The 72,089-nt window shown below is 39.9% G+C and overlaps 3 protein-coding genes across 3 annotated transcripts in view; all 3 read right to left on the reverse strand.

Moving 5' to 3' along the window:
• Positions 1–16,571: 16,571 nt before the first annotated feature.
• LOC105018717 (trace amine-associated receptor 6-like) lies at positions 16,572–17,426 on the reverse strand. The gene has a single exon (XM_034288881.1). The coding sequence runs from the start codon at positions 17,424–17,426 to the stop codon at positions 16,572–16,574; it is 855 nt and encodes a 284-aa protein (XP_034144772.1).
• A 5,561-nt stretch (positions 17,427–22,987) lies between these two features.
• On the reverse strand, positions 22,988–42,968 carry LOC117593491 (trace amine-associated receptor 8a-like). The gene is made up of 2 exons (XM_034288882.1): positions 42,283–42,968; positions 22,988–23,381 (listed from the first exon to the last, which is right to left on the reverse strand). The coding sequence occupies exons 1-2, from the start codon at positions 42,966–42,968 to the stop codon at positions 22,988–22,990; spliced, it is 1,080 nt and encodes a 359-aa protein (XP_034144773.1).
• Positions 42,969–65,472: 22,504 nt separating this feature from the next.
• The window catches only part of LOC105018714 (trace amine-associated receptor 13c-like), an 11,222-nt gene continuing 4,605 nt past the window's right edge, over positions 65,473–72,089 (reverse strand). The window contains exons 3-4 of the mRNA XM_034288883.1: positions 65,719–65,795; positions 65,473–65,620 (exon numbers count right to left, since the gene is read on the reverse strand). Of these exons, the coding sequence (XP_034144774.1) occupies positions 65,473–65,620; positions 65,719–65,795 (225 nt within the window). The remainder of the gene's footprint in view (positions 65,621–65,718; positions 65,796–72,089) is intronic.

Below are 72,089 nucleotides of genomic sequence, written 5' to 3' on the forward strand. Positions count from 1 at the left end.
ATCTGGTGACTGTGGGGGCCATTTCAGTACAGTGAACTCATTGTCATGTTCAAGAAACCAATTTGAAATGATTCGAGCTTTGTGACATGGTGCATTATCCTGCTGGAAGTAACCATCAGAGGATGGGTACATGGTGGTCATAAAGGGATGGACATGGTCAGAAACAATGCTCAGGTAGGCCGTGGCATTTAAAAGATGCCCAATTGGCACTAAGGGGCCTAAAGTGTGCCAAGAAAACATCCCCCACACCATTACACCACCACCACCACCAGCCTGCACAGTGGTAACAAGGCATGATGGATCCATGTTCTCATTCTGTTTACGCCAAATTCTGACTCTACCATCTGAATGTCTCAACAGATAATGAGACTCATCAGACCAGGCAACATTCTTCCAGTCTTCAACTGTCCAATTTTGGTGAGCTCGTGCAAATTGTAGCCTCTTTTTCCTATTTGTAGTGGAGATGAGTGGTACCCGGTGGGGTCTTCTGCTGTCGTAGCCCATCCGCCTCAAGGTTGTGCGTGTTGTGGCTTCACAAATGCTTTGCTGCATACCTCGGTTGTAACAAGTGGTTATTTCAGTCAAAGTTGCTCTTCTATCAGCTTGAATCAGTCGGCCCATTCTACTCTGACCTCTAGCATCAACAAGGCATTTTCACCCACAGGACTGCCGCATACTGGATGTTTTCCCTTTTCACACCCTGTGTAAACCCAATAAATGGTTGTGCGTGAAAATCCCAGTAACTGAGCAGATTGTGAAATACTCAGACTGGCCCATCTGGCACCAACAACCATGCCATGCTCAAAATTGCTTGAATCACATTTCTTTCCCATTCTGACATTCAGTTTGGAGTTCAGGAGGTTGTCTTGACCAGGACCACACCCATAAATGCATTGAAGCAACTGCCATGTGATTGGTTGATTAGATAATTGCATTAATGAGAAATTGAACAGGTGTTCCTAATAATCCTTTAGGTGAGTGTATGTCACAAATGGGATAGATGTGGCAGTACTTAATGTACCACCTGCAAGAATTCAGGGCCTCATTGACAACTATTACAAAAGACTGCACGCGGTCATTGATGCTAAAGGGGGCAATACACTGTATGAAGGATTAAAGGAATGCAGATTTTGAACAGGGGTCAATTCATTTTTTTCTTTGTTGCTATGTTTTGTTTTTTGATTGTGCCATTCTGTAATGACCTACAGTTGAATGTGAATCCCATAAGAAATAAAAGACTTGTTTTGCCTGCTAACTGTTTTCTTTACAAATGGTACATACATTACCAAATCTCCAAGGGTAGCAAAATCTAAAGCACAACTGTGTACATGTGTAGCGCCTAAAACTTTTTAGATTAGATTAAACTTTTTTAATTTAACAGAACAAGTACAGTACAACAAAATGCAGTTAACATCAAACTAGAAGAGCAAATACAAGGGAGCAGGATATTTGCAAGTATTACATTTAGTGTATGTTACAAGTGGAATTTATAGATCCGCAATGAAGGCAAATACAGTGCAAATGGCAATTCTAAATTAGCAATGAAGACAAACAGGGGAGGCCAGAACATTTACAAATATAAAGATAACTCACCGTATCAACTTAGTCACTTACCGCCTTATGTTACCCTGCCAGTATCGTATTTTGTCATCATTCCATTCTCACTTCTCAAGCCAGTCCAGTACTGCCCTCTCCATCCTCCGGTCACAAAGCAGAACGTTCCCACTCCGTTTGAACTGGCATACACATTTGGGCACTCCTGGACTCCCAACGGCAGGGTTGTAGCATGCAGTCCATTGTGGTTTGGGAAAGGTATGGACCAGAGGAACGGTCCTGGGTCCCTGCTCGGGACATTCTTGACCCCTCTCTCATCCAGGGCTTCCACTGTGACCGTACTGACCGCACTGGTTTTTGCCACCAAGTAGTAAGTCATGTTTTGCAGAGGGGTCAAATACTTATTTCACTCATTGAAATGCAAATACATTTATAATATTTGACATGCATTTTTCTGGATTTTTTTGCTGTTATTCAGTCTCTCACTGTTCAAATAAACCTACCATTAAAATTATAGACTGATCATTTATTTGTCAGTGAGCAAAATGAACAAAATCAGCAGGGGATCAAATAATTGTTCCTTTACTTGAAGTGCGCTGAGACTGACTCCCAACTCCCAGACCACCTGACTGATCCCGGTTGAAAAATCTTGTTTATATTTGACAAACTTAATGTACCCAACACATCACTACAAATACAAATATAGGCCTTTTGTCGTTGTCTGATAAAATGTGTGCATTCACAAAAAAGTTAAAGAGATGCGCTGTGCAAGCATAAGTGGCAATGTTGTAATGTTTCTCAAGCTGGAAGAATATGTGTGGGACAATGAACTGGATCTCTGGAGCTTTTATGAATATATTATCATTTTGATTTTATATTTTGATAACTCTTTTTACTTCCTTTACATAAAAAAACAAAAAAAAACATGTTTTATGTTTTTTCATATTTTTATGTATTGTTATTGTGTGTAATTGTATTAGAAAGGTGGTATACAAATGAAGTTGATAATTTTTCTTATAAGTATATTGAAATACCATCAATGGGTTCAATGTAGGATACACATGTTATTGAAAGACTGTGTAGATGTCTGAGGACAATTAGGTTGGCTAAATGATGTTCTCTGGAACGGTTACTCTGTATTCAACAAAAACACCTTGAAAACTAATAAAGACCTACCCCTCTGAATTTCTGGTTTTATAATTTTATTCACAGATGACAATTGGAAAATCTACAACAATATGTAGGAATTAATATATTATTTCCATATGAGTTCATGGAACCACTTATTTATAGAGTATTTTTATATCTAATTGATTGTAAATTAAAACACTGAATGTAGTCTCACCTGGACACATGCGCAGAGACATGAGTGTTGTAATCCATAGTTTAATCGGATAAACAAAAACAACCACCACCACTACAACAACCACCACCTAATTTCATTAAGAACCACATAATGTGTTGATTTGAGAATTTAGTTGTCTTTTATATTGGTACTGCTGGAATTTCTAACAATATCATATTAACAATTTTGTAAGAACTTACAACAAAAACTTAGTATAAAATATATGCAATTTTGCATAATTTTCCATCTTGACCACAATCCACTTAAACTATTCACCATTCAGTTATACCTAGATGTTTGCTAATGATCATAGAGTTGCACACTACATTCTTAACGATACTTAAAAGGCAGTGTTCCACAATTAGGCCACTAGAGGGGGATGTTAAACAGCATGAAATGATTTATCCAGACATTCATCCAATACACTTTTAAAGTACATATTATTTTACTATAGCCCTAATTTAGAAAAGGCAAGCTGAAGTGACTACAATAATATGTTATAAACCAGTGAATGGCTTCTCATGCCTTACTCAAGTCATTCCAATCCTACCCAGACATCATTCTGTTTCAACAGCACATCTGTCTATCTAGGACAAAAGAAAACTGAGATATGTAATGTCAGAGTATTGTAACATGAAATATGCTATTAAAAAAACAATAGAGTTTAGCAGATTTAGGATGGGAAAAATATTGTAACTATAAACACCTAAACTTCAGAGTAAAAATATGTTTAACTGTCACCTTAAACCATGGATAAAAGAAAGCATAAATTATTGGATTAATAAAGGAATTGACAAGTGGCAGAAAGCTGCAGATAGACGATGCTAAATCATAACTTGTAAAAATACAAAATAAAAAAACTAATGGATTCCAAAAAAGTAGATAGTTGAAAACCACAATACCAAGAGTTTTTGCAGCTTTTCTCTCAGACTTACTTGCCTGTACAGTTTTAACACCAGAAACACTGGCAGCCCATTTAGAACTGATCTGTCTGGCCTGTGATCTGGCCACAACAAATATCTTGAAATAAAGTATTATAATAATAGAACATGGGACAAAAAGTGATATAACCAGATCAATAGCATTAACCACATAATGTCCTTCAATTAAATAACATTCTTTAAAACACTTACTGGGAACCTTTACATTTACATAGATTTTTGTCAAAAAAGCATCATATGAGATACAACAACACCAGCCAATGAAAATAGAACAAAATGTTCTTCTTGTTGTTATTTTCACCTGGTACATTAATGGATCACACACAGCAACATAACGGTCAACAGACATCAAGAGTAAATTGCAAAGAGATGAACTTTCACATAAAAAAGTGGTGTATATTAGCAGTGCACAGTAATATCCCTCAAGAACCCAGCATGGTTCCATTACTGCTACAGTCATTGCTGGTATCACAAAAAGTCCCACCAGCAGATCTGACACAGCCAGAGAGAGGATGAGCAGGTTGGTTGGTGTGTGGAGCAGCTTGAAGAGAGAAATGGAGATGATCACTAGTAGGTTCAAAAATACTGTACCCACTGAAATCAATGAGAAGAAAATGTACAGCGATATATAAACAGATGGCAAAAGTGAATCCTTTCTGCAAGAAGAGTTTCCATCTTGAAAACAGTACTGATTATCTTCATGTTCCTCCATTTGTAATAAAGGGTAAAATGCTGAGGTCCTCCTGCTTGGTCCTGTGTGTGACCCTGTCAGGTCAACCTTCTGACAAACTCTGAGCTCTGCTTCTTTTTATCTCTTAGAGAATTACAGTGCCTCCTCTTCTCCTAGTCTCACATCGTGTGCACACGTGCATGAACACACACACACACACACAAACTCACACACACACACACACACACACACACACACACACACACACACACACACACACACACACACACACACACACACACAAGAGATGATGTAATGTATGATAGAATTGTATTGGTTTTGAGTGACAGGACATGAATAAGGACACTTTCTGCACATTAAATCAATTTGAATAATAGCATATGTATTAACCTTCAAATTATAACATTTTAGCTGAATTATCCAATATATTTCAAGCTGAGGGAGACTTTTATCTCAGTTACGTACTACGCTGTATACAGTAATAATGCAACATTGGTTGAATCTGGCCCTTAGTATTTCAGCACACTCTTTCCTGTTTGCCATTAATTCTCCAGTGCCTTCCAGTAACATTGGCACCCGTGGTAAAAAATAATCAATGAAAGTGAGAGCGCTGAAACAGTATTGAGCCAGATTCAGCCAATGTTGCACAGTAATGAAATACATTATTAGTATGTACCTCAGTTAATAGTCTCTCTCAACTTGAAACATATTTCATAATTCACCCTAAATTGAAAATCAAAGGTTCTTTTGAAATGTTACTATTTATTTTGAGTTAAGGTGCAAAAAGTAAAATAGTGGATTATATTCAACTTCCAGCTGTCACCTTTCCTACTGCACACACTGGACAGCTCACATGCAGTCAAAAGAACTGAAGAAAACATTTCCTTCATTTCCATCAGCAACGCTAAACGACTGGTAAGTTGAGCTTTCAAAGCCAATCCAATCCTATCATACATTGCATCATGTTTTCACATACTATTTGTTTATCTTAGTTTGATGAGTGCTTTGTTTGTGTGTGTGTGTGTGTGTGTGTGTGTGTGTGTGTGTGTAGTGTTTACATTGGTTACATACCTCCTAGGGAGGGAAACCATGTATGATGTGCTAAGGGATGACAGACAGCACAAGTACGGAGTTAAACCAAGGTTTATTTTCGAAAACACACGATAAAATGGGAAAATGGGCTGAGAGGGAACAAAGCTAAGAAAATATTAATGAAAATCCTTTCTAACTGGTATATCGTACTACCTACCTACATGGTAAATGAAATCTGGCAACCTGGGTGGCGATATGATCATTGAATTCTGGCAACCCTGCAAGTGATTTGGTCAATGAAATCTGCTAACCCTTGTGGCGATATGGTCAATGAAATCTGGCAACCCTGGTGCCATTATGGTCAATGATATCGGTCAAAGATACGGCGAAAAAAAAAAAAACTTGAGGCTCCACTGATCTCAAAGTAACTGTCGGTGTATAATATTAGTCCCTTTCCAAACAGTATAGTGTTGCTCATTATCTGTACCACAGTACTATGTCCAATCCCCTCAGCCCTGTCATACTCATATTTTATATACATTTAATGTCCAAAAATTTCTTGAGCATGACATCGACTGACAGGTTTTGATGAGGAGAGTACTCACTATAGAATTTGTAAAGGACTTGTCGAAAAGTGGCCATATTTTAAAAAGTGGATTGTAAATTATTTGCCTTCTCTATTCTCAACTCATTGTCCTTAAAATGTTAGCAACTGCTTAGCATTTGAAAGTGGTTTTTGGACATTGTACGGGAGAAATTTGAGGGCCAGAAATGTATTGTTACTCTAATAATCTGACAACTTAGGTTTTTTTCAGCATCCCCAGGACAATCTGTATGCCCAGAAAAAACTCCATCTCATGTCAATCTGGGGGCTTCCTCTCTCTCAGGCAGGCATGTGGAGTGAGTTCTCCCAGAGCATGAATTGCCTCCACATACTTGTTTCAGTAACCATGATATTGATTATTGTATGGGTCGCGGCTACTACACACTCACTGCAACCCTGGCCTGGGTTTGGTGTTTGGAAAGACCCGCCTTCTACCCGACTCACTCCTCCCACATGTCACGTCCCACCACTCCCTCTGGATGTCCTTCACTCTCGTGCCGCCAATCGTTCCTCCTTCTCTGTCTGCCTCCATGTCAGACTCTTCTTCATTCTACATTTTCAACACTTTTTTTTCATTAAATCCATTAAACTCCTCCCCACTGTCGCTGTCCCAGTAAAAAAATCTTAGCTATTCACAATTTTTCTCTTCTGGATATGTTCTAGTAATTTAAGCTGCTGACTAGTAGAAGGATATTAGATTAGATTAGATTTGATTCAAGTTTATTGTCAATGAACATGTACAAGTAGAGTACAACAAAATCCAGTTAGCATCTAACCAGAAGTGCAAATAGAAGATTGCAGAAAATGTGAAAATAATGAAGAAGAATGTATGTCACAAATGGAATGTATAGATGTGCAACAAAGACAAATGCAAGTACAAATGGCAGTACTAAATGTGCATCATCTTCATCTGCTTATCCGGTATTGGGTGGCAGGGACAGCAGCTCCAGCAGTGCAATGGAGGCAAATTGAAGGTGCAAGGTAGCATGTGCAACTGAAATGCAGGGATAGCCGCAATGAGGTTCCTGAGGTAGACATGTACATGTAACAACTGAAAGCATCCTTATCATACTTTGCAAAGAAGAGTCCAGTAGTACAAAGGGAGCAGTGCAGCAAGGTCTCTGAGAGGCAGTAAGGGCAAACAGTTTGTGGCATGGATGTGAAGTGTCTCTGATATGCAGACAACGCTTGCGCTGGAGGTCAAAGATGGCTGGGAGCTGTTTGCAGGGGTTTCCGGTCAACCACGGAGCATCAGTCAAACCACAATGTGGTGCAGTTAGTCAGAATGCTCACTATTGTGCAGAGGTAAAAGTTTACAACGATTTTGGGAGACAGTCGGGCTTCAGCCTCCTCAAAAAGTACAGGCGCTGCTGTCATTTCTGACCAGGTTTGAGGTGTTGTGGATCCAGGAGATGTCCTCGGTGATGTGGATCCAGGAGATGTCCTCGGTGATGTGGATCCAGGAGATGTCCTCGGTGATGTGGACATCCAGGAATTTGAAGCTGGACACACACTTGACATTCATTAAAGCTTAGATTGTTATATTGTTCATAATGCACTGTAATACCCTAGTCCAGTTTACTCAGTGGTGCAGCTGTAGATGCTTTTGAGGATCTGAGGCCCAATATCAAATCTTTTCAGAGTGTGTGTTTGTGTGTGTGTTTGTGTGTGTGTACCATGTCAGTTAGTCCGTGATGTGAACACCAAGGAACTTAAAACCCTACCAGCTCCAATTCAGCCCTTTCAATTTGAATGGGGGCGTTCTTGGCCTTCTTTCTCCTGTAATCCACAATCAACTCCTTTGTCTTGCTGAAGTTAAGGGAGAGACCTGACACCACTCAGGTAGGTCCCTGACATTGGACCTATCAGGAGTTTCCTCATTTTCTGTAATCCTGCCTACCACCACCCTGCCATCAGCAAACCCTGTTTTACATTTAGCAAACACTCTAATCCAAACCAGAGATATTTCAGTTACTGGCCACACTCATTTAAATGTGTCGTTTTACATTTACGTCTTGAACAAGATTTGTAAAACACTGTTTTTTATGGGACTTACCCAATGGTTTACTATGGAAGTAGATGATATTAAATGTTAACATTAGGCAATTATGACAAAAATATTAATGTACACTCACCTAAAGGATTATTAGGAACACTTGTTCAATTTCTCATTAATGCAATTATCTAATCAACCAATCACATGGCAGTTGCGTCAATGCATTTAGGGGTGTGGTCCTGGTCAAGACAATCTCCTGAACTCCAAACTGAATGTCAGAATGAAAAGAAAAGGTGATTTAAGCAATTTTGAGTGTGGCATGGTTGTTGGTGCCAGACGGTCCGGTCTGAGTATTTCACAATCTGCTCAGTTACTGGGATTTTCACGCACAACCATTTATTGGGTTTACAAAGAATGGTGTGAAAAGGGAAAAACATCCAGTATGCGGCAGTCCTGTGGGTGAAAATGCTTTGTTGATGCTAGAGGTCAGAGGAGAATGGGCCGACTGATTCAAGCTGATAGAAGAGCAACTGACCGAAATAAGTTTTAGTTTAAGGAAAAAGTGCAAATTGTTGTCAGGGCCAGAATTTGTTAGGCATTGCTTGTTAGGTTTAGGTTAAGGCATTAGGAATAGGTTAAGTTTAAATATTAAGGTTAGGATAATATTAGGGTTACATTTAGGTTGATGTTGAGATTAGGGTTAAGGTAAGGATTAGTATTAAGATTAATTCATTTAGGATTTTTTAAGGGCAGGCAACTTAACTGACCACATTTAGACAGCTCAGTAAACGTGTGTGGGTGTGTACATACAGTTCTACAAAACAGACTGTCAAAGGGGAGTGGCTATTAGCCAATCAAGGTAAAAAGAGTGGTACAGTTCAGTGTGTATGTGTTTGTGTGTGTGTGTGTGTGTGTCCAATGACACTCTACGCAGGGGAGAGGGTGTCAGTCATTCAGGGATAAAAAGAGAGGCAGGACCCAGAGTTTGTCAGAAGGCTGACCTGACAGGGTCACACACAGGACCAAGCAGGAGGAGGACCTCAGCATTTTACCCTTTATTACTAATGGAGGAACATGAAGATGCTCAATACTGTTTTCAAGATGGAAACTCTTCTTGCAAAAAGGCTTCAACATCTATTTATGTAACCCTGTACATCTTCTTCTCTGTGATTTCAATCCTTACAGTATTTTTGAATCTACTGGTGATCATCACCATCTCTCACTTGAAGCAGCTCCACACTCCAACCAACCTGCTCATCCTCTCTCTGGCTGTGTCAGATCTCCTGGTGGGACTCATTGTGATACCAGCAATGACTGTAGCAGTAATAGAACCGTGCTGGAATTTTGGTGACTATTTCTGTGTGTTTTTTCTCTACACCAGTTATTTATGTATTTCCTCATCACTCGGCAATTTGATCTTGATTTCCATTGACCGCTATGTTGCTGTGTGTGATCCATTAATGTACCACTCAAAAATAACAATTACAATAATTCAAAGCTGTATATTAATGACCTGGTGTTGTTGTATCATATATGATGCAGTTCTTCTATACTATGTAAGTGTACAGGTACCCAGCAGGTGTTTAAAAGAATGTTATTTAGTCAAAGGAGATTTCCTGCTCAATATCATTGATATAGTTCTTACAATGATTGTCCCGTGCTCTATTATAGTAACAATTTATATGAAAATATTTGTGGTGGCCAGATCACAGGCCAGACAGGTATTTTCAATAAAGGCTGCCACTAAGCCTGGTGTTAAAGCTATACAGGCAAACAAGTCTGAAAGAAAAGCAACAAAAACTGTTGGTACTGTTGTTTTTAACTATCTATTTTTTTGGATTCCATTTTTTTTCCTAAAATATTTGTATTTTGCAAGGGCTGATTTTTCATCTGCTTTCTTTGGATTTCTACCACTTGTCAATTCATTCATTAATCCAATAATTTATGCTTACTTTTATCCATGGTTCAGTCTGACAGCTAAACATCTATTAACCCCTGTTGTGGAAATTTCTTATACAATGTATTCTGATTGTATAAAGGACTGAGTCCCACTGTTAAGATAGGTACAGGAATGTGTGGGACCTGGTATTTGCATAGGGGGCATCTATTGCCTGTCCAGATGGAGATCAATGGGTTTTAGGACAGGATAGGAGAAGATACAACAGGGGGCAGTAAGGTCAGTTGGCCCCTTTGGGTAAACACTACAGTAAACATTAGGGCAGGAAGGATAAGTTGGGGGAAGATAGCATTTGATAGAACAAAGGGAAGGTGTTTGATTGACATGAAACAGATGGCAGCATCTTACCACACCCCTTTTTCCTATGTGATATATACGGTTGAATGAGCTATATTAGTTAGAGGCTCCTCAGACGATTATGTTTGCGTAAGCGGTTGACGCGTCTCTCATAATAGTCTCTGTGCATAATAATTAATAAAACGGTTATGATGTACAAAGAGAACTTTGTTTCTGTGTCCCTTACTCCGAGTGTCGATACATGGAATTACCATCACACCCCCCACAGACTTGACCACAAGCCTAACTTGCAATAAAATTTACATTATGACTTAGTATGTGCCTTACACTTTTCTCCAAGTCATTACAATCCCGTGAAATGATTATGTACCAACCCCAGGAAACTGGGATCAGTGAGATGAGTGTATCGGTACATGAATGAAACAATTACCACAACAATACCGTACAACATACAGTGAATATAAAAAGTCTACACACTCCTGTTAAAATACCAGGTTGTTGTGATGTAAAAGACAAAGGTAAATCATGTCAGATTTATCTTCTTATATCCACTGTAATCCTATAAAACCCATGCTTGTCAAACAAAGGTAGTATAAACACCTTTACTTCAGAGTTAACTAAACAGTAAAACTACATGCTGTGCAATATAAGTATGGGTAATATTGTATGTGTTAATGTGTTAATATATAATTTCAAGAAGACATTTGTCAGTAATTTGTTTATCATAACTCACACATTTCTAAAATGCAGTTATGCTAGGAATGATCAAATGTATTGATAACAAGGTACTAATGAGTTATGAGACCATTATATTGATAAATGTTATTATAAAACTTTTTGTCAGTTCTTAATCTTAAGTGAGGACTATTCATATATTTTCAGATACTTTATATTTGTTTTGAGTGACCAGTAATTTCTCACTAATAAAATAACATACCTTGTTTGAAGTTCCAGCAGTATCTGAGTACCTCGTTGACCTCTCAAAATTAACACATTAATGGTAGACAGTGAATGAGATACTTGAGTCTCCACCCTAACAAAGGGAATCATTGACCAACATTTGGAAAGTCTGTAAGCCTGTACATTCTGGGAAATAGTGAAATGCATGGAATGTTGACCCTCCTCCTTACAGCTGCCTATGTTCCATAACAACAGCAATTTTGTGTTGCTATATTTAATGACCATGCAAAAGCACTTGACAGTAGACCATAGCATCCTTTTGGCCCGACTAAGAAGGGTTGGTGTCTCTGAGCTGGCAGTGGCATGGTTTGTGAATTACCTCACTCAAAGTGGTCAAATTTCAAGGGCGGAACATACGCTGTCTCCGCCACTGCCGGTCGCCAAGGGAGAACTGCAAGGATGCATTTTAGGCCCAACACTTTTCTATTCACATGAACAACACAGCCTACTGCAGTAGGCAGTAGGAAGCGCTCTCATCAATTTATTTGCAGAAGATATAGTTTTATATTCAGTCGGCCCCTCCCCTGTATTAAGAACTTTACAACAGTCTTTGCTTTGTATCCAGCAAGCTTTCTCTATATTACCCATGCTAGATTTTGGAGACATCATTTAAGTTGGCAGGTAAATGGGCTCTTGTGCGGTTAGATGTTCTCTAACATTCAGCCATCAGATTTGCCACCGTTGCTCTTTACGGGACACATCAGTGCAATCTCTACACCTCCATAAACTGGGATCCACTTGTTAATGCATATTGACAAAATTATGTTAGGCCCCGTCCTATTTGAGATATCTACTACATCCCTCCTCCACATACAGCACATGCTCTTCTGGTTGCATCCAGTTAAAAAAACCTTTATCAAACCCATCCATAGGTCACTCTTTTGGTTTCCCAGCTAAGGATGGGAATCAACTATGCAAAACAATAAAACACTCTCCTTTGGTCACCACTGCCACTTTTAAACACAACTAACTAATTTACAGACACCTGTAACTGCTTTACGTAGAGGCCAGGTTAAAAAGGAAAGCTTGCTCACTGACATTTTCATTAAACGTCTATAAGTGAAAGAGCAGGTTGTTTAACTGAGCAGGTAATACACACACAAGCAGTACATTTACAGTTGTCACTTAGGTCATTACAGAAAACTTCAGCTTTATACCTACATTGTACTGTACATGCAGGTTATTTGTGAGGATAACGGCAAAGAGTGTAGCATTTTCTGGGTGTTTGTTGTCATACCTTGTAGGATTAGTTATAATCTGATAGAGGTTTAGGGGTTGACACTGCTTTAAGACCTGGGCAGGAGGTTTAAACATGTGGCAGATTAGGTCACCTAAAAGCACACATTCGGATTTAATGTAAGGTGCCAGAACGAAATGTCCCTGTTGTGAACAATTAATGTCACGGGTGGTAACCCTAGAGTTCCCTTGGACGCACACAGGGAAATGCTACTGGTGGTGTGGCTCAGCATATTGCTTTTTTTGATAAATCAATATAATACCTCATTTGACTTAACTGGTTTGGCCACGAAAGTTTTTTATTTTTTATTTTTAACAACCTGCACTCCCAGCCCCGGTCCATGGCTCTACTGTGTTCTCTGAACTGGACCTGTGGCTGGACTATCCCCAGGTATCCTCTCTACCTGGCAGAAGGGACTTCAAAGCATTTCTGACCCACTGTGGTGTTTCATGTTTACAAGGGGATGCTGATTAGACTGAGTTGTTTTGAGACTGAGTTCGTTTTTATTTGCTTTAGCACCTCATTTTATCACCTATTACTCATGGTGCCACCACGAAATGGCGACACCCTGTCGGCTGACGCTCAGAGACATGTTACACGTGGAGCTCACATAAATGCTGCACAGCTAAGACCTTGACATAACTGTTTTTAAGCTTTTTTTTTCATTTGTCTTTATTTTTATTGATACTTTATTTCAACAAAGGACACAAATTGAGACCAATGTCTATTTAACAGCTGGGCCCAGCGTATAGGTTTAAATACAGTTTAGATTCACTGATTAAACATTAAAAAATAAAATACACTGCAAAAATGTTGCCAATGTAACAAAACAATTTAACTATATTTGAGGAGCTATTTGCAAGAAAACTTACACAATATCCAAGGCATATTTTCCAAATACATGCTGTATAATCTAGCTTGTTAAGAAAAATATATCACATTTTAGGGATGGTAGCGTTTTTAACCTGAAAATAAGATGAATATGCTTGATAAACCATGTGGTTTTTGCAGTGTATAGTGTATCAAGATAAAAATCAAGATACTCGCAGATAACATAAGAAAAGTACATTGCTTGAAACACTGATACTGGTGTTATCTCCTCAGTGGCCTCAGATTTGAGTGGATATTAGGAATGGCGAGGTCAGTACCGCACATGTTCTCGAAGCATACATATTAATGACAGAATTCAGGAATGGGGGCGTACGTCGCATGTCACTACTTCTACCGTAAGAAGCATCTCAAGGTCCAGACCTGAACCCAATAGAAAAACTTTGGAGGGAGCTGAAAGTCCGTATTGCCCTGCGACAGCCCTGAAACCTGAAGAATCTGGAGAAGGTCTGTATGGAGGAGTGGGCCAAAATCCCTGCTGCAGTGTGTGCAAACCTGGTCAAGAACTACAGGAAACGTATGTTCTCTGTAATTGAATCAAATACTTATGTCATGCAATAAAATGCAAATTATTCACTTAAAAATCATACAATGTGATTTTCTGGATTTTTGTTTTAGATTCCGTCATGCACAGTTGTAAGTGGGAAAACCTGCAAAATCGGCAGTGTATCAAATACTTGTTCTCCCCACTGTAAACTACAGTGGTGAGTTCTGTAGCTATCCCCCGTAATAAACCAAAGTGTGCATGATAAATAGCATCCAGTGGTATAAATTTGGAAGCCGTAGCATACAATCGTCTACACATTTTTCAATTTATTATTTTTTTCTATTTGTGTTGGACAAACATTATGTTTCTATAGAGGAAGCATTGCTTGATCTTTAGCCTTTTACAGAGTTCATCAACATGTTTTTTAAAAGACAGTTTATCATCCAGCCATATCCTTAAGTATTTATACACAGAGACTTGATTAATACGACAGACATCTAAGCACGTGAATGCAAGTGCATTTTCTACCAGTTTTTTGGACCCAATTAAAAACCATAACATGTGTTTTCTTTGCATTTAAATCCAGTTTTACGTTATAAACACAGATCCTTGTGGTATCTTAACCTCCTGAGGACACTATGTTTTAGGCTTCCTGCACCACGCACCTGTGCTGGTGCATGTAACATGCATTACTTATTTATCTTTGAATACCTGTCTGGTACTGACGAATGCAGTATACACTATGATGTACAGTATATAAATAAAACACTTTGACTACATATGTCATTAACAGTTGTGCCTTTATTTGTTGCCATGTTCAGGCATTGAAATGCACACACACTTAGTGCACACACACATACATATACTCACACTGTAAATTTGTTCATGTTCTGTTTTGATGAAAACATTGGTGACTTTATTGTGTTATGTAGTAAAATTCTAGAATTTTTGCTAAACAGGCATGTTAAGAGATGGGCTGATAATTATCCACTTCACTATCATCAACTCCTTATGGAGTAGTAAAGCAAAGGCTGTTGTTTTCCAAGCTGTAGGAGTCTTTCCCTTGACTTGTGTTCCATTGAAGTTGTGTGTCATATTTAAACAGTTAAAACATTAACCCTCCTGTTATCCTCAATTTTGCTAAAATGTTTTATCCTTGGGGTCAATTTGACCCCAGCAATTTAAACCTCTAGATTATGATTTAGTGAATTTCATGTGTCAGATACTTTATGTTTCTTTGTTGACTTCCTAAACAGACATTTACATAAAACCCCCATACATCCAGAATACCTTTTACCAGACTATGGGAAAATATATAATTCATGAAATAAAATCTCACTGATTGACCTACAATTGGAAATAAATATATTTTTGGTGTTTTAATGGCTTTATATTGATTATTAGTAGGTTACACAGCTTTGTTATTTATAACATTTGTCAAGAAGAACAATTTCTGTTTTAAAAAATGACAAGGGGCCAACAGGCAGTCATGGGTAGCTGTAAGTTTAGCTGTGGGTTGATGTGAGCTTGTCCAGGTTACCAACCCCTCCGTCTGTCTCGTTCTAGTCTCGTTGAATGTATGTGAACTTTCAATGTCCTCGCAATAATTATGTTTTTCCCTCCACATGTCGTGTCAACTATCAGAGGTTCTTGCATTACTAGAGGTTATGTAGGCTCAGGGCCCTAAAGCAGAGGGATGTTTTCTGAAGATTATAAAAATGCATGTTATAGTGATCTCAATATCATCCAAAACAACCAAATGTCCCAATTTCAGATCAACAATCTTATGATGCGATATCTCTGATGGGAGCAAGTAACTGAGAAATAATGTCAGAGTATTGTAACACTATGTAAGAACCCGTTACAACCAAAATTACACTAGGACAAGATTGTGTCAATTCTGTTGTGTTTAAGCTTTGTAATAAAACATGTGAACAAAAATGCCTTAACTTTAGAGTTAAGTCAAATATACTTTATCTGTCTGGTTGAATGATGGATAACTAAGAAAGCAAATACAATTTTGAGAAATAAATGTTTGAATAACAATCTTACTAACAGCATGCTTACCATATGTTTTCACATATTTTATACAATACAGATTGGAACAGGACAATTACTGTTAAATGTTTTAGTCAAATATTTGGGTTATCTTATGATTTACTAACTGGCATTTATTTAAAAAAATATATATACATAATTGCATGTACATAATGAACAACTAACCCTATAAAACAATAGCTGCTATGTCAATATTAACTAATGCATTATTTTTACATTCAGTATTATATATGTTGTAAAAGGTTTTGAATCATGCCATTCTCAAAATGTAATTCACTTTAAGAATACATACTTACATGGTATAATTTGATAACATGTAACCACCACAGACACCACACTTATACCAAAGTACATTCAATCCAGGCAAGTATAGTTGAATCTATAACACATGTACCTATGATGACGACAGATACTTTATATAAAGTGTGTTGTTACATCAAACTAGATACTAAAACAACACAGTGTAACATAACTATGTATGTAATACCAAACATGTCAATCAAAATGGTGTTACTATAAACAACTTACTTTAGACCTAAAATTCGTTTAGCTGTCACTTTGAACCATGGATAAAAGAAAGCATAAATTATTGGATTAATAAAGGAATTCACAAGTGGCAGACAGCTGATGATAATTGATGCTAAATTGGAACCTGACAACATAGAAAATAAAATAAATATCGGATTCCAAAAAAGAAGGTAGTTAAAAACAACAAAACCTAGAGTTTTTGCTGCTTTTTTCTCAGAATTATTCGCCTGTACACTTTGAACATAAGACACAGTGGCAGCCAACTTTGAAACATGTTGAATCTTTCTGGATTGTGATCTGGCCACCAGGAATATTTTCAAATAAAGTGTTATAATAATAGAACATGGCACAATCACTGAAATCAGAAAATCAAAGACACTAAACCAAAAAGCTCCTTCAATTGAATAACACTCTTCAAAACATCCACTAGGCACCTGTATTTTTACATATAGTTTTACATAAACAACATCATACATGATACAACAACACCAGGAAATGAATATACAAAAAATTGTTCTTCTTGTTGTTATTTTCAAGTTGTACATTAAGGGATCACACACAGCAACATAACGGTCAACAGATATCAAGATCAAATTACCAAGAGAGGAAGTTTCACTTAAAAATGTTATGTAGAGGAGCAATGCACAAAAATAATCCCCAAGAACCCAGCATGGTTCCATTATTGCTAAAGTATTTGCTGGTATAACAATGAGTCCCACCAGGAGATCTGACACAGCCAGAGAGAGGATGAGCAGGTTGGTTGGAGTGTGGAGCTGCTTGAAGTGAGAGATGGCGATGATCACCAGTAGATTCAAAAATACTGTAACAGCTGAAATCAATAAGAAGATCATATACAGTGATATATAAATAAATGTTGATATTGAATTATTCCTACAAGAAGAGTTTCTATCTTGAAAACAGTATTCAGCCTCTTCATGTTCCTCCATTTGTAATAAAGGGTAAAATGCTGGGGTCCTCCTCCTGCTTGGTCCTGTGTGTGACCTTCTCAGGTCAGCCTTCTGACAAAATCTGAGCTCGGCATCTCTTTTTATACCAGAATGACTACTGCAAATATGAGCTGCTTCTCTACACTGTTTTTTGTGCTTCTTCATCTCAGCAATTTGGTCTTTATTTCTATCGACCGTTATGTTGCTGTGTGTGATCCATTAGTATATAATCCAAAGTATTGCCCCCCCTTGTGGTTTCTGTTTTGTCTGTCCGACAATGTGTGTGTGTCTCTAACCTGTGTCCTGTTTCTCAAAAGACAGACATACTAAATCTTTCTCTCCCCGGCAACCGCTTGAACAGGGTTTCCTGTTCTCCTACTTGCACCTTCCGTTTTAGCTCATATTACAAACAATTAATATTTTGCTTCATTGCTTACAACATTTCACTAACTTATACAATCAATATATCTACAATATTCTGGGCAAGGGTTGGGGATTATTAAAGTGTTCGCCATCGCGCCCATTTAGCTGCTCTCCAAGCTTCAATTCGGTCAATTCACGGTCATTATATTCAGTCATTCATGGACCTGCTCGTATTCAGAGTCAGACATAATATTTGTATTTATGTATTTTCCCTTCTCTCTCAAGCAAATACAGTTTGACTGTCCGAGGTGAATATCAAAGACGAAATAGGTAACTTGTGTTCTAGCTAACGAATATTAACTTTAATTTACTGTCGTTCACTTACTCTTTCCAAATGAATGGGTGAATTTATACAATTGTGAACAAAACTGACCGTTAAACACAGGAATTACAAGTGTTTTTGTAATATGAATTAGAATTTCGAGGAATACAACATTTTCATGTTCTTTGAGGTAAACAACACCAATTGTCTTTGTTTGGCATGTTTTATAGTAGTTTTCCGCTTGCAATGCAGCTTTGGGTTAGGGGTACGTACGGTTTACATTAATTAATTTGTACGATGCTAATAACGCTAATTACTCAAACAGACAGAACTGAATAATGGAATGTTTTTTTAAATTACCTTATGTGCCTGAAGGACCTACTTGGGGTAAGGGGCTGTCACCAAAATATAATTTTTGGCATGAACTATCCCTTTAACTTCGAATTCTCTGGCATTGACCTTGCCAACTGATGGCTTCGATGAAGGAAAGTGTACTTATTATTATTGTTTTCCAAGACACCTTAAGAGGAATGCCCTTATTGTAAGTCGTTCTGGATAGTCGCTCTTCACCCGGCCCGGCCATTTTAGGGATGTCACGGCTGTGGTGGGAGAAGGACACAGGCGCAGACCCGAGATCACAAGGATAATCCATGTTTAATGAAACAAAAAAGGACTCCAACAAAACAAAAAGCAGCAACCAGTGACATGGGCTTAACTGAAAACAGGCAAACCAAAATGAACCACGTTGGCATGGCCAACACAAAGAACTTAAATAGGGTCCCCAATTGGAGGCAATGATCAACACCTGCCTCCAATTGGGGAGACCAAAGAGGATTAGAGGTGGCTAGATGCCACCTCCTGTCCTGTCCTGGCTATGCCCCGAGCCCAGCGCAGAGATGGCTAGGGGCAAAGCCAAGACATGACAGTACCCCCCCCCCCAAAAGTGCGGGCTCCCGACCGCAAGAACGGGACGACAGCATCCGGGCTGGCGGAGGCTCAGCCCCCGGAGCTGCCGGCAAAGGCCGGGGGAGGCGGAGGGCCAGGAGACGGGAGAGCCGGCGGCGGGTCAGCAGTCAGCAGAGGAGCAGGAGCCGGCGGAAGAGCCGATGGCGGGTCAGCAGCCGGCGGAGGAGCAGGAGCCGGCGGAGGAGCCGATGGCGGGTCAGTAGCCGGCGGAGGAGCAGGAGCCGGCGGAGGAGCAGGAGACGGGGGAGACGGCGGAGGGCCAGCAGCCGGCGGGGGAGCAGGAGACAGGGGAGACGGCGGAGGGCCAGCAGCCGGCGGGGGAGCAGGAGGAGCCGGTGGAGGGTCAGGAGCCAGTGGGAGAGCCGGCGGCAGGTCAGCTGCCAGCGGAGGAGCAGGAGCCGGCGGAGGGCCAGCAGCCGGCGGGGGAGCAGGAGCCGGGGGAGCCGGGGGAGCCGGTGGAGGGTCAGGAGCCAGTGGGAGAGCCGGCGGAGGAGAAGGAGCCGGGGGAGGAGGGGGAGCCTGGGGAGCCGGCGGAGGGTCAACAGCCGGCGGAGAAGCAGGAGACGGGGGAGCCGGCGGAGGAACAGGAGCCGGGGGAGCCAGCGGAGGAGCCGGGGGAGTCGGCGGAGGAGCAGGAGCCGGAGGAGAGCCAGCAGCCGGCGGAGGAGAAGGAGCCGGCGAAGGAGAAGGAGCCAGGGGAGCCGGCGGAGGATCAGGAGCCTGTGGGAGAGCCGTCGGAGGGTCAGGAGCCTGCGGGAGAGCCGGCGGAGGGTCAGGAGCCTGCGGGAGAGCCGGCAGAGGAGCATGAGGCGGCGGAGGGTCAGGAGCCGGCGGGAGAGCCGGAGGCGGGTCAGCTGCCGGCGGAGGAGCAGGAGCCGGAGGAGAGCCAGCAGCCGGCGGAGGAGAAGGAGCCGGCGAAGGAGAAGGAGCCAGGGGAGCCGGCGGAGGATCAGGAGCCTGTGGGAGAGCCGTCGGAGGGTCAGGAGCCTGCGGGAGAGCCGGCGGAGGGTCAGGAGCCTGCGGGAGAGCCGGCAGAGGAGCATGAGGCGGCGGAGGGTCAGGAGCCGGCGGGAGAGCCGGGGGCGGGTCAGCTGCCGGCGGAGGAGCAGGAGCCGGGGGAGCCAGCGGAGGGTCAGGAGCCAGTGGGAGAGCCGGCGGAGGAGCAGGAGCCTGCGGAGGAGCAGGAGACGGGGGAGCCGGCGGAGGGTCAGCAGCTGGCAGAGGAGCGGGAGCCGGGGGAGGAGCAGGAGCCGGGGGAGCCGGCGGAGGGTCAACAGCCGGCAGAGAAGCAGGAGATGCGGGAGCCGGCGGAGGAGCAGGAGACGGGGGAGCCGGCGGAGGAGCAGGAGACGGGGGAGACGGCGGAGGGCCAGCAGCCGGTGGGGGAGCAGGAGCCGGGGGAGCCAGTGGAGAGTCAGGAGCCAGCGGGAGAGCCGGCGGCGGGTCAGCTGCCGGCGGAGGAGCAGGAGCCGGCGGAGGAGCAGGAGCCGGGGGAGCCGGCGGAGGGCCAGCAGCCGGCGGGGGAGCAGGAGCCGGGGGAGCCGGCGGAGGGTCAGGAGCCAGTGGGAGAGCTGGCGGAGGAGCAGGAGCCTGCGGAGGAGCAGGAGACGGGGGAGCCGGCAGAGGGTCAGCAGCTGGCGGAGGAGCGGGAGCCGGGGGAGGAGCAGGAGCCGGGGGAGCCGGCGGAGGGTCAACAGCCGGCAGAGAAGCAGGAGACGTGGGAGCCGGCGGAGGAGCAGGAGACGGGGGAGCCGGCGGAGGAGTAGGAGACGGGGGAGCCGGCGGAGGAGCAGGAGCCGGGGGAGCCGGTGGCTCCAGGGCATGAGTGGGCGGCGAGGTACGAGGCGGCGGCTGCAGAGCAGGAGAGGGCGCCGCGGGACGAGGCAGCAGCTGCAGGGCAGGAGAGGGCGCCGCTGGACGAGGCGGCGGCTCCTGGGCAGGAGAGGGCGCCGCTGGACGAGGCGGCGGCTCCTGGGCAGGAGAGGGCGCTGGCAGCGCTGGCTGCGGCTCCCGGGCAGCGCGGGGCGCTGGCTGCGGCTCCCGGGTAGCGCGGGGCGCTGGCTGCGGCTCCCGGGTAGCGCGGGGCGCTGTGAACACCCGGCGCCTTGGGGCTCGTACCGGGCGTAAAGCCGACTGCGGAATAGCAGCTGGGGAAGCAGGGCGCTGCGGGGTAGGCCGAGGGGTAGGCCGCGGGGCGGTAGCAGGCTGCGGAGTAGGGAGTGGGGCACGCCGAATGGACAGGGGACCACTCGTTCCTTCCAACCCGTGGCAGGTAGGAGGGTCTGCTGCTTCCTCCTATGGCCTCCTCTCCTACGACCCGTCCTCTCCACCCTCTGCATCTCCTGTAGGAGCTCCTTGACTACATCCTCCTCCTGCCGGCTGAGGGTCTTCTACATCCTCCTCCTGCTGGCTGAGGGGCTTGACCTCTCCCCACTGGTCTACGCCCCATAGCACCCCCCCAAAAATGTCTTGGGGCGCTCCTCCAGGGGGTCTTCCTCCACTCTCCCATACACCACCTCCTCGTCGTCCAAGGAGAGGGAGTCAGACCCCCAATCGCCTCTCCAGGTATACTCCCCTCTCCATCAGGTGAATCGGAGGGGAGTAGCCGGAATAAGCGCAGAGACGCCGAGCTTCCTCCTCCGGCATCTCTGGCTTCTCCCACGGCGGGTCTTCCTTGTGCGTCTGCGGATTCCTTTTTGGTGGTTCATTCTGTCACGGCTGTGGTGGGAGAAGGACACAGGCGCAGACCCGAGATCACAAGGATAATCCATGTTTAATGAAACAAAAAAGGACTCCAACAAAACAAAAAGCAGCAACCAGTGACATGGGCTTAACACAAACTTAAATAGGGTCCCCAATTGGAGGCAATGATCAACACCTGCCTCCAATTGGGGAGACCAAAGATGATTAGAGGTGGCTAGATGCCACCTCCTGTTCTGTCCTGGCTATGCCCCGAGCCCAGCGCAGAGATGGCTAGGGGCACAGCCAGGACATGACAAGGGAGTTTTTTCAAGCCACTGAAATTCAACACTACTGTTGTTTGCTTGAGTTTTGTAAAAGCACATTGTGACAAATTTTGATGTAAAAAGGGCTTTATTAATACATTTGATCAATAAGAGGGTCTGCTAAATTACTGAAATGTAAAATGAAAATGTCTCATTTCATGCTTTTTCATGCCCTTTTTTATGTCACTTTAAACTAATTTCATGCCCATGTCCAACGGCAGATACTTTCACTCACATATTGTAAGCATTTGACAATGCAAATGTTTAATATTTGAAAATCCAAATGTAACTGTCAGATGGCTTACAAGACGGTCTACAGTCATTAAACGCAACACAAAGTGCTTCACAAAATAAGAACACAACAGAAATACAAATATTTAAAACACTGTTCACTGAGCAGCTCGCGTCTCTGCCCCGCGGATCTCAAAACAACATGCACCGATAATTAAAAGTAATGAATCTATACTGCTTACGGCAGTAGGCAAATTCACCAAAATCATGTCAACCAGTCCCAAAAGTTAGACTAACTTCAAGTAAGCACCGCCATCTGAACTGAAAGCTGGTATTGAAATAGTGTAGCAAGACTTTGGTTTCTAAGGGGGAATACCCTCTGTCCTCCCCACCACACCCACCCACACACACACACACCCACACCCACACTGAGGATCCAGGTGAGGAAAATCCACTCCTGGGGAGCCATTAGTGCATATGTCTTAGTTCCTTTCCTTTTTGCTCCAACTCTGTTTCAAGTTTTTCAGTTCAAAGGCATTTGTCCTTGTGTCTCCTCCTTAGAGTATTTGACTTGGTGATCATTTGAGCCATGAGTGTCCCTGCTTTGCTTTCAGCTTTCTCAGCATGGTCATCAGCATCCTTCTGAAGGACACTTCTGTCAACACAGACTTTTTCTTTATCAGTGCTTCCAGCTCGTCCTCTAGTGCTTTTCTTTTAAGTCCATGCATTGCAACCTCTCGCTCCCTCCATTTTAGAATGTAGCTGGTTTTGTCCTTTCCACAGGTGAAAGATTTGGCTATGTCCGCTTCCAAAGTCGCATTCGAGCCAAATGCCGCTCGCAAGTCGCTGGTCTTCCCCGCTGTCCCGGCTCTGCTGGGGGCAGTCACTGTAGTGGCTCCGCTGGGGCCTACGGCAGGAGTGGTGGTAGCAGTGGCAGCTGCAGGTGTGGTGGTGACAGCAGAAGTTGTGTTGCTGGTCACGGCAAAGAAAATCGAAAAAGTTAACTGCTGCCTGCCTTTAAGCGCCAACTTGTGACTCTAGGACTGCATGTGTGACTTCACCGCATTGACGCCAATTGTGCAAAGTTTTAAGTTTTTTTGCACCCGCTGCAAAATGCCTCTCCGTGTTTACCGTCGACGGGCTTTAACCAGGTTCTGAATAGTTCATCCTCCAACCACTTCTGCTGAAACTTGCATTTTCCATTTTTTCCATCATTTGATATTTCCTCTGTTCTTTTTCCACAGCGTACACTCACTCACACCATAGACAGTAGACTCACACTCACTCACACCATAGACAGTAGACTCACACTCACCGCACGTTGCATTACTAGCATCCGGTGTCACGACTTCGTGCACCAGCCGTAATAAACATCCAATTAAAAGGTTCCGCCTGTCAACCATTACGCTATACTTCCGATCAAAATTAGATTTAGAGGTTTATATAATCAAAATAAATCGTGGAAAACAATGTTTTTATTCCATAATTTTCCATAACATTTACAAAATTTTTAATGCCTTTGAACATCGAAGTTCATGATTTTTAATGCCAGTTCATGCCTGCCTTTTCACAATATCTATTTAATTACTTTTCATGCTTTTTAATGACCCGCGGAAACCCTGGTGTTTATCTGTGTGTGTTTGTGTGTGTCCAATGACACTCTAAACCGGGGAGAGGCTGTCAGTCATTCAGGGATAAAAAGAGAGGCAGGACCCAGAGTTTGTCAGAAGGCTGACCTGACAGGGTCACACACAGGACCAAGCAGGAGGAGGAACTCAGCATTTTACCCTTTATTACGAATGGAGGAACATGAAGATAATCAATACTGTTTTCAAGATGGAAACTCTTCTTGCAGAAAGGCTTCAATTTCAACACCTACGTATGTAACACTATATATTTTCTTCTCATTGATTTCTGCCGTTACCATATTTTTGAACCTAATGGTCATAGTCACCATCTCTCACTTCAAGCAGCTCCAAACTCCAACCAACCTGCTCATCCTCTCTCTGGCTGTGTCAGATCTCCTAGTGGGACTGATTGCCATACCAGCAATTACTGTGGCAGTAATGGAAATGTGCTGGGTTCTTCAGGGATATTTCTGTGCATTGCTTATCTACATTACATATTTATGTACTTCTTCATCTATCGGCAATTTAGTCTTGATATCTATTGATCGTTATGTTGCTGTGTGTGATCCATTAATGTACCACTCGAAAATAACAATAACAAGAATTCAATGTGGTATATCTTTTTCCTGGTGTTGTTGTATCATATTAGGCATTGTAAGTTTCTCTTTAAATGTGCACATGCATAGTAGGTGTTTTGAAGAATGCTATTTGGTTAAGGGAGAAATGGGGGTTAATATAATTGGTCTTGTCATTACAATGGGTATCCCATGTTCTATTATTATAACACTTTATTTTAAAATATTTATGGTGGCCAGATCACAGGCCAGACAGGTATTTTCTAAAGGGGCTGCTACTGTTTCTGGTGTTAAAACTGTGCAGGCAAATAAATCTGAGAGAAAAGCAGCAAAAACTCTTGCTATTGTGGTTTTCAACTATCTTGCTTGTTGGATTCCAATGTATCTTAGCAGATTCTTCTTTCGTTTTGCAAGTGGTAATTTATTTTCAGCTTTCATATGCTTTCTGCCACTTGTTAATTCCTTAACAAACCCAATCATTTATGCTTTCTTTTACCCATGGTTTAAAGTGACAGCTAAACATATTTTTACTCTGAAGTTATGGACTTTATAATACCTAGGTTTGTATTCCATACTCTGATAAACATGTTTGATATGTTGATGATTTAATTGTTTATGTCATGTCATGCTCTGATGTTACTTATCTCAGTTAAGTCTGTATTCATCATAGATATATGCTGATATATAATAATTAGGCCGGTTTGGATTGGTATTACAGGAACTGTCATCATTTTAATTTGTATATTCCAAAAACCAATGTCGTTCCATTTCATTAAATGATGAAAAATATTTAAGTACTGAAAATGTACATGTTCTTGATACGATGATCAATCATTCTCAATGTTGTTTAACGTTATAATATTGTGGTTAATGGGGCTTTTTAAAACTTTGCTTATAATTTGGAATCATTCCTCCAACATTTGTACTGTATTATGTCAATATGCTATAAAATTCCCATATTTCTAAATAACGATTTTTATGAATGAAATCATAATAGTTCAACTAAAGTCCTGATAAATAATTTAATAGTGATTATAATGGTAGTCCCTGATCTAAAGTGTGGATGATTCAAACTGTAGTGTCCTTGTTAGGACAAGAGTACTCTGACAAAGCCTTTAGGATTCACCTGAACTGGTCACTGAAGAAGGTTGCACAGGTTACGGTACCAGTGATTCTTAAACTTTTTTGGACCAGCGTCCCCATATCCATTATCCAGGCCCCATAATGCCCCCCCCCCCCCCATTTAATAAGATGTTGGCTAATTTCCCTGAATATTAATGATTATTATTGTTATTATTGTTATGAATATTATTATTGTTGTTACTTTTGTTATCATCAAACAATAAAACCATAAAAAAAACAAATCTTTAAATGACAAACAACAGGTTGATTAGTTTCCCAGGTAAATAAACAGCAGCCAATGCTTGCAATCTAACATTAAAATCTTAATTAAACAACAACCAAACAATAATCATTCTTAGCAAGCTGTTGTCCCTTTCCTTGTGCATCTGGTCATACAGACCATCCTAGCCTCTAGACTCAGCCCACATTCATTTCTTAATTATTACAATTGTAATTTTAATATGTTCACCTGGCACAGCCAGAAAAGGACTTGTCACCCCTCTGAGCCTGGGTCCTCTCTAGGTTTCTTCCTAAATTTGGCATTCTTAGGGAGTTTTTCCTAGCCACTGAAATTCCACACTACTGTTGTTTGCTCCTTGTGGTTTAAGGCCAGTTGTTTTGTAAAAGCACTTTGTGACATCTGCTGATGTAATACATTTGTAATGTATTTGATAGATTGATTTGATTGAATTTGATTGAAACAAGCACGTTTATTTATATAGCACAATTCATACATAGAAGCAATTCAATCTGCTTTACAAAGTAAAATAAAATAAATAAAAAATACAATAGCATATAAACAAATACTCAAATGAAAACATCTAAACAACATCATAATAAGAAAACAGAATAAGAATAAAAACATAGGAATGGAATAAAACATAGGAAGCTATAGAATCTGTAAGGCTAAACAGTGCAGTTTATATGGTCAGTCATAGTCACGTGAGAAGAGAAGTGTTTTTAATCTGGATTTAAAATAGGTATGTTTGGGGCATTTTCTGGTAGTTTTTTCCAGTCGTATACAGCATAACTGCTAAATGCAGCTTCTCCATGTTTAGTTTGGACTCTGGACTCTACTAAATGACCTGTTTTCATGGATCTAAGAGCCCTGCTCGGTTTATATTCTTCAAACATATCAGAAATGTATACGGGGCCTTTGAATTAATGAAAACATTTCGTACCTTTATGACAAAGCTGCATTGCAATCGGAAAACTACTCTAAAACAACCCCAACAAAGATAAGTTGTGTTGTTTACCTAAAAAAAAATGACAATGTTGTCATTTTCACTATATCGGTCTCATTTCAAGTAAACGGGTACTGTTTACTGGTCTGTTTTGTTAACAATTGTATCAATCCACTTTATCTTTTAGGGAAGATTAAGGGTATACATCACAGTAAACAATAGTATTCACTAGCTAGAAAGCAAGTTACCGACTTTGCCTTTAATATTCACCTCAGACAGTCAAACATTATTTGTTTGAGAGGGAAAGAAAATACATAGGCTATATATTATGACTGAGCAGGAAGAACACTTTTTGGGGGATAGTGTGGTATTTCTTGAACTGATGTATTCTTAATTCTATAAATGTATAAAAGAGTTACTGTTTAAAGTACTGAGTAAATGGGAAAATACTGAGTCCCCATATTTAGATGAATGAATGAAAGAAAGAGGGATCTGGTCCCTGTCTATGTGTTTATGGTCTTCACTGAATTGTATCAGTATTCATTGGGTCATCCGTCAATCTGTTTATCTGTTTAAACAATCAGTGTATCTGTGCTTTGTCCAGATGGTATTTGTGGCCCTTATGAGTTCACATTTCAAGGAAGTCAGTAGACTCTAACAGTATGTGAATGAACATTTTAAGGAAGGTTGCCTACAGTGTCCTTAGTTCCCTAGGATTAGGTGGGGGGACAGACTGCCCTTTGGGATAAAACCTAGGTATAGATGGAATAAAGGGAATGTATTGTTGACATAGGACAGATGTGCAGCATCTTACCACACCCCTTTTACTGTATGAGTACTGATGATTGTTCTGTGTTACTTTAGAGATGTCTCACGGTTAATTTGGTAAGCTTTGATACTTCTCTGCTTGGAAGAAATAAACTGCTTATTAATTTGTTCATTTGTGTGAATTAAATGTATTAATTCAAGTTTATCACTTCATCAGTTAACTGTGGATATATGAATTTGTTAATTAATCAAGTCACCAATAAATCCTGCTCTTTAGATGCTCCAAGTAAGTGGTATGCTATCAACAAATCAAAAGAGGGTGCCTCAATAAACTGGACACTGCCAAAGTCGCCAAACTCAATATACCAGACTGCCATACCAGATGACGGCACTAACCCTAACACAACAAGCCTGAAACTCAAGAACCCAAATTTCACAACCACACCAAAATCTTCCAACAAGGCACACAGAGCAGCGGGTTTCAGTGGATCAAAATCCCGGACGAGCCCCCATTTGTTACTCACTCCTCTTCCTGGGGGTCAATATAACCCACTGCCACACATGAGTGCTCTGCCAGGTGGGCAATGGGATCAACTAAGGAAGACAGACAAGTAAATTACCATTCAAACCAGGTTTCTTTTTGTAACCCAAATACAGAGAGGCGGGAAAACGGGCTGAGCAGGCCCAAAGTAAATAAATTATTAGACAAATAACCCCTACATACCTAGTCTGTAGAGAACCACTAGTCTCTCAAGCTAAAATAAGTACAGGGTGAGGGCCGCTCAGTTCTATATATCATGGGTATATAGACAGAGGTTCTCTACGGGTGTATCAATGCCCAAGGGCCTCTTGACTGATAAATAATGAGACAAATCTAGAACATTATCAACTGGGCATAACCAACACAATACACAGCAGACACCCAAATGACAAGACACAGCCAAAGCACAGGTCTATATACCCACATGAAACACAACACAAATGACTCTCTCTCTAAAAACAACAAAACAAGAGGTGATATGTCTAGTGATCTAGTGGGTGTGCCTAACTGTCTGAATTGTCCCTGTGTATAGTGGTGTGAGAGTCTAATGTGGTATGTAATAGTGATGGGACGCTTGAACCAACGCTTCTGTACGCGCCTCAAGATTTTCAAGTGAGACAGTTCATAACGAAGCTTCGGTACCCGTTTCAGCTCCTTAGGAGACGTATGAAGCTTTGCTTCTGTGCAATATACCGTGATTTGCTCGATTTGGGTGTAGAGTCCAGTTTGAGTATATAAGGAAGTCAAACGCGGTTCATTTTCGAGAGTGGGCAAAAGTTGTTTGATTACTGAATGGAGATATTGTTGCTTGTGAGATTTTCGTAATGGAACCATTTTGAAGAAAAAATGTGTTCCTCAATAAAAATTCACATGATATTTCCCTATTACAAAAGCAATATTCTCCCATCACTGTCAAGTTACAAAAGCACTGTTGCCATTTCAAAACAAATTATGTCTCTCTTTATTTCTTTACTCACTGATTTAACGCGCATGTTTACATTCAGCATTTACCCATTACTTATGCATATAAAAACAAACATTTAGGAAAAAATAAGAATACATTGTAGGCTATAGTTACATTAACTATATTGACTTAGCGTTCCGAGTGATGTGACTGACGCAAGTCCTTATTGAAGTCCATTGAGCCAATGCAACATAATTGGGGTAATCATTATTTGACCCGCTATTAATAATTTCAATCAGCAGGTATCCTCGATGAGCGCTGTCTAGACAAGGCTTTGAGAAATGGGACTTTTAGCAAAGCAATGTGCTGGAAAGCCTTGTCGATTCAACAAGGCCTTGTTTAGCCATCACTAGTATGTAATCATGTAATGTGTCCAATGTGGTACTTTATAATTTGTAACAGCTACAAAGTGTAAGTCTAAGCAATAGCAGCAAAGAGAGCCTGGCACGAAAACAGTTGGCCTTTAAACAGTTGTGGTATGGATGTGATTAGGCTGATTAGGAGGGAAATCAGGTGGGGGCAATAACGCGAGGGAGTGGCCACTAATGAGCTAGAACTGCTGCACAGGATAGGCTGCTCCGAACACCACCTGATAGAACACAGACTAATAAACACATCCACACAGCAACAAGGCTGGGAAACATAACACAGCACCATGCCTACAGCTTAACAATGTTTGGAAATGTTACACAGCACATACCTACAGCTTAACAATGCTTGGAAACATAACACAGCACATACAGTGGGGAGAACAAGTATTTGATACACTGCTGATTTTGCAGGTTTTCCTACTTACAAAGCATGTGGAGATCTGTAATTTTTCTCATAGGTACACTTCAACTGTGAGAGACGGAATCTAAAACAAAAATCCCAAAAATCATATTGTCTCATCTCATCTTCATCCGCGTATCCGGTATCGGGTCGCGGGGGCAGCAGCTCCAGCAGGGGACCCCTAACTTCCCTTTCCCGAGCCACATTTGCCAGCTCTGACTGGGGGATCCCGAGGCATTCCCAGGCCAGTGTGAAATATAATCTCTCCACCTAGTGCTGGGCCTACCCTGAGGTCTCCTCCCAGCTGGACGTGCCTGGAACACCTCCCTAGGGAGACGCCCTGGGGGCATCCTTACCAGATGCCCGAACCACCTCAACTGGCTCCTTTCGATGCAAAGGAGCAGTGGCTCTACTCAGAGTTCCTCACGGATGGCTGAGCTTCTCACCCTATCCCTAAGGGAGAAGCCAGCCACCCTTCTGAGAAAATTTCAGCTGCTTGTACTCGCGATATTGACCCAGCCTTCATGACCATAGGTGAGGGTAGGAAGGAAAATTGACCGGTATTTCGAGAGCTTTGCCTTCCGGCTCAGCTCTCTTTTCGTCACAACGGTGCGGTAAAATGTATGCAATACCGCCCCCGCCGCTCCGATTCTCCGGCCAATCTCCCGCTCCAATGTCCCCTCACTCGCAAACAAGAACCTGAGATACTTGAACTCCTTTACCTGGGGTAACGCCTCATTCCCTACCCGGAGGGGGAACTCCATCGGTTTCCTGCTGAGAACCATGGCCTCAGATTTAGAGGTGCTAATCCTTATCCCAACCTTCGGGTCTGTCGGTACACAACGGATGGGGCCATGTATCGCGAGATCTTGGCCAACAACCTCCTTCCCTCAGTAAGAGCATGAAGAGGGGTCGTGGCTGGGTCTTCCAGCATTACAACGACCCAAAACACAAAACCAGGGCAACTAAGGAGTGGCTCCGTAAGAAGCATCTCAAGGTCCTGGAGTGGCTTAGCCAGTCTCCAGACCTGAACCCAATAAAAAATCTTTGGAGGAAGCTGAAAGTCTGTATTGCCCAGCGACAGCCCTGAAACCTGAAGGATCTGGAGAAGGTCCGTATGGAGGAGTGGGCCAAAATCCCTGCTGCAGTGTGTGCAAACCTGGTCAAGAACTCCAGGAAATGTATGATCTCTGTAATTGCAAACAAAGGTTTCTGTACCAAATATTAAGTTCTGCTTTTCTGATGTATCAAATACTTATGTCATGCAACAAAATGCAAATTAGTTACTTAAAAATCATACAATGTGATTTTCTGGATTTTTTTTTATTCCGTCACTCACAGTTGAAGAGTATCTATGATAAAAATGACAGACTTCTACATGCTTTGTAAGTGGGAAAACCTGCAAAATCGGCAGTGTATCGAATACTTGTTCCCCCCAATGTACCTACAGCTTAAAAATGCTGGGAAACGCAACAGCATAGATGAAGTTTACTCTGTCCAAATTCATCACAGTACTGTTTATATAGACAGTGAACAGTAATGGACCTAGTGGGACCCCGTTAAACAACTCCAGTAGCTCGGACTTGATGCCATCTACTCTACCAGCCTGACTTCGTTCCTTAAGATAGTCATGAAACCAATGACAGGCATCCAGTCTGAGTCCTACTGATGACAGCTTACTCAAGTATTGCATGGTCTACCGTGTCAAGGTCTTTAGAAAATCTACAAACATGGCAGCACCACTTGATATTGTCTAAGGCACTAGCAGTATCATTCACAACATGTACTGTGTTTAGGTCTAAAACCAGGCTGAATGCTGAAAAAGTATTGTTAAATCAATAGAAATTATGGTAGGTCCATATTCACCAATGATTCTAGAATGTTTGCAAAAAAGGCACGCTGACAGATGCTGATAATTATCCACTTCACTACCACCGACTCCCTTATGGAGTAGTAAAGCAAAGGCTGTTTTCCAAGTTTCAGGAATCTTTCCCATGAATAGTGTTCCATTGAGGTCCTGTGTTATATTTAAACAGTTAAAACATTAAACCTCCTGTTATCCTCAAATGTACTAACATATTTTATCTTTGGGGTCAATTTCACCGCAGAAATTTAAACCTCTAGAATATGATTTAGTGATGTTTATATGTCAGGTACTTTGTTTCTTTGTTGATTTCCTAAACAGACATTTAAATAAGAAAAATAAAAAACACTCATCCACCCATACATCCAAAAAACCTATTACCAGACTATGGGAAAATATGTAAATCACCATGAAATCTCACTGATTGACCTAAAACTGGAAAGGAATACTTTTTTGGTGTTTTAATGGCTTTATATTACTAACAAGACTGTAGTAATCCTATAGTGTTTAAGCTTTGTAATAAAACATGTGAACTAAAATGGCTGAACTTTAGAGTTCAATTATAGGTAGTCTGTCTGGTTGAATGATGGATAACTAAGAAAGCAAACATCACAGTGAGAAATACATGTTTGAATACCAAGCTTACTACCGTAACAGCATGATTACTATTTGTTTTTACATATCTTATGCATTATAGATTGGAACAGGTATATACCCATTAAATGTTTTAATCAATGGACAATATTATATAATATAAATAATAAAATTGTCTTTTCATTTACCAACTACTTACATTTAATTCAAATATAGTTTATAATTGCATGTACATTATGAACTACTAACCCTATAAAACGATAGTCCAGCTGGTATGTCAATCTTAAATAATGATTTAAATTCAGTGTTACATTTTTTGTAAAAGGATTTGAATCATGCCCATTCTCAAAATGTAATTCACTGTGAGAATGCATATTTATATGATTTAATTTGATAGCATGGAACCACCACATACACCACATACATACCAAAGTCAATTAAATCCAGTCAAGTATATTTTGATCTGTAACACATGTACCTATAATGACATCAGGTACTTAATGTAAAATGTGTTGTTACATCAAATTAGCTTTTAAAACAACACAGTGTATCATAACTATGTATGTAATAGCAAAGATGTCAATCAAAATGTTGTAACTATGAACACCTTAACTTCAGACCTAAGATACGTTTAAATGTCACTTTGAACCATGGATAAAAGAAAGCATAAATTATTGGATTAATAAAGGAATTCATAAGTGGCAGACAATAGATGACAATTGTTGCTAAACTGCTACTTGAAAATATAGAATATAAAGCAATTATTGGATTCCAAAAAAGAAGGTAGTTAAAAACAACAAAACCTAGAGTTTTTGCTGCTTTTTTCTCAGAATTACTTGCCTGTACACTTTTAACATAAGACAAAGTGGCAGTCCATTTTGAAACATTTTGAATCTTTCTGGATTGTGATCTGGCCACCAGGAATATTTTCAAATAAAGTGTTATAATAATAGTACATGGCACAATCACTGAAATCAGAAAATCAAAGACATAAAACCACAAAGCTCCTTCAATTGAATTACATTCTTCATAACATCCACTAGGCACCTGTATGTTTACACATAGTTTTACATAAACAACATCATATATGATACAACAACACCAGGTAATGAAAATGCAACAAATAGTTCTACTTGCTGTTATTTTCAAGTGGTAAAATAACGGATCACACACAGCAACATAACGATCAATAGATATCAAGATCAAATTACCAAGAGAGGAAGTATCACATAAAGATGTTATGTAGAGAAGCAACGCACAGAAATATTCCCCAAGAACCCAGCATGGTTCCATTATTGCTACAGTCATTGCTGGTATCACAATGAGTCCTACCAGGAGATCTGACACAGCCAGAGAGAGGATGAGCAGGTTGGTTGGAGTGTGGAGATGCTTGAAGTGAGAGATAGAGATGATCACCAGTAGATTCAAAAATACTGTAACAGCTGAAATCAATGAGAAGATGATATACAGTGATATATAAATAGATGTTGATATTGAAGTCTTTCTGCAAGAAGAGTTTCCATCTTGAAAACAGTATTGAGCATCTTCATGTTCCTCCATTAGTAATAAAGGGTAAAATGCTGAGGTCCTCCTCCTGCTTGGTCCTGTGTGTGACCCTGTCAGGTCAGCCTTCTGACAAACTCTGGGTCCTGCCTCTCTTTTTATCCCTGAATGACTGACACCCTCTCCCCTGTTTAGAGTGTCATTGGACACACACACAAACACAGGCATTTTAATTTTACATTTGTTCATGTAGCATTTAAGTGTTCTCTCTGTGAAATAGATTTTGCAGATTCGTGTTTAACATCCCCCACAATGCTCAGATTGGACACAATGCCTTGAACAAGTTTAGTAAAGTTGAACAATATGCAATACTGCATGATTTCAGAAAACATACTGGTTGGACTCAACAGTTTATAGTATATGTTGTTGTTAAATGTAACATCATTATTATAACTATTATTATTAATAATATAAGGAGCATGTAATTGTAAGGATTATAGTGTAAAAAGTAGCATAAGCATATGCAATTATGAGAATATAATAACGTTATTTTATAATTAAGTATTAGAGCATTTACTAACAGTTTTCTGATTTACAAATAAACATTGAAAATGAGAGCCACATTTTAGTTAGAAATTTAGTGCATAACTGGAACAGATATAAGGCTTAAAACCAGGCGATTGGTGGTACGCCCCATGGTATGTGGTATTCCCATAGATATTTTGGCAGGGTTTAACACGCTATGCATCTACACAGATATAATTGATTATCAACGTGTTGGTGACAGTCATGTTCCACAGTTGAGAACTGTACATATTGCAGGGAAAAAGAACAAAGTTGTCACAGTGACTTACGACCAGCCACACAACGTACCTCTTAGTAAGAGTCAGTTTGACGAGATCTGTATCGAAGTAAAATCTGATCAAATCCAGCTGATTTCATTCGTAGTGGGAAAGGTGAGTGGAAAATTACACTTCAGACTTGTCAAACAATCTTTTAGATTATAAGATGCAGCCTCAGAAACTCTACGATGATCCTCAATGGTATGTTGAATACTACACAACACAGGCCGGTAACGGTTTACCGGGGTATCATGGTAGCGCTGCAATGTATGGGGCTGGTCTAGGGAGCCTTTTTCAAGGGCTTTTCCGGATGGCAATACCTTTGTTGAAGCGTGGGTTCTCAATAGCAAAACCACATCTGAAGAATGCAGCGAGGAATATAGTTGGCGAAGTTGTCAGCAGTGTTATGTCACGACAAATAAAACAGCAGGATGGATCAGGATTGATGGTAATGACTCGAGGTGTTAGAAAGAGACCAACTGGTAGGAGGAGCCTACCAAAGAGTAAAAACAAGGGAACACCGCAAAGTTAATTAAGAATTCATTTTAGAAAGATGGCACTCCTACACCCTATGTCTGGTGAATGTATGAAAACGGAGTTGGATTTATTCACAGTTCCTTTCACACAGCCATCTATTGAGAACAATACATACATTGAAATACCAACCCTATCAGTAATATCAGAAACAGCCCTTATGTAGTTCTTTTTTGCAGGAAATGGCGAAGACTACGTTGATCTAAACAATACTTTGTTGTACCTACGTGTAAAAATCACTAAACCGGATGGAACTTATATTGATGCCGGAGCACGTGTTGGGGTTATCAACTACCCAATAGCCACCCCATTTTCACAAGTGGATGTCTCCTTGGGTGATCGTTTATTTAGCCAGAGTAGCAACACCCCTATACCCCTACAGAGCCCGTTAAAGAGAGCCTTCTGAATTATGGATGTGATACATTAAAAACACAGTTTTCAGCTGGTTTGTTGGAATCTCTTGGAAATGGTATAAAAATATATATTTTTAAATAAAAGGACGCCACAGGTCACATGGATGTTATGGACGCTGCAGGCAAGAAACGATGGACTCAGGAAAAGGGCGGCCTATTGATCATATAGTACAACATTTGAATCGATTGGCCCTGTTCATAGTGATATCTTCTTTTAAAAGAAACTCATGTTAAACAGCGTTGACATAAAGACGAGTTCTGTCTAATGGGGGCAGGGGATGTGCATTAACGTTTGCATATATTATCTGCGTCACTTTTTGTCAAGAAAGTCTCTGTTTCACCAGCCGTGAAGCTTGGTCACGCTCAAGCGCTACTCTCAACCACTGCCAAGTACCCAATTGAAAAAGAGTGTATGAAGACATTTAGTTTACCGGCGGGGGGGTCGCGTTTGCAACCAGGAAAACCTATTTTTAGGACCTCTGCCAAAATGTATTGTTGTTGGATTGATGGATAATGACAGTTTTACAGGAAGTTACACAAAAAAATCCATTTAATTTCAAACATTATAATTAGGACTTTATGGTTATGTATGTAGATGGTCAGCAATTTCCCAGCAAACCATTCCAACCAAATTACACAACAGGGTCAAACCAGCAACAAGTGATGGTTGACTACTATTAGGAAAATGGTGTGGAAATGAATACTGCAGAGTTGACAGGTGTGGTGAACCCATTTTCATTTCATATGGTGTGCTGGCATGTGACCAACTACCTAGTGGACCAGTCCGAGATGTTGCATCAATGATGATTGTTAATACACACCCAAGCAATCACCCCGGGGAGCACTGGCTGGCTATTTACATAACAGACGATGGCATCGGAAGGTTTTATGACAGTTTTGGAAACCCCCCAGATTTGACATATTTTCCCAAGTCAATCAGCGCCTTTCTGCAAACCTGTGAAAATGTGGAATACAGTTCAAAACAAGTACAGGACATGATTTCAACCATGTGTGGAGAACATGGTGTGTTCTGTCTCTATCTAATGACAAGAGGTCTGAGTTATAAAGATGCTATGTATTTTTATATTAATTTATTAGAAAATGATGCGCTAGTCTCAAAGTTTGTAGCGCAGATGCCAGAGTAAGCGTGATAAGAAAATGTTTAATTCATTCAAACATGCTCAATTTTGTGAATCGTTTAATTTGTGTCATGGTTGTTGAAGAAATAGAAAAGTAAATCATACACCAATTATTCAAGGTAAAACATGAACTTTGAAAATGATTAAAAAAAGCATAACATTAAAATGGAAGCAATTTTGTGGGGTCCGTGGTTGGGGGTACAAAGAAAGCTTTGGTTGGTTGATAACCAGTTGCTGGGGAGTGGCTAAATCATCCATTGTGTCGCCAGACATTTGTTTATACAAATAGATTTTACGCCTTACAAGCTCATTTGGAATAGTTGTAAAATGCATGTTGAGACATGCCTTGGCCTCTAAAAACACCGCAACGGCCTTCTATCGTCAGCAATTTTATTGGTTGGTGTCAAACTTTTAACCAGGTCCAACAGGTGCGAACCCCTGATTATCTCTCCTTTGAAAATGAATTCACCATTTAAAGTCCATGAAGTCAAATCTTTAGACCTCTGCATTCTATTAAGAAAATATGCAACATTCTTCCTATGTATCGCAGGCACATTATCCGCGTACGAACATTTCGGTCAAAGTTTGCTTAGTCTCAGTCATGTTTACTACATCAGCCCCAGTCTCAGACCCGGGAAGACTTAAAGTCAGTGTATTTGTGTCAAGATCCCCCTGTCTCACAACAGTCAAAAATCTTTGTAAAATGGCAGAGTATCGTTTAGCTTTCTCATGTAAATCCATATCAGGCTTCAACAGTATATTGCGAATCAATGAGTACAAATCATATTCAACAAAATTGTCTTACATCGGTGCTAGTCGTTTAGGATTCTCGCAGTTTTTCTAACTGATGTTGTGGCACCAAAAACATTTTCTGAGCATGATCCATGTTGTTTAACGTGTCTCGATGCAATTGGACTGGATAGGAATGGAACTGCAATGCTTAGTAAAGGTAGTAGAAAACCTCCAGATTGGTCTTCTCTATGCGACTGAAGTGTTCATTCTAGACATATATAATATATGGCTTTTTGTCTCTTTACTTTTCGTAGCTGCGATTCTGTTAAGGGTATAGTTCTGCGCTTTAGATTAAGCGCTATTTCACAGAGTGATAGAATGAGGTCGGTGGAGGCAGATTCTAAAATAACTTTTCGTTGACTTGCCGGTGCCTTAACATCTTTTAAAGTGGTACATTTCTACGAATGCGTTTAGACAAGATCAAACTTTCTTAGGAACGTACACAACAGGCCAGTCCCCTGAAAATAACCCAGTTCTCAGATGGTAGTCTTCTGGTGTTGTAGCTGTTAAGTCATTAAGTAAATAATCAAAAAGTGGATGTGTTGCGTCTTTAAAACTCCCCATGTCAGCATTATCTAACAACATTTTCACAAAATATGTTTTACCCGAGTTACTGGGACCACTAATGACACAGCTGAATAGGTGTTGAAGTCGCAGGTCAAAACCGCTATCCATCCTAGAATGTGATTTAGTACCCTAAAGGCCTTGTGCTGTAATCAGTTTTACCCTGTTTTCCAACATAATCGGCCAACATTCCAAGGCAATTAGAATTGATACCCATGCATCCGCTAACGGTACCCTGGGGCTAATAACCCCTCAATGAATGAATGAGGTCAATGGATGAATGCATGATAATCCCAGATGAATGATCATATCCTTAGAAATGAAATACAAGATTTCCATGACCATTCAACAATTTAATTAGCCTATTATTGAAATATATTACAAACAATATAGGCTACTTGGCAATTCAACCTAGGTATCATATGTTACTTATGTTGAAGAGTCCGGGGTGTTCCCAAGATGGCTTTAAGACCAAAATAGCGGCGCGTGTACATCGCGAGGCTCAGCGTCTACCCAGTTTTTGGAAATTAGCAGAAATTTACTTAATAGTTCTTAGCTTATTCACTTAGTACAGCCTATCACACGCTCTATACAGCCGACTAGAACTCCTGGACATTGGAGCAAAATGGACAGGAAGAGTTTTTGACAACTTCCAAGTTCCATCAGAGATTGCAAAGATGCTCCGGGAGACGTTATTCACATAGCCAAAAGGAAGTGCCCGGAAAACAAAGGCAAGGGAAGCTTGGAGGTGACCGGGCGAGGCTAATGCTAGCACTCTTTCAGCACCAAGCGTCTTGATTTTCTCTGAAACGTGGCTTAGCATCAATTTACCCGACAACGTAATAGAACTGGAAGAGCATGACGTCTTCAGAGCAGATCGGACTGTGGAGGAAGTCCAGAGTAGGTGGGCTGTGCATTAATGTAATAAAAAAACATGGTGTACAAACATTAACTTTAACCGGGAGTCACTGCTCAACCAATCTGGAGTACCTGATGGTCAGGCCTTTTCACTTGCCTCGGGAGTTTACATCTATATTTTTGTTACTGCAGTCTAACAACAATAGTCTTATCAACCATTCAAATTTGAAAACTGTTTTTCCCAAATTCCGCCAGTGACTCCTGCCCTGCCAGAGGAGACAATACACTAGATAATGTGTACACTAACATTCCAGAGGCTTACAAAGACATTCCCCTTCCCCACTTGGGACAGTCTGATCCAATTTCACTTTTTTTACTTCCCAAGTATTTACCCCTCATTAAACATATGAAACCATCAGTGTGGACAGTCAAAGTGAGACTCACTTCTACAGTTTCAGCATACAGGACATTGAAAAAATATCATCATGTTAATTTTATGTTAACTCAGCTGTCCCCATTTAATTAGGAAAAGTCTTTAAATATTAAGCAAAAAAATATTGAACAAATATCATGTTCATTTTATGTTTACTCAGCTGTCTCCATTTAATTAGGAAAGGTAATTAAATAAGAAGCAAACAAATATGTCATTCATGTATTTAGAGATGTTAAATGTTGAATAGGGACAAATTGACCCCAAAGATTATAGAAGGGCTAAATTATTTAATATCAACAATCTCATGATGTGATATCTGTGATGACAACAAGTAACTGAGATGTAATGTCAGAGTACTGTAACCTTAAAGAACCCATTACAACAACAGATACATTATAACAAGACTGTATCAAGTCAATAGTGTTTAAGCTTTGTAATAATACATGACCTCTCCTTTGAAGAACATATAAAATATGTCTCAAGAGTTGCTTATTTTCATCTTCGAAACATTGCAAAAAATAGAAACTTTCTATCAAAAACTGATGCAGAAAAATGTATCCATGCTTTCGTTACTTCTAGATTAGATTACTGCAATGCTCTTCTCTATGGTTATCTAGACAAATTAATAAATACACTTCAATTAGTGCTGCACACGGTTGCTAGAATCCTAACTAGAACAAAAAAATTTGAACACATTACCCCTGTCCTGGCGTCCTTACATTGGCTGCCTGTTAGGTTTAGGGCTGATTTTAAGGTTTTACTCTTAACCTTTAAATCAATACATGGACTTGCTCCTACTTACCTTGCTGAAATGATCCAGCCATACATACCTACACGTAACCTTAGATCGCAAGATGCAGGCCTTTTAATTGTACCTAGAATTTCTAAACAAACAGTTGGCGGCAGGGCCTTTTCTCATAGAGCTCCACTCCTGTGGAATGATCTGCCAATTAAGATTAGAAATGCAAACTCAGTGCAAACTTTCAAGTGTCTACTAAAAACTCATCTCTACAGCACGGTTTATAATTAGGTGTAGCCTGGCCCAGGGGCGTGAAGGTGACCAGTAGGCTTGATACTGTCCACCCTTGCTGTCTTGCCAGGTGGGCTCTCGTCGCCACTGGGATGCCCTCCCTCCAATGCCTTTCGGGGGAAGAGTCACTGGCTTGTTGTTGACTCTCTGTTGCGCACTTGTGCAATTGGGCTGTACGCTGCTAGCAATACTCGGCCCTCATTCAAGGGAGTTGTGGTTGGTGGGTGTCCCTTTGGTTGATGCCTGGCAATGTGGGTGGATTGATTTCCTGCCTGTTGGGCCCTGTCCGGGGCCTCCCCCGGGTAGGGCCACAGTGTCACCGGACCCCCCCGTTTCAGTTCCAAGGTGTTACGCTGCTATGTTATTGTGCTGGGGGATATGAGGGATGTACTACTAACTTTCTCAGTCTCTTCCAGTTTTAAATTTTAGGAGGAGATGAGGTCCTGGTCCACACCTGCGGATTACCTGGTTTGTGGGGCCCGTTGCTGTCCCTGTCCTTGTCCACCTGGTCATACTTCTGACCTAGTCTAAAATCAAATAGACTCTGGATTTACCCCGGAGAAATGTATTCATTATTCCAATTGGACTCTTAATATCTCACCCGGCACAGCCAGAAGAGGACTGGTCACCCCTCTGAGCCTGGGTCCTCTCTAGGTTTCTTCCTAAAATTCGACCTTCTTAGGGAGTTTTTCCTAGCCACTGAAATTCAACACTACTGTTGTTTGCTCCTTGGGGTTTAAGGCCGGGTGTCTCTGTAAAGCACTTTGTGACAACTGCTGTTGTAAAAAGGGCTTTATAAATAAATTTGATTGATTGATTGATGTCAACAAAAATGCCTGAACTTTAGAGTTCAATTATAGTTAGTCTGTCTGGTTGAACGATGGATAACTAAGAAAGAAAACATCACAGTGAGAAATACATGTTTGAATACCAAGCTTACTACCGTAACAGCATGATTACTATATGTTTTTACATATCTTATACAATATAGATTGGAACAGGTACATGCCCATTAAATGTTTTAATCAATGGACAATATTATATAAATAACTAAATTGTCTTTTCATTTACCAACTACTTACATTTAATTAAAATATAATCCATAATTTCATGTACATTGTGAACTACTAACCCTATGAAACGATAGTCCAGCTGGTATGTCAATCTTAAACAATGATTTAAATTCAGTGTTAAATTTGTTGTAAAAGGATTTTAATCATGCCCAATCTCAAAATGTAATTCACTGTGAGAATGCATATTTATATGATTTAATTTGATAGCATGGAACAACCACATACACCACATACATACCAAAGTCAATTAAATCCAGTCAAGTATATTTGAATCTATAACACATGTACCTATGATGACGACAGGTACTTGTATAGTGTGTTGTTACATCAAATTAGCTTTTAAAACAACACAGTGTAACATAACTATGTATGTAATAGCAAAGATGCCAATCAAAATGTTGTAACTATTAACACCTTACTTTAGGCCTAAGATACGTTTAAATGTCACTTTGAACCATGGATAAAAGAAAGCATAAATTATTGGATTAATAAAGGAATTCATAAGTGGCAGACAATACATGACAATTGTTGCTAAACTGTTATTTGAAAATATAAAATATAAAGCAATTATTGGGTTCCAAAAAAGAAGGTAGTTAAAAACAACAAAACCTAGAGTTTTTGCTGCTTTTTTTCTCAGAATTACTTGCCTGTACACTTTTAACATAAGACAAAGTGGAAGACCATTTTGAAACATTTTGAATCTTTCTGGATTGTGATCTGGCCACCAGGAATATTTTCAGATAAAGTGTTATAATAATAGAACATGGCACAATCACTGAAATCAGAAAATCAAAGACATAAAACCACAAAGTTCCTTCAATTGAATTACATTCTTCATAACATCCACTAGGCACCTGTATGTTTACACATAGTTTTACATAAACAACATCATATATGATACAACAACACCAGGACATGAAAATGCAACAAATAGTTCTTCTTGGTGTTATTTTCAAGTGGTACAGTAACGGATCACACACAGCAACATAACGGTCAATAGATATCAAGATCAAATTACCAAGAGAGGATGTATCACATAAAGATGTTATGTAGAGAAACAATGCACAGAAATATTCCCCAAGAACCCAGCATGGTTCCATTATTGCTACAGTCGTTGCTGGTATCACAATGAGTCCCACCAGGAGATCTGACACAGCCAGAGAGAGGATGAGCAGTTTGGTTGGAGTGTGGAGCTGCTTGAAGTGAGAGATAGAGATTATCACCAGTAGGTTCAAAAATACTGTAACAGCTGAAATCAATGAGAAGATGATATACAGTGATATATAAATAGATGTTGATATTGAAGTCTTTCTGCAAGAAGAGTTTCCATCTTGAAAACAGTATTGATTATCTTCATGTTCCTCCATTTGTTATAAAAGGTAAAATGCTGAGGTCCTCCTCCTGCTTGGTCCTGTGTGTGACCCTGTCAGGTCAGCCTTCTGACAAACTCTGGGTCCTGCCTCTCTTTTTATCCCTGAATGACTGACACCCTCTCCCCTGTTTAGAGTGTCATTTGACACACACACATTTTAATTTTACATTTGTTCATGCAGCATTTAAGTGTTCCCTCTGTAAAATAGATTTAGCAGATTCTTGTTTAACATCCCCCACAGTGCTCAGATTGGACACAATGCCTTGAACAAGTGTAGTAAAGTTGAACAATATGTAATACTGCATGATTTCAGAAAACATACTGGCTGGACTCAACAGTTTATAGTGTAAGTTGTTAAATGAAACATCAGTATTATAACGATTCTAATTATTAATATTAGGAGCATGTAATTGTAAGGATGACAGTGTAAAAGTAACATAAGCATATGCAATTATAGGAATCTAATAACGTTAAGAATTAGAACATTTACTAACAGTTGGCTGATTTACTAATTAACTTTGAAAAGGCGAGCCCCATTTTAGTTAGACATTTTGTGCATAACTGGAACAGATATAAGGCTTAAAACCAGGTGATTGGTGGTACGCCCCATGGTATGTGGCATTCCCTTAGATATTCTGGCAGGGTATAACACGCTATACTTCAGATATAATTGATTATCAACGTGTTGGTGACAGTCATGTCCCGCTGTTGAGATCTGTACATATTACAGGGAAAAAGAACAAAGTTGTCACAGTGACTGACGACAAGCCACACTACTTACCTCTTAGTAAGAGTCAGTTTGATGAGATCTGCATCGAAGTAAACATCTGATCAAAACAAGCTGGTTTCATTCGTAGTGGGAAAGGTGATTGCAAAATAACAAGAGCCTGCATACAGCTCGTAGGACACTCAAAGGGAACACCGCAAAGTTGATTAAGAATTTGTTTTTGAAAGATGGCACTCCTACACCCTATGTCTGGTGAATGTATGAAAACAGAGTTGGATTTATTTCACAGTTCCTTTCACACAGACATCTATTGAGAAAAATTCAGGTGCTGGTCATAAAATTAGAATATCATCAAAACGTTTATTTATTTCAGTAATTCCATTCAAAAAGTGAAACTTGTATATTATATTCATTCATTACACACATACTGATATATTTCAAATGTTTATTTCTTTTAATTGTGATGATTATAACTGACAACTAAAGAAAATCCCAAATTCAGTATCTCAGAAAATTAGAATATTACTTAAGACCAATAAAAAAATATTATTTTTAGAAATGTTGGCCGACTGAAAAGTATGAACATGAAAAGTATGAGCATGTACAGCACTCAATACGTAGTTGGGGCTCCTTTTGCCTGAATTACTGCAGAAATGCGGCTTGAAGTCAATCAGTCTGTGGCACTGCTCAGGTGTTATGAGAGCCCAGGTTGCTCTGATAATGGCCTTCAGCTCTTCTGCATTGTTGGGTCTGGCGTATCGCATCTTCCTCTTCACAATACCACAAATATTTTTTATAAGGTTAAGGTCAGGCGAGTTTGCTGGCCAATTAAGAAAAGGGATACTGTGGTCCTTAAACTATTTACTGGTAGCTTTGGCACTGTGTACTGGTGCCAAGTCCTGTTAGAAAATGATATCTGCATCTCCATAAAGTTGGTCAGCAGCAGGAAGCAGGAAGTGCTCCAAAACATCCTGGTAGACGGCTGCGTTGACCTTGGACCTCAGAAAACACTGTGGACCAACACCAGCAGATGACATGGCACCCCAAACCATCACTGACTGTGGAAACTTTACACTGGACTTCAAGCAACATGGATTCTGTGCCTCTCCTCTCTTCCTCCAGACTCTGGGACCTTGATTTCCAAAAGAAATACAAAATGTACTTTCATCAGAGAACATAACTCAGCAGCAGTCCAGTCCTTTTTGTCTTTAGCCCAGGCAAGACGCTTCTGATGCTGTGTCTTGTTCAAGAGTGGCTTGACACAAGGAATTTGACAGCTGAAACCCATGTCTTGCATACGTCAGTGCGTGGTGGTTCTTGTAGCACTAACTCCAGCTGCAGTCCACTCTTTGTGAATCTCCCCCACATTCTTGAATGGGTTTAGTTTCACAATCCTCTCCAGAGTGCGGATATCCCTATTGCTTCTACCACATTTTTACATTCCCTTCGCCTCTCTATTAATGTGCTTGGACACAGAGCTCTGTGAACAGCCAGCCTCTTTAGCTATGATCTTTTGTGTCTTGCCCTCCTTGTGCAAGGTGTCAATGGTCGTCTTTTGGACAGCTGTCAAGTCAGCAGTCTTCCCCATGATTGTGTTGCCTACAGAACTAGACTGAGAAACCATTTAAAGGCTTTTGCAGGTGTTTTGAGTTAATTAGCTGATTAGAGTGCGGCACCAGGTGTCTTCAATATTGAACCTTTTCCCAATATTCAAATTTTCTGAGATACTGAATTTGGGGTTTTCATTAGTTGTCAGTTCTAATCATCAAAATTAAAAGAAAGAAACACTTGAAATATATCCGTCTGTGTGAAATGAATGTATACATTATACAAGTTTCCCTTTTTGAATGGAATTACTGAAATAAATCAACTTTTTGATGATATTCTAGTTTTATGACCAGCACCTGTACATACATTGAAATACCAACCCTATCAGCAATATCAGAAGAAGCCCCTCTGGAGTTCTTGATTGCAGGAAATGGCGAAGACTATGAGGTTCTAAACAATATTTTGCCATGATATTACATCATTTAATTTTATCTATCAATGACAAACTCATCCACTTACATATAAACGCTGGCTATTGTCACCCTATCGCCATTCATCTCTTCAACATTTAACAAACACATTACGAGAATGCAGCACATCTTACACGGAAGTCCCACTCGCAAATACTACAATTTGTAACCATCGTTGCCATTTCTACCAATGTGAAGAAAACAATCTCAGGTTGATCCCCGTTGTACAATTTCATAAGACGCCTTTACAAATGTTTTGATCACCTGAATTATGATATCTTGACCCGTCAAAAATTCACCGTTGTTCATGCAAATGTATATGCTACCTTCCGGGTAACTTTGTAATGTTTTGCTATATAATGCAACTTAAAAGTTCATGCTGACTTAAAAAAACGTTTTTATTACAAAAATCCCCATTGCTCATACATGCGCATGTACCAATATCATTGTTTTAATTTCTAACAATATTTTAAACCCGACCACGATACAATCAACCTAGTCATAATGTGTGGTCAGCCCAGGCAATGACTGTTCGTTCAAAAATAATAGCATTGTTCATGCAGTGTTTGTTTACTGTAGTGCTTTGTTGGACTACAAACTTTGTGTGGATGTTTTTCAACTTGCATATAATACAGTTTGTACTAGTGGTTATTAAGTGACCATTACTATGGGCAGATCCAATCATCTCTTGTTAATAAGAAAAATTGGCTGAAACTCTCCAAAATTGTAAGTCCTGACCCCTTCTTTATATCTTACATGAAAAAGCATGTTTCCCACATGTAATTCTATGCTTGTGGAAAAACACCATGCTACACGCTCACTGTAAAACATGGAAGGTTGGCTGTTGTAGCACTTATCGGAACATTATGCCGGTGGGTTATAGTATTGCTGAACACTGGCGCCCCAATTTATTGCCTGTGAATATAACATTCCAGAACCCTAAGACCCCATTGTTATATCAAACATATCGCACCTGTTATAACACTCGTCCGGGGTGCCTATCAGTCGTTGTAAAACATCAAACATGGACACACCAATGCAATCATAAATTACAAACACGGACACACACCAATGCAATCATATAACATATCAATCGAAAGTGTTACTTACAATCTCTCTCGTCTCCATGGGTTGAACTGGGTAACTTGATGGAATTGCATTTGCATTTATTTATCTTCTAAGTGAACATGGGTCACAATCTTCTTCATTAAAAAAAAATTCATTGGCAAAGTTGATTCTCCCACAATACGACTCAGGAGAGACAGAGGTATTGTCCAACTGCAGAGTGGGCAGAATTGAATTTCAAACCAAAAACCCCGGCAGCAGGCAAACAGTGTGCTCAAGGTGTGATCAGGCCGAAGTCGATCCAAAGGAAATCCAGAAGTTTATCAAATGCACAGAAAACACTCCATCATCCTGCACAATGAAATTCTTGTGACATTGTACATGACGTCTACGTGGTAAGAAATATGAAATATATAAAGCAATAATAGAGCCAAAAATATAGCAGAAATACAGATTAGGATAAGGTAAATCGTAAACGTGGAAGGCATGCTAGGATCACAGAACGTTAGAAAGCTATCACAACTTGTGAACAGGCTTAGTATTTCGGTGATTGGAGCTGGGAGAAATGCTGCATTCGTTTTGACTGGGATCTGGAGGATCATGATGGGGTTAAAAGATGGCACTGTGAACAGACTGTACAGATATGACAACGAGTGAAACCTCAAGTCTCCTCTCCTATGTTCCTTTTAACTTTCTTATGACCATGGCATTTTCCGCAATTACAAATTCATGGCTAAAAGAAAGCATAAATTCTTCTGATGTTCACCTATATGCACATAGCTTGTTGAGGTTAAAACTAGGACCGCCAAATGCAGACGCCAAATGGCGTTTGAGATTGTAATTAAATAATACTGCCATTTTGAAAGCTACACCCTCCTCCTTTCTTGACTATTCCTAAATACGCCTATATTACATTATTAAGTTGACAGAATTCTAAACTAACAAACAGATTTTTTTATAAACTATTTACCTGTTATTTTTACCCTGTTTTCCAACATAATCGGCCAACATTCCAAGGCAATTAGAACTGATTCCCATGCATCCGCTAACGGTACCCTGGGGCTAATCACCCCTCAATGAATGTATGACGTCAATGGATGAATGCATGATAATCCCAGACGAATGATTAGATCCTTACAAATGACCATTCCATGACCATTTCCATGACCATTCAACAATTTAATTAGGCTATTATTGAAATATAATACAAACAATATAGGCTACTTGGCAATTCAACCTAGGTATCATATGTTACTTATGTTGAAGAGTCCGGGGTGTTCCCAAGATGGCTTTAAGACCAAAATAGCGGCGCGTGTACATCGCGAGGCTCAGCGTCTACCCAGTTTTTAGAAATTAGCAGTCATTTACTTAATAGTTCTTAGCTTATTCACTTAGTACAGCCTATCACACGCTCTATACAGCCGACTAGAACTCCTGGACATTGGAGCAAAATGGACAGGAAGAGTTTTTGACAACTTCCAAGTTCCATCAGAGATTGCAAAGATGCTCCGGGAGACGTTATTCACATAGCCAAAAGGAAGTGCCCGGAAAACAAAGGCAAGGGAAGCTTGGAGGTGACCGGGCAAGGCTAATGCTAGCAGCTTTTCAGCACCAAGCGTCTTGATTATCTCTGAAATGGGACTTGACAACAACTTTCCCGACAACGTAATAGAACTGGAAGAGCGTGACGTCTTCAGAGCAGATCGGACTGTGGAGGAAGTCCAGAGGAGGTGGGCTGTGCATTTATGTAAAAAAAAACATGGTGTACAAACATTAACTTAACCGGGTGTCACTGCTCAACCAATCTGGAGTACCTGATGATCAGGCCTTTTCACTTGCCTCGGGAGTTGCCATCTATATTTATGTTACTGCAGTCTAACAACAATAGTCTAATCAACCATTCAAATTTGAAAACTGTTTTTCCCAAATTCCGCCAGTGACTCCTGCCCTGCCAGAGGAGACAATACACTAGACAATGTGTACACTAACATTCCAGAGGCTTACAAAGACATTCCCCTTCCCCACTTGGGACATTCTGATCCAATTTCACTTTTTTTACTTCCCAAGTATTTACCCCTCATTAAACATATGAAACCATCCGTGTGGACAGTCAAAGTGAGACTCACTTCAACAGTTTCAACATACAGGACATTGAAAAAATATCATCATTTTATGTTAGTACGTTTTATTATTATTATTCTCCAGGGCCATTTTCAGAGGTCCATAGCTCGGTCCCCTCTGGCTCAAAACGCTCCAAACTTTGCCTGTTTGTAGATCATGGTATCCATACTCCTCATGGTGGCGCTGTAGCACTCAGTCGAAAATGGAAAAATGAAGCTCAGATCTCATGAACCGAATGTCGTAGAGACATGCAACCAAGTTCCAGATATACCCCTTCTCATGCTGACCCAAAATGTCTCTGGGGTCTTTCAAATTCGCCCCTTGGATTTTCCTCCAATTTGATTTTGGTGAAAAACACGTTAACGACATCTCCTCCGAGACTGCTGAACGGATTTGCATGCTGTTTGGTGTGAAGGACCTTTGAACCAATATCTTTAAAAGTTATATAAGGAAAGTTGATATCTCAAATAGTACGGCCGAAATCAGCTAATCAAATTGAGCTGGGCGGGTCTATGAACTTGGAAATCTATTAATCCCAAATGGAATATCAAACAGCAATATCAAACGAAACATACTAGTACATGTGTCTGTCAGGAATGGACAGGAAAAGTCTCATACAGAAATACCTCTTGGGGCCGCTATAAACATCACTGATGTTTCTTACGATTTTGCTGTTAATAAAAACACACTTAAACGACATCTCCTCCGAAACCACTAAACAGATTTGGTTGACAATTGGTATAAAGGACCATTGTCTTTAAAAATTATATAAGAAAAGTTGATATCTCAAACAATATGGCCTCCATTTTGATTTCTGTGAATAATTTGTTAAAAACATCTCCTCTGAGATTACTGAACGGATATGCATGCTGTTTGGTGTGAAGGACCTTTGAACCATTATCTTTAAATGTTATCTAAGGAAAGTTGATATCTCAAACAATATGGCCGGAATCAGCGAATGAATTTGAGCTGGGCGGGTCTATGACTTTAGACGTCCATTAATCCCAAATGGAAAACCGAACAGCTATGAAACAAATCATACTCGTAAATGTGTCTGGTAGGAATGGACAGGAAAACACCCATACAGAAATACCACTTGGGGGCGGTATAAACATAACCGATGTTTCTCACGATTTTCCCGTTGATCAAAACGCATTTCCTCCGAAACAGCGGAATGGATTTGGATGACAATTGGTGTAAAGGACAACAGGACCATTGTCTTTAAAACTTATATTATTGTAAATGTTTCTGGTGGATTTTCAAAATATGCATCTGGGTGTGCTATTTTGCTTATTATAGATCGCATCTGTCAGCCAGCTATTCAGTCTGTCAGCCAGCCCTTTGGTCTAGTGGGAACATCCCGGTCCTTCAATATTGTGACCCCAGTTTGATTCCCTTCTCAGACATTCCAAATTCTGTGTCTTATAAATGCTTTTCCACTAGGTGCTTTTCAGCCTTCACACAACAATACATATGTGAAATACCATGCTTTATACCAGAATAATTGTATTACATGACACTTTTATGCTGTTATTGTTTTCCAAAGAAAGGAACCAGCCATGGAGTAATTGGAGTCAATGATTTCGTTATGAGTAGGATGTATAGCTAGCCATTTATAATAATCTTTGTACTACAGTACACTTTAGTTCCGTTATAAACGTTTTGTTGCCAACTTTACCTCAGCAAAATTGTAATCACTGGGGTAAAATTTACATTTGGAGAGGATAGAGAGCTGTAGGTTCAACCTGCAGCCCCTGTGGTGTAGTGGACATCCCTGTTCTTCAATATTCTGACCCTGGTTCAATTCCCCTCTGAGTTGTTCCAAATATTGTATTTCAGATATGTATATCCACTTGGTACTTTTCACCCTTCACACAACAATATATATCCCCTCTGTAATACCATGATTCTCATATCTTTAGGAGAAGAATTGTTTTACGTGACCCTTATATACTGTTATTGTTTTCCAAAGACACAAATCAGCCATGAAGTGATTGGAGTCACTGTTTTCGTTATAAGTAGGATGTATAGCTATTAGCTATATAGTCTTTGTGCAAGACTACTCTTTAGTTCCGTTAATAAATGTTATTTTGTTCACGTTATTTCAACAAAAATGTAAAGGCTGAGGTAAAAGTTGCATTCTTCTGTTTAAATGGTGTAATGATTAAAGACAGTCTGCCACATAGAAAACCAGTAATTGAAACCTGCCAGCCACAACAATATTCATCCCTTCTAATCGCCTGAACTAGGATTGCCTGGTTCCTTTTCTGGTTTCAAGGTCTTTTTGTTTTGTTTTGATTTCCTCTCCTTCGATTGGACATCCTGACTACTAGCGGCATTGCAAAATCATTTCTCTAGTGAGAGCATGCAGTGAGATGCTTCCTATGCCCTGCTTGGCCCCCTGAAATGCTGCTCGCAGCTTTAATTTTAATTTTATGTTTACTCAGCTGTCTCAATTTAATTAGGAGAAGTCATTAAATAAGAAGCAACAAAATATAGAAAAAATATTATCATGTTAATTTTATGTTTACTCAGCTGTCTCCATTTAATTAGGAAAATTCATTAAATAAGAAGCAAAAAAATATGTCAATCATGTATTTAGAGACGTTCAATTTTGAATAGGGACAAATTTACCCCAAAGATAATAGAAGGGTTAAATAATTTAATATCAACAATCTCATGATGTGATATCTGTGATGACAACAAGTAACTGAGAAGTAATGTCAGAGTACTGTAACTTTAAAAAACCCATTACAACAACAGATACACTATAACAACACTGTATTAATTCTATAGTGTTTAAGCTTTGTAATAAAACATGTGAACAAAAATGCCTGAACTTTAGAGTTCAGTTATAGTCTGTCTAGTTGAATGATGCATAACTAAGAAAGCAAACATCACAGTGAGAAATACATGTTTGAATACCAGCTTACTACCGTAACAGCATGATTACCATATGTTTTTACATATCTTATACAATATAGATTGGAAAAGGTAAATGCCCATTAAATGTTTTAATCAATGGACAATAGTATATAATATAAATAATTAAATTGTCTTTTCATTTACCAACTACTTATATTTAATTCAAATATAATTCATAATTGCACGTTGTTGTGGAAATTATTGCCATCACAATATACATTATGAACTACTGACCCTATAAAACGATAGTCCAGCTGGTATGTCAATCTTAAATAATGCATTATTGTTAAATTTGTTGTAAAAGGATTTGAATCATGCCCATTCTCAAAATGTATTTCACTGTAAGAATGCATATTTCTATAATTTAATTTGATAGCATGGAACCACCACATACACCCATACATACCAAAGTCAATTAAATCCAGTGATGACAACAGGTACTTAATGTAAAGTGTGTTGTTACATCAAATTAGCTTTTAAAACAACACAGTGTAACATAACTATGTATGTAATAGCAAAGATGCCAATCAAAATGTTGTAACTATTAACACCTTACTTTAGACCTAAAATACGTTTAAATGTCACTTTGAACCATGGATAAAAGAAAGCATAAATTATTGGATTAATAAAAGAATTCATGAGTGGCAGACAATAGATGACAATTGTTGCTAAACTGTTACTTGAAAATATAGAATACAAAACAATTATTGGATTCCAAAAAAGAAGGTAGCTAAAAATTACAAAACCTAAAGTTTTCGCTGCTTTTTTCTCAGAATTACTTGCCTGTACACTTTTAACATAAAACAAAGTGGCAGTCCATTTTGAAACATGTTGAATCTTTCTGGATTGTGATCTGGCCACCAGGAATATTTTTAAATAAAGTGTTATAATAATAGAACAAGGCACAGTCACTGAAATCAGAAAATCAAAGACATAAAACCACAAAGCTCCTTCAATTGAATTACATTCTTCATAACATCCACTAGGCACCTGTATTTTTACATAAACCTTTACATAAACAACATCATATATGATACAACAACACCAGGAAATGAAAATGCAACAAATAGTTCTACTTGGTGTTATTTTCAAGTGGTAAAGTAACGGATCACACACAGCAACATAACGGTCAATAGATATCAAGACTAAATTACCAAGAGAGGACGATTCACTTAAAAACGTAATGTAGAGAAGCAATGCACAAAAATATTCCCCAAGAACCCAGCATGGTTGCATTATTGCTAAAGTATTTGCTGGTATCACAATGAGTCCCACCAGGAGATCTGACACAGCCAGAGAGAGGATGAGCAGGTTGGTTGGAGTGTGGAGATGCTTGAAGTGAGAGATAGAGATGATCACCAGTAGATTCAAAAACACTGTGACGACTGAAATCAATGAGAAGATGATATACAGCAATATATAAATAGATGTTGATATTGAAGTCTTTCTGCAAGAAGAGTTTCTATCTTGAAAACAGTATTGATTATCTTCATGTTCCTCCATTTGTTATAAAAGGTAAAATGCTGAGGTCCCCCTGCATGGTCCTGTGTGTGACCCTGTCAGGTCAGCCTTCTGACAAACTCTGGGTCCTGCCTCTCTTTTTATCCCTGAATGACTGACACCCTCTCCCCTGCTTAGAGTGTCATTGGACACACACACAAACACACACAGATAAACATGTACATTTTGATTTTACATTTGTTCATGTAGCATTTAAGTGTTCTCTCTGTGAAATAGATTCAGCAGATTCTTGTTTAACATCCCCCACAATGCTCAGATTGGACACAATGCCTTGAACAAGTGCAGTAAAGTTGAACAATATGCAATACTGCATGATTTCAGTAAACATACTGGTTGGACTCAACAGCCCATAGTGTAAGTTGTTGTCAAATGTAGCATCAGTATTATTACTATTATTATTATTAACCCTCCTATTATGTTGTGGGTCAATTTGACCCATTTCCACTTTTGCATTCTCTAAAATACTAGTTAACCACTATTTTTCGCCATGAAATTACATGACTTTTCCTCATTTAGGGTCATGAACCTAACTGCAAAATGTGGACACTGATGTGTTGTGGAATGTCTGTGTAGATTCTGTATACAAACATGATGTTGTGGGTCATTTTGACCCAGAGGCTTTCATGTGTATATATATTTGCACAGGTGCAAAATAAAAAAGTGTATTTGATTTATTTTGTTTTGACTGGTCCTGGTTGCACTTTTAGAATTGTGTTTGGGTGAAAAAGGGCTTTCCCAAGCTTCTCCTCAGTGTGAGAGCAGCAGGTCTCTGACACAGACACTCAAAAATGAGCTCCAAAAGATTTTCAATCAATGAAGTCTTATCACAAATTCTGGACTGTGACAGTGAAAAAGAAGTAGAGGTTTCAGAGACAGAGGACATTTCAGAGATAGAGGACAATGCTGTTGATGATCCAGATTTTGTCCTCAGTGAAGAGGATTCAGAGGAGGAGTCTGCCCTAACGTCCCCTCCATCAGATGAGAGAGAGAGCATGCAACAACCATCATCAAGAGAAGAGAAGACATGGAAGTCTAAAGATGGTCATATTGAATGGTCACCGTCACCACAACGAAGTCAAGGTAGACTCTCAGCTTCCAATGTAATAAAAATGGTTCCAGGGCCTACACAATTTGCTGTCACTCGAGTCCATGACATACAATCAGCTTTTGAGCTCTTTTTTTCCCCAGCAATAGAGAAGATTGTACTGGACATGACCAATTTAGAGGGGAGCTGTGTGTTTCAAGATAACTGGAAGCCACTGGATCGGATTGACTTGCATGCATACATTGGATTGCTCATATTAGCTGGAGTCTACCGGTCAAATGGAGAAGCAACGGCCAGCCTGTGGAATGAAGAGAATGGAAGGCCAATATTTCGGGCAACAATGTCTCTACAAGAATTCCACATAATTTCTCAGGTGATTCGCTATGATAACCGTGATACCAGACCGGTTCGACGTGAAAGAGACAAACTAGCTGCAATCAGAGATGTATGGGATAAACGGGTGGAAATTCTACCGTTACTGTACAAACCCAGACCTCATGTTAAAGCTGATGAACGCCTAGTTCCATTCAGAGGACGTTGTCCCTTCCGACATTATATGCCAAACAAGCCTTCAAAATATGGGCAGCATGTGATGCCACATCAAGCTATGCATGGAATATGCAAGTTTACACTGGGAAGCCACCCGGCGGAGTGCCTGAGAAAAACCAGGGGATGTGGGTGGTGCTGGACATGAGTGAAGGGCTGCAAGGTCATAACATCACGTGTGACAACTTCTTCACATCCTACCACCTTGGTGTTGAACTACAGAAGAGAAAGCTGTCCATGGTTGGAACCATCAGAAAAAACAAACCTGAACTTCCCAGTGAGTTTCTGAAAATGCAGGGCAGAACTGTACATTCCTCTAAATTTGCTTTGACGTTTCCCACTGCCCAAAGAAGAACAAGAATGTTCTTGTTATGAGCACAATGCACAAAGATGCATCGCTGAGTGCAAATGAGGACATCAAGCCATACTGGACTACAATTCCACCAAAGGAGGAGTTGACAATTTGGATAAAGTCACAGCAACATATAGTTGTCAGCGCATGACTGCCCGCTGGCCTTTGGTGATTTTCTATAACATTGTGGATGTGTCTGCTTACAATGCCTATGTCCTGTGGACTGAAATCAACCAGTAATGGAATGGTGGCAAAATGTACCGACGCCGGCTTTTCCTAGAGGAGCAAAGCTCTCATCACTCCCAAGATCCAGAGGAGAGCCCGGCCTCCTCGATCGACAGCAGCTGCATCTGCCATCCAGAAAATTCAAGGTGGACCATCAAGACATGCCTCCATTCAACCAGAAATTGGTCCAGTGGATACAGGCAGTGGCAAGAAACAGAAAAGATGCCAGCTCTGCCCCCCTCGACAAGACAGTAAAACAAGCACCGCTTGTGTAGAATGCAATAAATACATCTGTAGAAAGCACACACACACATTGTGTTCAACATGTGGAGAGAAAGACTGACGGAATAATATTGACCAATAGGGGGAAAAAAGCCTACTTGGGGAAACTGAAAAATCTTGTTTGTGAGAAAGGAAATATATTTGACAAATAGTTCTTAAATATTGAAAAAAGATAAAGATCTGAAATGTCTGATAAGACAAAATAAAGTTGTTACTGTTTTTACTTAATTCTTTGACTGTCTTGAGTGTGTTTAAACTGTGCGGGTGTAATACTTTTTTTTTTGCGTAATAGGAGGGTTAATATAAGGAGCATGTAATTGTAAGGATGATAGTGTAAAAGCTACATAAGCACATGCAATTATGGGAATCTAATAACGTTAAGAATTAGAACATTTACTAACAGTTGGCTGATTTACTAATTAACTTTGAAAAGGCGAGCCCCATTTTAGTTAGATATTTGGTGCATAACTGGAACAGATATAAGGCTTAAAACCATGCGATTGGTGGTACGCCCCATGGTATGTGGCATTCCCATAGATATTCTGGCAGGGTTTAACACATCTACACATATAATTGATTATCAACGTGTTGGTGACAGTCATGTCCCGCTGTTGAGAACTGTACACATTGCAGGGAAAAAGAACAAAGTTGTCACAGTGACGGACGACAAGCCACACTACATACCTCTTAGTAAGAGTCAGTTTGATGAGATCTGTATCGAAATAAACATCTGATCAAAACCAGCTGGTTTCATTCGTAGTGGGAAAGGTGATTGCAAAATTACATGGTAGCGCTGCAATATATGGGGCTGGTCTAGGGGTTTTTTTCCGAGGGCTTTTCCGGATGGCAATACCTTTGTTGAAGCGAGGGTTCTCAATAGCAAAACCACATCTGAAAAATGCAGCGAGGAATATAGTTGGCGATATTGTCAGCAGTGTTATGTCACGACAAACAAAACAGCAGGACGGTTCTGGATTGATTGTTATGACTCGAGGTGTTAGAAAGAGACCACCTGGTTGGAGGAGCCTACCAAAGAGTAAATAATGCAAGAATGAGACAAAAACAAGATCCACGGATAAAATAATGCATATAGCTCGTAGGACACTCAAAGGGAACACAGCAAAGTTGATTAATAATTTATTTAAGAAAGATGGCACTCCTGCACCCTATGTCTGGTGAATGTATGAAAACAGTTGGATTTATTCACAGTTCCTTTCACACAAGACATCTATTGAGAAAAATACATACATTGAAATACCAATCCTATCAGCAATATCAGAAGCAGCCCTTCTGGAGTTCTTTATTGCAGGAAAAGGCAAAGACTATGATGATCTAAACAATACTTTGTTGTACCTACGTGTAAAGTCACTAAACCGGATGGAACTTATATTGATGCCGGAGCACATGTTGGGGTTATCAACTACCCAATAGCCACCCTATTTTCACAAATGGATGTCTCCTTGGGTGATCGTTTATTTAGCCAGAGTAGCAACACATACCCCCACAGAGCCGTTAAAGAGAGCATTCTGAATTATGGATGTGATACATTAAAGACACAGTTTTCAGCTGGTTTGTTGGAATCACTTGGAAATGGTATAAACATTTATATTTTTAAACACAAGGACGCCGCAGGTCACATGGATGTTACGGACCCTGCAGGCAAGAACGATGGACTCAGGAAAAGGGCGGCCTATTGATCAGATAGTACAACATTTCAAATGATTGGGCCTGTTCATAGCGATATCTTCTTTCCAGAGAAACTCATGTTAAACGGCGTTGACATAAAGGTTAGGGTTGGTCCATGGTAAAGACGAGTTCTGTCTTATGGGGGCAGGGGATGTGCATTAACGTTTGCATATATTATCTGTGTCACTCTTTGTCAAGAAAGTGTCTGTTTCACCAGCCATGCAACTTGGTCACGCTCAAGCGCTACTCTCAACGGCTGCCAAGTACCCAATTGAAACAGTGTGTATGAATACATTTAGTTTACCTGCGGGGGGTCACGTTTGCAACCAGGAAAACCTATTTTTAGGACCTCTGCCAAAATGTATTGGTGTTGGATTGGTGGACAATGACAATACACAAAAAAATCTATTTAATTTCAAACATTATAATTTGGAGTTTATGGCTATGTATGTAGATGGTCAGCAATTTCCCAGCAAACCAATCCAACCAAATTAGACAACAGGGTCAGCAGTGTGTACATTTTACCAATTGGCCTTAGCTTCAGGAAAACACCTAAAGGACCAAGCCTTGGCTATTGACAGGTCTGACTTCTTATACGGCTATCCCCTTTACGCATTCAACTGCGTGCCGGATGAGGAATGTGGTTAGCACCTATCTTTGATCAAGTCAGGGAATGTATGACTTGAGATGAGGTTCAAACAACCACAACCCCACACAATTAATTTGGTTGTTTATTCAATTTTTGACTCCATTACCAAAGAGTCAAACCGGCGACAAGTCATGGTTGACAACTATTAGGAAAACGGTGTGGAAATGAATACTGCAGAGTTGACAGGTATGGTGAACTCATTTTCCTCTCATGGTATGCTGGCATGTGACGAACTACCTAGTTGAGATGTTGTCTGAGATGTTGCATCAATGATGATTGTTAATACACACCCAAGCAATCACCCCGGGGAGCACTGGCTGGCTATTTACATAACAGACGATGGCATTGGAAGGTTTTATGACAGTTTTCGAAACCCCCCAGATTTTACATATTTTCCCAAGTCAATCAGTGCCTTTCTGCAAACCTGTGAAAATGTGGAATACAGTTCAAAATAAGTACAGGACATGGTTTCAACCATGTGTGGACAACATTGTGTGTTCTTTCTCTAATCTAATGGCAAGAGGTCTGAGTTATAAAGATGCTATGTCTTTTTATATTGATTTATGAGAAAATGATGCGCTAGTCTCAAAGTTTGTAGCTAAGATACCAGAGTAAGCGTGATAAGAAAATGTTTAATTCATTCAAACATGCTCAATCTTGTGAATAGTTTAATTTGTGTCATGGTTGTTGAAGAAATAGAAAAGTAAATCATACACCAATTATTCAAGGTAAAACAAAAACTTTGACAATGAATCACAAACGATAAAAAAAGAATCAAATAAAAACACATTAAAATGGAAGCCATTTTGTGGGGTCCGTGGTAGGGGGTACAAAGAAAGGTTTGGTTGGTTGTTAACCAGTTGCTGGGGAATGGCTTAATCATCCATTGTGTCGCCAGACGTTTGTTTATACAAATTTATTTTACGCCTTACAAGCTCATTTGGAATAGTTGTATAAGGCATGTTGAGACATGTCATGGCCTCTAAAAACACCCCCCACCCCAATGGCCTTCTATCATCAGCAATTTTATTGGTTGGTGTCAAACTTTTAACAAGGTCCAACAAGGGTCGAACCCTTGATTATCTCTCCTTTCAAAATGAATTCACCAGTTAAAGTCCATGAAGTCAAATCTTTAGACCTGTGCATTCTATTAAGAATATATTCAACATTCTTCCTATGCCTTGCAGGCACATTATACAAAATGTCATCAACAAGGTTAACAAGGTTAACATAGTCTCAGTCATGTTTACTACATCAGCCCCAGTCTCAGACCCGGGAAGACTTAAAGTCAGTGTATTTGTGTCAAGCCCCCCTGTCTCACACAGTCAAAAATCTTTGTAAAATGCAGAGTATCTTTTAGCTTTCTCACGTAAATTCTTATCAGGCTTCAACAGTATATTGCGAATCGATGAGTCCAAATCATTTTCAACAGATTGTCTTACATTGGTGCTAGTCGTTTTGGATTCTCGCAGTTGATGTTGTGGCACCAGAAAAATTTTCTGAGCATGATCCATGTTGTTTACCCGTGTCTCGATGCAATTAGACTGGATAGGAATGGAACTGCAATGCCTAGTTACGGTAGTAGAAAACCTCCAGATTGGTCTTTTCTTTGCGACTGAATTGTTCATTTTAGACATATATAATATATGGCTTTTTGTCTCTTTACTTTTCGGAGCTGCGATTCTGTTAAGGGTATAGTTCTGCGCTTTAGATTAAGCGCTATTTCAGAGTGATAGAATGAGGTCAGTGGAGGCAGATTCTAAAATAACTTTTCGTTGACTTGCCGGTGCCTTAAATAACATATTCTAAAGTGGTACATTTCTACGAATGAGTTTAGACATGATCAAACTTTCTTAATAACAAAATATGTTTTGCCACTAATGACACAGCTGAATAGGTGTTGAAGTCGCAGGTCAAAACCGGTATCCGTCCTAGAATGTGGTTTAGTACCCTAAAGGCCTTGTGCTGCAATCAGGGAGCAGTACACGCTTGTTGTACACAACTCTGAAACACTTAGACACTACTCAGTTCTTCAATGTGAATGTTCTTTTATCTCTCGCAATTGTGTCTGCATTAGAAAAGGACATGATCATCATCACCACCCTCGCCCCGTACAAAGTTATCAACCAGTCGTGTTAGCGTCTCCAAGTTAACAATGGTTGTGTTGTAGCTGTTGAGAGTAATGCCTTTTGCTTTGAGACCGGTCAGACCTTTATCTGTTTTGTAACCGTATGTCTTTGGCCCAGCACTAACAAACTGAGCGATGCTGTCACCATCTGGCAACTAATCGGTCAAGTCACCCAAGAATGGCCCCAGTGGGGAGACCCAATCCCCATGGTGTGTGACAAAGATCAATTAATCAGTGTCTGTGTAGAGAACACTTCTCCAAGAGTGAATACAACTCGAGTCTAGAATAAGCGGTTGTGAACGCGGCAATACAAATTTTGCCGTTACGTGGTTTGATGGTGGTTTGATGGTGTCTGTTTTGTAGAATGCCACTGTACCATCGCAACTGTGTCTGAGTTGAATGAGAAACAACCAACATCTATTTCACTGGAAAAAAGGTAGTGGCTAAACTCCTCCAGATCTGTAATTAGCAATCTGTTCATAAGTTTAGACCGCTCACCCATCTTGCCCCATAGACTATTTATCGCCAATTTAGCCAAAGATCGCATAGCACTGTTTGCAATGTTTTCGTTGTCAAGCTGCAAACCCTCCTTTTCATGATATTCACGGATATACCGGTCTTTAGCATAATCGTCAACCACAGATTGTGGGAAGCCGCTAGTGTCCTGCTTGTGCTTCAGGAATGTTCTCATGTAATCCCCAAAAAGATTATCTGATGTCCTGGTGAAATCCCAGAATATTTTCACAATGCGATAAACTTTCTCAATGGCCTTAACCAGCTCAATAGAAACCCGGGTACCAGTTAAGGATATTTCTGAATCAGTATGTGTACAATCAGTTACCTGGTTTTCAGACTCTGCACATAATCTACACAAGGGAAAGAACAGCTTACCGCCGACCCTGTGTGGTAAAACGGGGTGATAAAGGCCTTTCGGTGGACACACCATAGCCTTAACTATACCAAAGTAATTGTCTAGTGGTTTGAAATCTCGAAAGATGGATGCCCAATCGGATAAGTCTTTGTCTTGTTGCAGAATGGGTAAAGACTACAGACATTGCTATACTGAATAGTCTCCCCTTCTCAAGCCATAAACTTCAAATGAATTGCGTTGGTACGACTGCCAAAAAGAGTATCCCGAGGGTCAAGGCGCTCTGGAGCATCAAAGGTCTTCAAGAAAGCTTTGTCATCTGCGGATGTGTTTTTAAGTTTATTTCACTCACACTCCCATATGTATTGAACATGTACATTGTGTTGTTCTTTTAAAGCCTCAAGGTTTGTCAGCCATTGTTGGTGCATCAACCCATACTGAATCTTAGTCACCGGATTGGTGCTTGCTGAACAATGACACTTTGGGTGACCGTGCCAGAAAGCAAACAATATCTGTGAATGCCACACAATTATCTAACGCTAAACAAGCTCCTCTATATAAATCATAACCACTAACCAGGGCTTCAGCATATGTGTACTGTGGGTTTAACATAGCCATCAAACAAACAGAAAAACGTGTAGAAGCATTATTCACAGCCACATATCAATGCCTTCTTTTTTTTATTGATAATCTGCTCTATCAACATTGTTTGTGTTTTACGTCGCGGGGCACCACCCTTACAGTTGTTGACAATTTGTACAACCAGTTCTAGTGATTCATCAATCATTATCTCAGCATTATTCTGCATAACACTTTCAAGTAAGTTACCAAACGTGCGTTCATCTACTCTCATGGTCACATATGGGGGATATCAGAGATTCACCAATCAACTCAATCTGCAGACGATCACCAGGCCTGTGTACAAAGTCTGAAGCTCAAACAATCAAAGTATCCAAGCCTGCCATAATGATTGCATAGAATGTGCCATAATCCCCAACTTCACCAGTATTTTGTAAATGTATAAACTGTCATAATTCAACGTTTTCAAACGCATTACGTTGTAGAACTCTAACGTTGTATAAATCTAAAAATCATTGCAATGAGTTTGCATCAGAGAGGTCGAAGGAGAGTCCACTAGATCATGTGAGAAATGGGGGCTACTAAACTTGGTTAACAAACCTTGCATCTGAGGATTATTGTGTGCATCGCTGTGTAACAAAGTACTGGCCAATTCAATTGTATTTTGGGGTGTGGTCTGTTGATTATGTGTAGATGTTGTTGGTTATTCTGTGTCTGCTCTGTTGTTAGCATTATCTTTCGCCATTTCTCTAACTTAAAGTGTAAAACACGATCCACTTAGAGGTTGAATTATTCTAACTCAAACCTACATTTACATACTTCACAGTTTTGATGAGTTGACAGTAAAATATGTATTACCTTCAGCTTTCAAGCATTCTTTGGAAGCCACAGATTTAATATTTTCTTCACATCGCAGCCAGGGCTCCTCCAGCAGTTCACGCCTCTTAACTTTGTCATTGTTTACATGTCATCGTTCTTCACGTTAGCTTAAAATTGTGTATAAAGCTTAACTAGCTAGTTCAGATAGCTGTTGATGTTTGACAACCAAATATATTGATACTTCCTGTCCGGTAGAAACACTGTTCTCATTAGTTATTGCGGCTCAGCCATGACATTACATAATTTAATTGTATCTATTAACGACAAACTCATCCGCTTACAAAGCTGGCTATTGTCACCCTATCGCCATTCATCTCTTCAACATTTAACAAACACAAGTCCATAATATAGAACGTAATGACTTTTAAGTTCCTTAAAGTCATTACGAGAATGCAGCACATCATACACGGAAGTCCCACTCAGCATTTATCAAGGGAAGGTATTGCGTACACCTGGATTTTAAAGGTACGCACAGCTTCCTAAATCAGGCGGTGAGAGGAGTGTAAGCAAAATCTTACGCCAACATATACGCCCGTTTCTACGCAAGAATGATAAATGAGGGCCACTATGTGTGGTCGGCTCAGGCCATGATTGTTCCTTTGACATAATAGCATTGTTCATTTAGTGTTTGTTTACTGCAGTGCTTTGACGGACTACAAACTTTGTGTGAAGCATGGGATGTTTTTCAACCTGCATATAATACAGTTTGTACAAGTGGTTATTATGGGACCATTACTATGGGCAGATCCAATCATCTCGTGTTAATAAGAAAAATGGGCTGAAACTCTCCAATATTGTAAGTCCTGACCCCTTCTTTATATCTTACACGAAAAAGCATGTTTCCCACATGTAATTCTATGCTTGTGGAAAAACGCCATGCTACACGCTCACTGTAAAACATGGAAGGATGGCTGTTGTAGCACTTATCGGAACATTATGCCGGTGGGTTATAGCATTGCTGAACACTGGCGCCCCATTTGTTAAACAAACATCTTGCCGCTGATTTAACACTAATTTATTGCCTGGGAATTTAACCTTCCAGAACCCTAGACCCCATTGTTATATCAAACATATCGCACCTGTTATAACACTCGTCCGGGGTGCCTATCAGTCGATGTAAAACATCAAACATGGACACACCAATGCAATCATAAATTACAAAGTCACCGGACATGCATATGTCATTCCAGACGTTCTGCTCTAACACACGTCATACAGGAAGTCCATACATCACACCGGAAGTCCCACCCACCTATCAAATCAATCTGGAAGCCCCGCCCAACAGGGTCATAAATCACCAAAGTAACACAATATACCCTACATTTACTTCTCCCAACCCTTGCCCAGAATAAAAGGAGGCAATGTGTACTTTGTGTTTTATAACATAGCAATCGGAAGTGTTACTTACAATCTCTCTCGTCTCCATGGGTTGAACTGGGTAACTTGATGGAATTGCATTCACATTTATTTATCTTCTAAGTGAACATGGGTCACGATCCTCTTCATTAAAAGGTTTCTCGCAAAAATTGTATGTCTCGTTGGCAAAGTTGATCCATTGATTCTCCCACAATACGACTCAGGAGAGACAGAGGTATTGTCCAACTGCAGAGTGGGTGGAATTGAATTTCAAATCAAAAACCCCGGGAGCAGGCAAACAGTGTGGTCAAGGTGTGATCAGGCCGAAGTCGATCCAAAGGAAATCCAGAAGTTCACATCATCCTGCACAATGAAATTCTTGTGACATTGTACATGACGTCTACGTGGTAAGAAATATGAAATATATAAAGCAATAAAAGAGCCAGAAATATAGCAGAAATACAGATTAGGATAAGGTAAATTGTAAACATGGAAGGCATGCTAGGATCACAGAACGTTAGAAAGCTATCACAACTCATGAACAGGCTTAGTATTTCGGTGATTGGAGCTGGGAGAAGTGCTGCATTCGTTGGGTCCCGGGATCAGGAGGCTATGTGTCATGATGGGGTTAAAAGATTAACTGATTAACTGAACAGAGAACAGGAAAGACCAAACACAGACTTGACGAACCCCAGGATACACATAAATTCTATCAAGGCAAAGATGTCAGAAGTGCTTGTGACTATCACTTGCCATTTCATCCTACATCCATCACCTTGTTAATGCAGAACCAAATTAAATTGCTTAACAGGACACACACACACTGCCATTTAAAATATGTTGGATAGACGACAATGCCCAACAGCGAATCTACTTTCGGTATTGATTGAAAGTGAAAACTGAAAAGACGTAATTTCCATGTTGTTGAAAAGACCTCTTTTGTATGACATTGAAAACATGACTCAACAAAAGACATCCATGAACAACCCGTTTTGGTTATTAGTGAAAGTGGAAAAGACATATCTTTCAGGTTGTCGTTTCAATGACCTGAGAACAACTGAATTTAAATGTAGTTGCAGTCAATAAACATGGACACATTAGCAAAAAAAAAATCACATTTACTGTCTTCCTAAAACATTCTCTACATCATTAAACCATGTCCTCGCATAAGTCGTTTTGGAGTAGTATCGTTCTTCATTCATATAAGTACATGTTCCTAAATAACGACCCATTCTTACAACATACTTACATTCTTGATACTACGTAGTTACATGGGACTACCCTGTATGTAACTGACTGTAATTTGAAGGGATAACCTACTAACCCTGTTGCACTTTTTGGAAACTTTTTTCCAGGCTCTCATCCTAGCTTCAGGAAATGAATGGGAGTTTTATCTCTATTTCTTTCTAGACACAACTAAAATACTGTAGGCAGCCTTTCCATCATTGGAAAGGCTGCCTTTCACCGCTGCCTCCTCCTGGCCCAAGGTGGGGTGGCTGCCATTCACCTGCAGCACCAGACCCTGCCTCATCCACCTGCAGTGCCAGGTCCTGCCTCATCCACCTGCAGTGCCAGGCCCTGCCTCATCCACCTGCAGTGCCAGGCCCTGCCTGATCCACCTGCAGGGCCAGTCCCTGCCTCATCCACCTGCAGGGCCAGACCGTGCCTCATCCACCTGCAGGGCCAGACCCTGCATCATCCACCTTCAGCACCAGACCCTGCCTCATCCACCTGCAGGACCAGACCCTAAATCATCCACCTGCAGCACCAGACCCTGCCTCATCCACCTGCAGCACTAGACCCTGCCTCAACTGCCTGTGTGGTGCCTTCTGCAGGCCGTCCGCCAGACCCTGCCAGAAAGGACGCGACACGGCCCCAGCCTCTACCTGACTGGCCACCTCCTGGTTTGCTCCAGTCTCCTGGTTTCCCGTTCGGCTGAGATCATTGTCCCTGCCCCCCCCCCCCCCCTCCCTCCCTCTGTTTTGTGAGCTCGGTCTGAGGCAGGGGGTACTGTAACATTTCCAGTCTAATGGGATCGTTGCGGTACATGTTTTACATGCTTTCTGGGTTTTGTCATTTCCTTGTTTGGTCTGTCCTGTTCTCTGTTCAGTTAATCAGTTCATTCTGTTCACCTGTGTTGAGCCCTCACCTGTTTCTGTTCTCCTCGTTAGCCTGTGTATTTTGTTTAGTCCTTTTCTCCCAGTCCTGGTTGATCTTTTTTGTATTGTGACATTTTTGTATGTCTTGTGTTTTCTATCATGGTTCAACATATAAGTATCTTTGTATTTCCAGTGCACAGCGCTCGGTTTTGTTTTGTGTAGAATTAAAGTAACGTCTTCGAACGTGTGTTTTCCTCCAAATGAATGCCAAGATGTTAGAACAATGAGCCACCCTGTCCACTGCTTGCTGTCTGGAACCATGTATAGTAGTAAATCAAGCCAGAACTAATATAGCTTGTAAATATGAATTTTAATGAGATTTAATTTCAAAAGATATCACTGTTTTACTCCTTGTTATTCTAGCTATGAAATTAATTTACATTTCCATCTGCCTTGAGTCCCTAGATGGTAACACTATTTAAGAAGTATACATACATATATGTATTAATACATTACAAAACAGGTATTAACTATAACTTGATTAATCTAAAGAGCAGGATTTTTTTGTGATTGGTTTGATTGACATGTTAATTCATTCCCAGTTAACTGAGTTAAAGTATACCTAAATAAATTGGAATTCATACATTTGATTTAAATTACTGAATTGTTACTGTATGAGTGTAAAAAAAAAAAAAAGGTATGTGTGCATGTGTTAATAAGTATATTAATAAAATCAAGGTGACTTAATTTTAATGATTGTTAGTTAATGGTGGTTTATCATAATGGGTGGATTTAATCATTAAGTACTGCATACCAACACAGTTAGTCATGTTTTGAACTGGAATGCTGCTGTATTTTTTTTTTCTTCTGTTGTGTGCCTTACTATTACTATCTTTGTGACCCATAGCTTACCTAACTTGCATTTTCTTCTATGGAATCCATCTTTAATGATCAATACTCACCATTGTTATTCATATTGTTTGTTGATGTACATATAGTCATGATTTTCAAGTAAGCATGTGGTACACTCCAAATAGATTTCTTAAGACATTGCTTGAATGATGATACGGTCATATGTACTGTAGCTTTCTGCAAAGTCTGTTTGAGTCAAGGCAATTTGAAATGAAACAAACTTTTGTTACATTACATTTATATGAGTAGCATTTATTCATTTGTTCATTAATGTGAAGTAAATGTATTTGTTCAAGTTTATTGCGATATATGTCATCAGTGAACTGTGGATTTATTCATTTGTTATTTACATTCACAAATATATCCTGCTCATAAGATAAGCAGTAAGTATTATTTTATATGTGCTTATTTAGCTCTAATGTATATTAATGTATACTCCATGAGTAAACAATGGATCTATTAACATGTTTATTAGCACAAATAAATCTGTTTCTATAGATGCTTCAAGTAATTGTTTGAATCCATGTTTATGAATGTTTATTTATGTTTACCTATTGTAAAGTGTTGAATAATCTGCTCTAAACAGTACTGTGCATGCATGTTTTAATAATTCTGAAATACTGCTTAATAACAATTAATTCGAGAAATGTAGTTGCTGGCCTATATTAGATATGATTATCTGGCCTCGTGCTTTTTTGGTACCTTCCTGGCTTGCTGGTGATATACAGTTACCTTTTGGCCTTTAGAACACACAGCCAACCATTTAAATTATATTGCAATGCCATATTAAAAATCTAACTGTAGCTATGCAGAGAAAAAAGCAGCAAAAACTCTAGCTATTGTTGTATTCAACTACTTTATTGGAACCTAATAACTATTTGTTTTTCTATGTTTTCTAGTTATAATTTTGCATAATTTATTATTACTTTACTGCCACTTATTAATTCCTTTAATAAACCAATCATTTATGTTTTATTTTACCCATGGTTCAAAGTGACAACAAACTGATGGAACCAGAAACATCCATTCATGTCATATATCATGTTTTAAAAAATGTGTTGTTCATCCTACAGTTTGTTCATTTGTGTTCTCTCTTGCGAATGTTTTGGTTGGGTGTGTGTGTATGTGCGCCCATAGAAAATCAGAGAAAGGGAGTGTCTGTCAGCCATTCAGGGATTAAAAACAAAGGAAGAGCTCAGAGTTTGTCAGAAGGCTGACCTGACAGGGTCACACACAGCATCACGCAGAAGGAGGACCTCAGCATTTTACCCTTTATTACAAATGGAGGAACATGAAGATGCTCAATACTGTTTTCAAGACAAAAACTCTTCTTGCAGAAAGACTTCATTATCAACGTTTATTTATATAACAATGTATATCATCTTCTCATTGATTTCAGCGGTTACAGTATTTTTAAACCTACTGGTGATCATCTCCATCTCTCACTTCAAGCACCTCCACACTCCAACCAACCTGCTCATCCTCTCTCTGGCTGTGTCAGATCTCCTGGTGGGACTCATTGTGATACCAGCAATTACTGTGGCAATAATGGAATCATGCTGGGTTTTTGGGAAATATTTCTGTGTCTTTCTTCTTTTCACAACTGCTTCATGCGAAACGTCCTCTCTTGGTAATTTAGTCTTGATATCTATTGACCGTTATGTTGCGGTGTGTGATCCCTTAATGTACCACTCGAAAATAACAACAAAAAGAACTATGTGTTGTATATCTTTTACCTGGTGTTGTTGTATCATATATGATGCTGTTTTTATGAAACTGTATGTAAACCAACATGTGCCTATTGGATGTTATCAAGAATGTTATTTTCTTGAAGGACATTTCTGGTTTTATGTCACTGATTTTCTGATTTCAGTGGTTGTCCCATGTTCTATTATTATAACACTTTATTTGAAAATATTTGTGGTGGCCAGATCACAGGCCAGAAAGTTTGTTTCAAAAAGGGCTGTGACTGTGTCTGATGTTAAAACTGTACAGGCAAATAAGTCTGAGAAAAAAGCAACAAAAACTCTATCACTTGTTGTTTTCAACTATCTTCTTTTTTGGAATCCGGTATTGTATGTATGTTGTATGTTTTCAAGTGACCGTTTAGCATCATTCATCATCAGTTTTCTGCCACTTATGAGTTCTTTCATTAATCCAATAATTTATGCTTACTTCTATCCATGGTTCAAAAGTGACAACTAAACGCATTTTAGGTCAAAAGGTAGTTTATTTTTTTTTGTTATAACATTTTGATTGACAAGTTCAATTTGATAAGGTTATAGTTCTGCCATAGGTCTGCTGTGATTTTGTAGTACATTAACTTCTTGTAACAATACTATTATATTACTTTGGTCATATATTTGACTGTACTGAATTGCCTTGAGTAAGGGATAAGAAGGAATAAGCTTAATTTGTTAAGCAAATCTTTGGATGTATATACATAATTATATAACCCCCCCAGCGAGAATGCGAACCTATAAGTTTTTGCTTCACAATACTGTACATAACTAATTACTGTTGGGAATATAGCTCTGTAATTACTTTAGGGAATATAGTTCTCTAATTAATTTTGAGCATATAGCTCTCTAATTAATTTTGGGAATATAGCTCTCTTGCCTTCATCTGCAAATGGGATTGAATAAGTGCTTTATTTAGTGATGTGATCACTAAGCTACAAAGAGTGTGTAACTACTGCAGTTACTAAGATTTCCTATTTGATTGACAGCAGTGCATTTTGTTATTATATAGCCTCCGTAACCCATGTTATGCATGCTAAGTGGCGACAAACCTTACCTCCTGGAGTGTTCCTTATACAGTAGGTCAGAAAATATTGTATTAAATAACTGCATAAACAGCATATGTACAGGGCCTTTAGAACGTTTTCAAACCCCTTCAACTATTTCATATTTGGTTGTCTTATTGACTTAAATGGTTATTGATTAAATATACACTACCGTTCAAAAGATTGGGGTCACTTTGAAATGTCTTTGTTTTAGATTAAAAATATATTTTTGTCCATTACACTAACTTCAAATTGATCAGAAATACAGTGTACACATTGTTAATGTTGTAAATTACTATTTTAGCTGGAAATGGCTGGTTTTCAACGGAATATCTACATAGGAGTATAGAGGCCCATTATCAGCAACAAACACTTCTGTGTTCCAGTGGTATGTTGTGTTTGCTAATCCAAGTGTATAATTTTAAAAGGCTAATTGATCATTAGAAAACACTTTTGCAATTATGTTAGCACCACTAAAAACTGTTTTACTGATTTAAGAAGCCTTCTTTAGACTAGTTCAGTACCTTTAGCAGCAGTATTTGTGGGTTCGATTACAGACTAGAAATGGCCTGAAACACATAAATACTTATTAACAACTGGATTAACAATAGATTAATGCTTTTTTAGTATAGGTTATTATAGGAAAAAAAGGTAATTAAAATAATTCTCTAGGATGTTATTCCATGTGTGTAATTAAAACATTTTTTTTTGTAATGTAATAAACCTCAGACCACCCTCAGGTGGGGCTGTCACTGGATGGAGTCTAAGAGGGTAATGTTGACGCTGCCACCACCTTTTTTTATCCGGAAAGGCTGGAAGTCAGAAGCTGGGACACAACGAGGCAAGACCACATATACTGAACAGCCTTTATTGAAAATAATTCATAGGGATACCTCATAATACAGTCATCACACAGGCTAAACAGGATGGGTTAAACCGGTCGGACCAAGACTAAGTAGCACAACACACCATAGAATAAATAGCACTACACACTGTAAGATCAATAGCACGGCTCACTATGGCATAAATAGCACGGCACACTAAGATCACACAATTATTATTTAGGTTAAAAAAGCATATTTCTACCCTTCTACACTTTTAATTTAGCTCTATTTGCTATTCAAACTCATTTCATGTATGTTTTCATTTACATTTCTATGTGACCCCAAACTTTTGTACAGTAGTGTATAAAAGACATGGTATCTTGTCTCAGCCACAAGGTTTTATGCTGCTATATTACTGCGCAGAGGGAGGGGTCAGATTCCCTTGTGTCCTGCCCCTCAGGGTTACCAGGCCTGAATGACTCGTAGCTGTCCCTGTCCAAAGTCCTCCTGGTTGTGTTGCGGATCAATTAGCTGACGATACCTTATGAATGGGGATTATGACATGTCGACTATTTCAGTCAAGATTCAGTACAACCCACTCTTTAATTGGTTAGGAAGAATAGTCCCTGAAAAACTAATCAACCAATCAATGAGCAATGTGTGTGTGTGTGTGTGTGTGTGTGTGTGGGGGGGGGGGGTGTATTCAAGTTGCAGTTAAATAATATGGGCTAAATCAGCAGTCCCTCTTTTTCAAGGAACCAAATATAATTGGACAATTGACTCAAAAGCTGTTTCATGGACAGGTGTGGCCTAGTCTATGAAACAGCTTTAATTATTTCTTCTTCAGTTAGGCAGGTAACAGGTCTGGGGTTGATTGCAGGTGTGGCATCCGCATTTAGAAGCTATTGCTCTAATCCCACAACATGCGGTCAGAGGAGCTCTCAATGCAAGTGAAACAGACCAACCTTAGGCTGCAAAAAATCCATCAGAGAGATAGCAGGAACATTAGAATTGGCCAAATCAACAGTTTGGTACATTCTGAGAGAAAAATAACTCACTGGGGAGCTCTGCAACACAAAAAGCCCTCAACTTCTACGGAAGACAACAGTGGTGGATGATTCTTTAGGTTTCTGTAGGATTATTTCCAATGGTAAAGAAAATCCCCTTCACAACATCCAGCCAAGTTAAGGACACTCTCCAGGAGGTAGGCATATCATTATCCAAGTCTACCATGAAGAGAAGACTTCACAAGAGTAAATACAGAGGGTTCACCACAAGGTCCAAACCATTCATAAGCCAGATTTAGCCAAAAAACATCTAAAAAAAGTCAGCCCAGTTCTGGAACAGCATTCTTTGGACAGATGAAACAAAGATCAACCTGTACCAGAATGATGGGAAGAAAAAAGCATACCACATCATCTGTAAAACATGATGGAGGCAGTGAGATGGCATGGGCATTAATTGACCTTATTCACCGCGCCTCCATCTTGAAATCCAAAACGAGGCTAGGGGGTACACTCTAAA

The sequence above is a fragment of the Esox lucius genome, chromosome 20 (genome assembly GCF_011004845.1).
Source record: "Esox lucius isolate fEsoLuc1 chromosome 20, fEsoLuc1.pri, whole genome shotgun sequence".
In the NCBI taxonomy this organism is placed as follows: Eukaryota; Metazoa; Chordata; class Actinopteri; order Esociformes; family Esocidae; genus Esox; species Esox lucius.

Bases quoted from the DNA above. Each gene is read 5' to 3' on its own strand.
- LOC105018717 (XM_034288881.1), bottom strand. From the start codon at position 17,426: ATGATCTTCTTATTGATTTCAGCTGTTACAGTATTTTTGAATCTACTG.
- LOC117593491 (XM_034288882.1), bottom strand. From the start codon at position 42,968: ATGGAGGAACATGAAGATAATCAATACTGTTTTCAAGATGGAAACTCT. The intron at 23,382-42,282 runs GTCTTCCACTTT...TGCCGTGACCAG, and splicing joins ATTCAAAATGTTTCAAAATG to CAACACAACTTCTGCTGTCA.